This window comes from Sapajus apella, unplaced genomic scaffold, assembly GCF_009761245.1.
Source record: "Sapajus apella isolate SASKATOON/1434 unplaced genomic scaffold, GSC_monkey_1.0 scaffold39, whole genome shotgun sequence".
Taxonomy (NCBI): domain Eukaryota; kingdom Metazoa; phylum Chordata; class Mammalia; order Primates; family Cebidae; genus Sapajus; species Sapajus apella.
The window spans coordinates 7,204,609-7,276,697 of record NW_022436979.1 but is presented as its reverse complement, the minus strand read 5'-3'; the positions used below and the strand labels follow the sequence as shown (position 1 = coordinate 7,276,697).

The 72,089-nt window shown below is 38.3% G+C and overlaps 3 protein-coding genes across 5 annotated transcripts in view; 2 read left to right on the top strand and 1 right to left on the bottom strand.

Annotated features, from left to right (window-relative positions):
• Nucleotides 1–1,903, top strand: part of SCRG1 (stimulator of chondrogenesis 1) — a 10,928-nt gene extending 9,025 nt beyond the window's left edge. The window contains exon 3 of the mRNA XM_032298672.1: nucleotides 1,671–1,903. Within this exon, the coding sequence (XP_032154563.1) occupies nucleotides 1,671–1,725 (55 nt within the window). The 3' untranslated portion in view covers nucleotides 1,726–1,903. The remainder of the gene's footprint in view (nucleotides 1–1,670) is intronic.
• A 10,467-nt stretch (nucleotides 1,904–12,370) lies between these two features.
• On the bottom strand, nucleotides 12,371–19,205 carry SAP30 (Sin3A associated protein 30). The gene is made up of 4 exons (XM_032298670.1): nucleotides 18,449–19,205; nucleotides 16,424–16,549; nucleotides 15,919–16,017; nucleotides 12,371–12,704 (listed from the first exon to the last, which is right to left on the bottom strand). Exons 1-4 carry the CDS (start codon nucleotides 18,761–18,763, stop codon nucleotides 12,582–12,584), a joined length of 663 nt encoding a protein of 220 aa, XP_032154561.1. The 5' UTR covers nucleotides 18,764–19,205; the 3' UTR covers nucleotides 12,371–12,581.
• Nucleotides 19,206–60,050: 40,845 nt separating this feature from the next.
• HMGB2 (high mobility group box 2) lies at nucleotides 60,051–63,528 on the top strand. 3 transcript variants are annotated; one of them, XM_032298668.1, is made up of 5 exons: nucleotides 60,051–61,005; nucleotides 61,581–61,751; nucleotides 61,990–62,135; nucleotides 62,209–62,383; nucleotides 62,981–63,528. In XM_032298668.1, the coding sequence occupies exons 2-5, from the start codon at nucleotides 61,602–61,604 to the stop codon at nucleotides 63,137–63,139; spliced, it is 630 nt and encodes a 209-aa protein (XP_032154559.1). In that variant the 5' UTR covers nucleotides 60,051–61,005; nucleotides 61,581–61,601; the 3' UTR covers nucleotides 63,140–63,528. The 3 variants fall into 3 exon arrangements, with proteins under 3 accessions (XP_032154559.1, XP_032154557.1, XP_032154560.1); XM_032298666.1 differs by having other exon boundaries at nucleotides 60,840–61,031; nucleotides 62,981–63,522; XM_032298669.1 differs by lacking the exon at nucleotides 60,051–61,005 and adding an exon at nucleotides 61,328–61,430 and having other exon boundaries at nucleotides 62,981–63,522.
• Nucleotides 63,529–72,089: the final 8,561 nt, after the last annotated feature.

The following is a 72,089-nucleotide window of genomic DNA, read 5'->3' as shown; positions in this document are numbered from 1 at the left end:
TTCTATGTATAGGTAAACCAGAAATGAACTAGATAAAAGTTCAAGACAATGTATTTACCATTGGTTTATACATATATTTTAAGAACAAATATTTATTGATTTATATACCATCATTTTGCACTTAAAATACAAGTACACATGGTGAAAGCCCGTCTCTACAAAAATGCAAAAATAATTAGCTGGCCATGGTGGCACACGCTTGTAATCCCACTTACTCCAGAGGCTGAGACAAGAGAATTGCTTGAATACAGGAGGCGGAGGTTGCAGTGAGCAGAAATCACGCCGTTGCACACTCCAGCCTGGGCGACAGAGTGAGACTTCATCTCAAACAAACAAAAAAACAAATATAAAATGATGGTAGATAAATTAATAAACATTTTTAGTTCTTGATTTTAAAATCATTTCCCCCTGGTTATTGAGGAATCTTTCAAATCCTATGATCTTGGATATTTCATACTGAAATTAGCTTTTTCAAATTACTTTCAATCGATGTCATCATATTTTCATTCTTCTAAGAAATCTGTGAAATAGAAAAGGCAGCTATAACCATCTTATCAAGGAAAGGTGCAGAAAGTTGAAATGGCCAGTACTATCCCACATTACTAGCTAATAACAACACTGGGATTAGAACCCAGATGTTCTGATTCAGACCAGATATTTCATCTACGAAGCCAGCTGGTTCTCAAAGTGTGGTTCCCAGAGCAGCAGCTTCAGCATCAACTGAGTTTTTAATATTGCATATCCATCCTTGAATTGCACCCCCGATCTACTGAATCAGACACTCTGGAGGTAGGACCCAGCAATGTTTTAACAAACCTGCTAGGTGATTATAAATGCATAGGAAAGTTTAAGAATCACTCTACTAAAACAATGATGCCAAGAACTCTAGTTAATTAATCTCATCAAATGACCATTTTTCCCGTACTACATAAATGAAAGTCCAACTAATATTAAAATACCATGTTTGCTTTTTTTTTTGTATGGCTTGAAACCAGTTTACTGAAATGAACTTACATTTATATTATAATTTTGTGATTATCTCTGTTAATGGATGAGAACAGCAGTGTAGATACACTTGATTTGGGGAAAATTAAAGAAAAATTCCAACCAGTAACAACAGGGTTGTCTTGCTAAGTATATTTCTAATAAGCCATAATTATAATACTATCTTGCATATGTATATAATTTTGTATTCTTCCATGCATTTTTATGTATTACTTTATGTGATCTTTTCAACCAGGAAAAGTTGAGTAGCTTTGTAACGTTTCTCCTTTCCCCATAAAACCTAGAAATTTATTTAGTAAACAAAAATATTGAATCTTCTGTTTCCTAACTGCAGATTTAAACTTTATGGCCTATCCCCATATAAGTCACATGCAATTGTACGCATGACTATAAAGTTTTGAAATTCCCTAATATTTATTTTTCTTTTTAGATAAATGGTAGCATGATATCAATGGCAAATGAGGGAAAAGTAGACAAATCGATTACCTTCTTGGTCTTTGTTGCTTCTGTGGCAAGTCTTCCCACTCATCTCTTTACATTTTAGTCACCTAAAAAGAATAGTCATTACTGAAATCCTGGAAATCATTGGCTATTTTTAACCTAGAAGAGACTAACGAACATCTTAGCCTTCAGGTTAATTTAACTGATGCTCTACTTTCTTTCAGAGACGTCTTCTTTGGACCAAAGATCTCTTTCGTGATTCCTTGCAACAATCACTGAGACTCTTCATGTATTCCGGAGAACGCCATCCCTGATTTCCCACAAACTGTACTACATAAGTATAACTGCATTTCTAGTTTCTATACAGTGCAATAAAGCACAGATTCTATAAATTCTTACTTGTCTAAGACAAGTAAATCTGTCTAAACAAGTAGTAATAAAACTTAATTCAATCTAATTTTTCTCTGTGGACATTGTTGGCATTGGTTCAAAATTTTTCCTAGAAAATGTCATCTATGAGGTGTTCATTACACTCAGTTAAAGAGTTCTGTCCCCAAGATGAAGAGCCACAGCCATGGCTCAAGGATTGAAAACACTTTCAGTCCTTAAGTTGACAGTTATTAACCACGTATTGAAAGAACCAGGTATAAGGCGAGATTCTTAGGAGGGAGCTAGAAATTTTCTAGTAAGAAGGAAAAGGAGAAACATAGTGAGACCCACTCTCTACAAAAAAAATTATCAGGGTGTGGGTGCCCACACCTGTAGTTTTAGTTACTCAAGAGGGTCATTTGAACCTAGGAGTTGAAGTCTGCAGTGAGCTATGATTGTACTACTGCACTCTAGCCTGGGTGACAGAGCAAGACCCTGTCTCAAAAAAAAAAAAAAAAAAAAAAAAAAAAACAAGGAAAAGGGAAAGAAAAAGGGAACCAATATGTGCGTGTATATTATGTATGCTAATAACTTTAAGTACATTTCAGGCTGGGATTGGTGGCTCATGTCTGCAAACCTAGCATTTTGGGAGGCCAAGGCAGGAAGATCACTTCAGCCCAGGAGTTTGAGACCAGCCTGGGCAACATAGTGAGATCCTGTCTTTACAAAAAAATTTAAAAATTAGTTGAGCATGGTGTTGTGCACCTGTAGTCACAGCTATTCCGGAGGCTGAGGTGAGAGGATCACTTGAGCCCAGAAATTCGAGGGTGCAGTGAGCTAAGATGATGCCACTGAACTCTACCATGGAATCACAGAGTGAGACTCTTGTCTCAAACAAACAAAAACCAAGAACTTTAAGTACATTTCATTTTACCATCTTAAAATACAACAACAAAATCCTTCAAGATAAATATTCTCAGTCTCATTTTTCAGATACGAACTCAACTTTAAGATATTTGCTAAAAACCAAGGCAGATTTTCAAGAGTTCCAATTCGAAAGCCCATATGCCACACACAGATGTATCCTTAAAACCATGATACATTTCCCTGAAGTATCCATTTTTCTTGCGAATAACAAAACACATATTAAAAGAAACACAATGGATAAGAATTTAAAAGTCGTATAAATTTCAAAAGTAAAAAACAGACACCTTCAAAGATAATTTCTGATTGTTAGAAGAGACAGCTTTGGATTATGGCCCAATATCTTAAGAGGTAGGTGACTCATACTGGCCATCAGAGGTAAGTTTTTCATGTTGTAAAAATGTATTCAGTGCTTGCTAAGTGCCAGCCACTGTTAAGATCTGGGGATATAGTAATGAATAAAATGAACTTATCCTTCTGGGACTAGTGCTTTAACAAAGGTGTGATCATTATAAACAAATAATTATTTATAAATATGAGGCCTGCTATGGAAAAGTACGGGTGCTATACAAAGTATTGTGGGAAAAAGTTTGAGAAACACCACACCATACCAAAAAAAAAAAAAAGAAAAAAAAAAAAAAGGAGAAACAACATACCACACAGGTAATCTGGGAAATATCATTTTGTGAATAAAAGTGATATTATTTCATTAAAATGCATCCTTGGAGGTCCCTGATCTGTTTCTGAAGACCACACCCAGAAAAGTATCTGTTATCTAATCTGTGTTTAATAAGTGGTACTGGGCTGGACCAAACAATTTTGAGGTAGTCACAATTCAGTGTCTTAAAGTGTATATATAAACACAAGTCAAAACATGTTTTTGAATAGCGTGACCTCCTATAAAATACATGAAGTGAAACTGTAAAATAATATAGATAGATAGATAATATTAGTTTTTATCAAGATAGCATGTGATTTGATTGGCCTTTCTTTCTTCACTGAATTGACTGGTAATGAAATCAGACTAACTCAGTAATGGAAGTTTCATATCCATTCTAGAACAGTGCATACAACAGGTAAATAAAGAAAACTATCAGCAAACCTGTTTTATTTTCTACTTGGCATAAACTCTCCCTGAGCAAGAAAAAAGCATTAAAAATCCAGTGTCTCCATTTACAAATGACACATCAGCATAAGGACTTGTGTGAAACAATGTCTTTTTAATAAGTGTTCCCTGATTACTGCAATCAAAGCCTGGTAAGAAAAATTATATCTAAAAAAGTTAAATATTTAATAAGTGGAATTTTTTATTCATCATAATGTCTCCTTTCTGAAAATATATGAAATTCAGTTATATTCTTTTAGAAATGAATGCATTATACAAGCACACAGCCTTCTTTATATTATCAAATAAATGTAAAAACATACATTCACACAATTTACCTCATAAAACTGTGTTTCTGACTTGGTCAACACATTTTTAAAAACAATAGCTTTTGTTTTGTTTTGTTTTTTGAGACGGAGTCTCACTGCGTCACTCAGGCCAGAGTACAGCGGCACAATCTTGGCTCACTGCAACCTCCGCCCCCAGGGTTCAAGCGATTCTTGTGCTCCAGCCTCCTGAGTAGCTGGTACTACAGGCACCCACCACCACACTCAGATAATTTTTGTTACTTTTTAGTAGAAATGAGGTTTCGTCATGTTGGACAGCCTGGTCTCAAACTCCTGGCCTGCCTTGGCCTCCCAAAGTGCTAGGATTATAGGCATGAGTTTTCCAACAGATTTTAGTTATAAGACAACTAAGCTTTTATTAAAATTTTACTGTTTTTCTAAACACTGTCTTGCAGCAACTGAATGAGGTAGGTACTGTTATGATCCTTGTTCTATGGACAAAAATGTTAAGGTTTAAAGATATTTAGTAGTTTGTCTAAGTTTACATTATCAGTGAGCAATCGAGCCAGATTTTGAATATGGCCAGTTCTACGCTAGCATCTAGAGTCTTAAACACTATGTTGTTTAACAGAATCACCTAATCTATTATTTCCTTCACAGAAATGCAAACTTTTACTTGGATAGGACACACAATTGTACATTTCAGATAGCTCGTGTATTCTAAAAGCTTACTGAACAACAATTTCTGTATTTTTATCGTTGACTTTCTATATCCTTGTTCTTACTGTGAGTCCCACATTGCTGAGTACAGAGTTGACAGTGGTACATACTAATAGCTCATTTCTTTTTGATAAAATTCCTCTTTTCTTCATCATAATTCATACAGACTTGTTGAATATTTTTGTTTGCTGGGATTAGGTACTGATTCTAAAGAATTATTAGAGAATTGGAAGAAAGATGGAGAAGAAAAACAATGAGCAACAACTACTTGGGGGAAGGAAAGGCAAGGTAGAAGCATTCACAGATCATTTTGTGACTTTAACATCTTTATAATTACCAAAAGGTACATATAAGTTCTCTCCATAATAAATCATTTTTGTAAAATATTATAGCAGATGTTTTTAAAATATAAAGTTCTCTATAAGTAAAGCACTATAGGTTTTAAAATAATTTTCCCAAAAGGAAAAAATCAAATTCATGTATTTCTAAATCTTGCATTGACCGTCTAAGCCTAAACTTTTGTCTCAAAAATTTGAAGAGAAGCTGATATTAGAAAATTAAAGTAAGTTGATACTAAATTTACTTTTGTGCAACGGTATCACCATAACATGCTCATCATTGTATCATGGTATATCTAGAGAAAAATGTGTAGAATATACAAACCTGATATATTCTAAGAACTTTAAAAGCCACAGTAAATTTTCAAGAGTTTATGTGATCTACATTTTCAGAGGTTTTGAAGTCAAATGATAAGTCCATTGGGTATAATGTATAAAAAGCTGACTTCATATGTACATTTAGTATCATTAAAGTATATATACATAAATACATACATATATACTATACAAAAATATATATTCATGTATGTAATAATCTGGTAGCAATTAATATGACTATTATTTGAGAACTATAGTTGATTGTGTAACTATTAATGCAACTAGGACAAAATTTGCAAAATAAATTCAAGTGTATAGCGAGCATCAGCTCTTAGCTGATAAAGAAATGCATATAAAGAAATGCAAGGAATTCATAATCTCAAAGGAATGAATTCTACAGTAAGCAACATTCACCCTTAAAAATATACAAATAAGTATAAAAACAGCAAATTTTCCTCGAAAAATTGGTTTCCCTGCATCTATTGTTTTAGCTTATAAGTAAAACCTTGCTTGACATTTAAAAAATAACTCCACTAAATGAATAAACAATAACAAGATCAAAATTTATTCCTGAGCCACCATCACTTGCTTAGATATCATAATCTGAATTTTGCTATTAAAACTTTATGTAAATATGTGCAAATTATAACCAAAAAAGAGTTGGGATGGCTATACTAATAACAGACAAATTAGATGTTAAGTAAAAATATGTTACAAGAGCAAAGGACATTTTATATTGTTAAAAGTTTCAATTCATCAAAAAGATATGACAATTATAAACATATATACACCAGATGACAGCCAGAAAATACATACAACAAACCTTTAGAAAACTGAAGGGAGAAATAAACAGTTCTACAATAATAGGTGGAGACCTCAATGCTTCACTTCCCACAATTGACAGACAAGTAGAAAGAAAACCAGTAAGGAAGCAGGGGGCTTGAACAATACTATAAAACCAACTAGACCCAACAAACATATACAGAACATTCCACTTGACAATAGCAGAATACAGTCTTCTCAAGTACACATGGAACATTCTTTAAAACAGACTATATGTTGTTCCATAAAACAATTATTTATAAGCTTAAAAAGACTAAGGGACACAAACTATCTTTTTGAAGCACAATAAAAAGAGGCTAATAATCAATACAGAAGGAAAACTAGAAAATTCACAAATACCTGGAACAAATACCTGGAACTTGTTCGCAACAACTTGTTGTTCACTTACAAGATGCAAGAAAAGCAGTTTTCAGAGAAAAATGTATAGCTGTAAACACCGCATTAAAAAAGAAAATCTCAAATCAACCTAACTTTACACATTAAGAAAATAGACAAAGAAGGGCAAACTAAATCCAAAGCCAGCAGAAGAAAATGATGAAGATCCAAAAAGAGAAAATAGAGAAAAGGGAAAAAAAATAATCCATGAATTCAAAGAAAATGCCAACAAGATTACGAAATCCTTAAGCTAGACTACTCAGAAAAAAGCGAGAAGACATAAATAACTAGAATCAGAAATAAAGGCAGGGATATTACTGCTGACTTTACAGAAATTAAAAGTATTACAAGAGAATTTTTAGGAACAATTTGCATGACAACAAATTAGATAATCTAGGTGAAATAGACAAGTTCCATGACTTACCAAAAATAAAAAGAAACACAAAATCTCAGCAGACCTATATATAGCAAAAAATACCTATATACGTAAAAAGATTAAATCAGTCAAAACTCTTCTATCAAAGAAATATCCTAGGCCAGATAAGTTCACCTGTAAGTTCTGTCAAACATTTAAATATCAATTAATATCATTCTTACTTGAAAATCTCCAAAAAATAGAAGAGGAAAGAGTACTTCCTAACACATTCTATGAGGCCAGCATTATCCTGATACCAAAGTCGGATAAAGACAGCATAAGAAAACCATAGACCAATATCCCTTATGAATATAGATACAAAGACCCTCCAAGAAATACTAGCAAACCAAATCCCACAGCACATTAAAAGAATTATGCACTATAACCAAGTGGGATTTATCCCAGAAATTCGAGGGGGCTTCAACATAAGATCAATGTAGGCTGGGTGCGGTGACTCACACCTGTAAACCCAGCACTTTGGGAGGCTGAGGCAGGTGGACCATGAGGTCAGGAGATGGAGACCATCCAGGCCAACATGGTAAAACGCCATCTCTACTAAAAATACAAAAATTAGCTGGGTGTGGTAATGTGCCTGTAATCCCAGCTACTAAGGAGGCTGAGGCAGGAGAATCACTTGAACTAGGGAGTCAGAGGTTACAGTGAGCCAAGATCGTGCCACTGCACTCTAGCCTGGCAACAGTGGGAGTCCGTTTCATAAAAAAAAAGGCAATACACTTAGAAAAAAAAATCATAACAATACTACTAAGAAAAAAAAGATCAAAAGTATTTGACTAAATTTAACACCTTTTCATGATTAAAAAATATTTAGTAAATTAGCAATAGAATAGGACTTCCTTAAAATGATAAAGAACATTTATGAAAACCCACAACTAACATCATACTGAATGATCAAAGACTAAAAGTTTTCCTCCTAAGAAAAGGAACAAGACACCAATTTCTGCTTTCACCACTACTGTTTAACATTGTATTGGAAATTGTAGCCAGGGCAATTTGGCAAGGAAAAGAAATAAAGGGCATCCAATTTGGGAAGGAAGCAGTAAAACCATCTTTGTTTGCAGATAACATGATTCTATATATAGAAAAACCCCATGGAATCCACACACACACAAAAAAAAACTACTAGAGCTGATAATTTCAGCACAGTGGCAGCATCAGCACTCATCTCTAATGAATGATTCAAAAAAGAATTTAAGAAAACAATATATTTACAATAGTGTCAAAAAGAAGAAAACACCTAAACATAAGTTTAACCAAGAAGTGAAACACTATAGAGGTGGAAACTATATTTAACCAAAACTAATTTAATAAAGAGGTGAACGACCAAGAGGTGGAAATTATAAAACACTGCAGAAATTAAAGAAGACCTAAATGAATGGAAAGATCTTCCATATTCATGGATTGGAATGCTTAATATTGTTAAGCTGGCAATCTGAAATTGGTCCATAGATTGAGCGCAATCTCTATCAAAATTCTAACAGCCTTTGGGCAAAAATGGAAAAAACCAATCTTCAAATTCATATGGAACTGAAAGGGGCTCTGAATAGCCAAAATAATAATGAAAAAGAAAAACAAAGTAGAAAGACACCCACTTCCTGATTTCAAAATTTATTACAAGGCTACAGTAGTCAAAAGAGTATAGTATTGGCATAAGAATAAATACATAGAACACAGAATAGAATTGAGAGTGTAGAAATAACACCTATGGCCAATTGATTTTCAACAAGGGTGTCAAGACCATTCAGTTGGGAAAGAATAGTTTCTTCAAAAATCATGCTGGGACAAGTGACTAACCACATGCAAAAGAATGAAGTTTGACCCCTACCTCATTCATACATGAAAATTGATTCACAACGATTCAACAATCTAAATTTAGGAGCTAAAACTGTAGAACTCCTAGAATAAAACATATACATTAATGTTTATGGTGTTGGTTTTGGCAACGGGTTCTTCTGACACCAAAAATATGAGCCACAAAGGAAAAATAAATTGAACTATGTAAAAATTTAAAACTTTTGTGCATCAAAGAACATTATCAAAACTGTGAAAGGCAACTTACAGAATGAGAGAAAATATTTGCACATCATATATCTTATAAAGATTTAATACCCACAATAAATAAACAGCCCTACATTTCAAGAACAAAAAACAAACAACCCAACTAAAAATAATTAATAAAATAAAAAGGACCTGAATAAACATTTCTCCAAAGAAGATATATAAGTGGCCAAAAGCACATGAAAAGATATTTAATAAAATTGATGATTAAGGAAATATAAATAAAATCCACAATGAGATACTACTTCACACCCAATAGGAAGGCTTTAATTTTTTTTTAAAATGAAATACAAGTGTTAGTGAATTGAAGAAATAGATCCTTTGTACATTGCTGGTAGAAGTGTAAAAGAGTATAGCCACTTGGAAAAGATTGGAAGTTCCTCAAAAAGTTAAGTACAGAACTATTTATGTATCAGCAGTTCTGCTAGGTATACACGCAAGAGAAATGAAAACATGCCCACACAAATCTCATACATGAATGTTTACAGCAGCATTATTCGTAATAGCCAAAGGTAGAAAACCAATGTTTATCAACAAATGAATAGATAAACAAACTGTGTTCAATAGATACAATGAAATATTATCCACCCTGAAAAAGGAATGAAGTACTGCAAGTTGGATGAACCTTGAAAGCATGCCTTTTAACATTATGTGTTTTGGCATGCTTTCAAGGTTAACACAACTTGTAGCACTTCATAATATGATTCCCTTATAATATATCCAGAATAGGCAAATCCATAGAGAGAAAAAGCAGACTGGAGGTTACCAGGGAATAGGGAGAGGGAGGAAGAGGGAGTAACTATGTATGGCTGTTTTTGTAGAGTGACAAAAAAGTGTGAAATTAGAGCTGCTGGTTATGCAATATTTCAAAAACATTAAATACCTCCATATTGTACACTTTAAAATGATTAACTGTGTATTTTATAAATTTCTCAAATTAAAAAGTCTTTATATAGAAAAATGTAGAATTTATTTCCTGTAAAGACATGTATTTCAGGCATTAATTTTTCAGACGTTCCTAAAATTACTCTTTTGAAGTTAGTAATCAAATAACTAACTTATTTTTTGAGCCCCTGCTATACATTCAGTATGCTTTTTCCTCCTACTTCTAGTGGCATTTAAGTTTAGATCCTTCTCTTAATGCTGTAACATCAAAAGTAACCTATACCCTTCTAGAAATATGACTTTCCATTTATCTTTTGTTCAGATAAGTAAAAATAGTTTCTGGTGAATTCATCATTTAAAAAATCCAATGGTAAAGAACTGAAATTTTCATATAAAACTGACTTTTACATTACAACTTCTTAAGTTACTCAGCTTTAGTGAGTTCTGGAAGTTCTAAACTGGCAAGATATGATTTTTCATATTTTAAATTGTTTTAACAAAGATTGATTTCATTTAATAACTGCATCCAGAACTCTTCATTCATATTTTATAAAACATTTTATTATTCAAATAATTATATGAAATTAACATTGCCAGTCAAAGGTTATGTTCATATTTTTAAGTCAGCAAATAATTTAAAGGGTTTTTTCCACAAGAACAGAATATGGGTTTTGCTTTTTTTTGTTTGTTTGTTTGAGTCAGGTTCTCACTCTAATGCCCAGGCTGGAGTGCAGTGCTGGTGGTGATGAGGGCTCACTGCAGCCCTCATCTCCCAGGCTCAAGTTATTCTACCACCTCAGCTTGCCAAGTAGCTGGGACTACAGATTTGTGCCACCATGCCTAGATAATTTTTGCATTTTTTTGCAGAGATAGGGTTTCATTCACCACGTTGCCAAGGCTGGCCTTGAATGCCTGGGCTCAAGTTATCTGTCACACTCGGCCTCCTAAAGTGCTGGGATTACAGGTGTGAGCCACTGTATCCAGCCTCAAAATGTTTTTATAAGAAATCTTCTCACAGATTTCCAGAATGCCAGAAATGAGAAGTGTCTATAAGAGCAATTATCACGGCTTGTGCTTGTCAATAAAGTAGCAAGTAAATCTTTAAATGGTCATAGCCAAACAAGCGACCAGTTGCTTTATTGTTCATTATGTTTTCTAGCTGTCAATACATTAAGAACACTTGAAAATATGCACAGTCACCTACTAATGAACTAGTACTTTAGATGCAGTACTTTAGTTAAATCAGTGGTTCTCAACTAGCTGTGATTTTGACCCCGAAGTATGTTTGGCAGTGTCTAGAGGAATTTTTGGTTGTCACACCTTAGGGGAGCTACTGGTACCTACTGAGTGGACTTAGGGATGTTGCTAATCCTCCAAAAGGCTGAACAGTCTCACACAAAACAACTATTAAGTCCAAATGTCAACTTTAAGAAATCATGAACTACATTAATGGTCTCATCCATTTCCAGCTAAAATCTGCAGCTTTATCTCAGAACATTTTGCTGAAGCTGTTTTTTTTTTCTCATGTCACAAGCTATAAATTTGATTTATAATTATAAGAATTTAGCTAAGCAATATAATCTCAGGAAAAGCAGAAGTTTAGAATGTTTGATAGAAAACTGACAGAGAAGGAAACACAAATAGGAGATATAAATCAAGTCAGAGCTATATATAACCAAAATTTAAATGAAGATCTTGTTAGATATCTAGGCCTCTCCAACTTATTAGTTACAATTTGCAACGTAAACAGTACAGGACATCACTAAAAATTAAGGGGCATAGCAGAGGTACTTTCTAGATTCAGTCACATAAATATCTTTTCTCGAAGACAAAATTTTAAAAAACAACTATTTAATTTTATGTTCTTGTTTCAACTTTCAGCATTATGTTTATCTTTACTGGCAATTAAGTCTTCTCTGGAAGTAGGTGAGTATATAAACTATTTGTTCTTCTTAGTACTCCATCAAGTAATAATAACAACGACAAAAAAAGAAGCTACATTCCAGTAGTTTATTTTTCAAATTTGCTAGCATTATGAAGTACTTTAAAAAAATAATGTTATTTAGAATACCTTCAATTCCAAGTCAGACTGTCCCAGAGAATGCAAATTTTCTATATTTGTTACTTCTCCTTAACCTGTTAATTTTTCGGAAGTTTAAAAAAAAAGGGGGGGGCTACAAAATGAAAGACTTTACATTAAAATCTAAATACTGATCCCTCAGTCAGTTTAAAAGAAAAATCACGTTTCACAAAATAAATACACTGAAGCAACTATAATAGTAATAAACTTTATTTAAAATAGTTTTTAATTTAGGAAAGCTCATTTTAGATGAGTTTCCAACTAATTATTAGAGTCAGAAACAAAGAAAATAAAATCAGAGAAAATCCTCTGTAGAAAAAATACACAAGGAACATTTCTACATGTGAAAAAACCGTAATCAGTGTTAACATCCAAGTTATTACTCTCAATTCCACGTCTCCTAGTGAACACCACTATCAACCTTGAGATCTGATTTGTTCTTGTCATTCTTCACTGAGTAGATGAAATATGTTAAGGTGTCTTTTTCATTCACTGGAATAGACCTAAAGTGGCAACCAACTATCTATAAAGAAAAAACAAAATTAAGGAAATTAAATTTTAGAGATAACAGGTTTCATAAACTAGGTAAAAAATATTGTTTCATCAAAATAAAAAGTGCTATGTGATAAGGGCTATTTCCTTTAAAAATTATATTTAGCAAAATACCAACAGGACAAAAAGTATTTAAGAATAAAATGTTATGAACAAGAGATAGTGTGATTTCAAAGGATCCTTTGGCCTACTCAATATATACATTGATTAGAAAATATATTTTCCTTTTACAGTATTTATTTTAAATTTTATAATTGGGCTGGGTGCGGTAGCTTATGCCTATAAACCCAGTACTTTGGGAGGCTGAGGTGGATCACTTGAGCCCAGGAGTTCAAGACCAGCCTGAGCAACATGACGAAACCCCATCTCCACCAAAAAAAAATAATAATAATAAAAATACAAAAATTAGCTAGGCATGGTAGCGTACACCTGTAATCCCAGCTATTTGGAAGGCTGTGGCAGGAGGATTGCTTGAACTCGGAAGGTGGAGGTTGCAGTGAGTCAAGATCACACCACTGGACTCCAGCCTGGGTGACATAGCAAGACTCTGTCTCGAAAATAAATACATAAATAAAATAAAAATCATAAATTTTACAATTGGAATCTAGAGTAGGGAATAAATATTTTTACTTTTAAACTTTAAATGAGTAAAATAGAAGAGACCATTAAACCTGCAATGGTTTTGATCTTACTGACAGAAAAAGGAGAAGTATGAAGTTGAAAACTTTCAGTAGTAGAGAAACAAACAATAACATATAAATTGTTTGCTGCAAATTATATTCATTCATTCATACATTGGCAGCATTCTTTGGTTAAGGTTCCTTGAAAATTTTTCTGAATAAAAATTAGGAATGGAAAATGAGAAAGAGCTAAATAACATATGAATGAATATAATTTGCAGCAAACAATTTATATGTTAACATAACATATATAACATAAGGCAAAGAAGGATGTTTACCTCTTCCTTGCCTTTTCATTGCACTAACATAACATACATACTGCAATTACTAATAGAAGAATAACAGACTCACCTGGGGGACTGACATGCATATTTAGATTCCAGAAAATAAAATTTCTTAAGAAAAAAGTTCATCCACACAATAATTAAGACACTTAAGGCTTAGTCATACAACCCTGGAATCCCTTAAAACAGGGGTTCCCAACTTTTTTGGCACGAGAGATCGATTTCATGGAAGGCAATTTTTGTAGATTGGGGGTAGGGGGGTTGGTTTTGGTATGAAATTGTTCCACCTCAGATTATCAGGCATTAGTTTCTTGTAACAAGCATACAACCTAGTTCTCTCACATGTGCGCTTCACAAGAGGGTTTGGGCTCCTATGAGAATCTAACGCTGTGGCTATCTGGCAGGAGGTGGAGCTCAGGCAGTAATGCTTGTTAGCCAGTATTCACCTCCCACTCTACCCACCCTTTGCTAACAGGCCACGGCCCAGTACCAGTCCATGGCCCTGAAGGTGGGGACCCCTGTCTTAAAATACATATGCTACATCTGCACAGTCCTTAACCTGTCAATATCTGCATTTCTGATTAAGTAAAATATAACACTTATGGCTATCTCTTAATTATATAAAAAAAAAATGCTCTAGAAATAATATAACTGTTCTTAGAAGGTTACTTTATCAAAAATTTCAGGTTTAATTTATACTTAAATATAACATTTAAAATAATCAGTTCTTTGGTTCTTAATTGTCCCTAAACAAAGGTGCCTTCACTCCATTAGTAGCTATTGAAATATTTTATCATGGTGGGCAATACCTACATTTATGTTACATTAATGTATTATACAACCCGAAAAGACCTTAATCTTTCAAAAGTAAAGAAAAATTAGATCTGTGTTGCCTAACCAAGAAATAAAGAAGAAATTTTAGCTAAATAGTTAATATGTTGGATTTAACAATGTTAAAAAACATTCTCCCAAATAAATGTATCTTCTATTCATATTTCATTTTATTCAATATGCACATTTTAGAATATGTTGGGTAACTACTAAATCCATGCAAAGAACATGAGAAAACTGATTTATATATCTACACTTCTATTTTGTCTAGTAGGCTAAATTTTTTTTTTTTTTTAAGAGAGAGTGTTGCTATGTTGCCCATGGTGACTCAAATTCCTAGGCTCAATCAATCCTTCTAAGTAGCTTCAAGTAAAAATTTTTATTTTAAATATGGTTAAAGTATAAATCTATAAATATCTTAATAAGATGCATAAATTTCGTGGTTCTACTGTATCCGGAGAACATATACACACTCCATTAACTTTTCACAATTCATTGACTGACCAGATGTCCTCTATCAAAGCAAACTACAAGTAAAAGCTTTGGTAAAAGAAAAGCTTTTTCTTCTTCTAGATGTGAAGAAAACATGGATGTCTCTAATAAAACTAACATCAACAAGGACAAATTTTGAAATACTTAAGTCAGCAAATTATAAAAATACTGTTTAGGGGCTGATTTGTAGACCTATTCCACCACTTTAAAAAATAAATTCTAATAAGGACATTTAGGCTTGTTAATTAAATTTTATTATGTCTCAATTAGGTGTTTAAATGTTTACTGGTTAAATGGAATTTTAAACTAATAGATTTCTAAAGTGAGGATTTAAAAAACTCTCATTCAACATTTTGAGGGCCAGGCACAGTGGCTCACACCTATAATCCCAGCACTTTTGTAGGCTGAGGTGGGTGGATTACTTGAAGTCAGGAGTTTGAGACAAGTCAGGCCAACAGGGTGAAACCCCATCTCTACTAAAAATATTATACAAAAATTAGCCTGGTGTGGTGGTGTACACCTGAAGTCCCAGCTAGTTGGGAGGCTGAGGCAGGAGAACTGTTTGAACCTAGCAGGCAGAGGTTGTAGTAAGCCAAGATCATGCCACTGCACTCTAGCCTGGGAGACAGAGCAAGATTCCATTCTCTAAAAAAACAAACAACACATTTTGAAAGCAGGTATCAAAAGGTGCTGTACACAATCTACTGAGTAGTCATTAAAAAAGGAATTTCCTAAGTGGCAGACAAACATTTCTAAACCACTAGATTCTTCCACAATAGATTTTTTAACTTTGTTCTTTCTACCTAAAATGTACATATACTACGTTAATACTTTCATTAGCATTTAATAATCTCTTGGTTGAGCAGATAGTTTAAACAGTTTAAAAACTCATATATACCTCGACAAGTTGTGCTTTATTAAGTCCTGGTCTGGTTGGTAGCTTGAAGTGTCTTTTGTATCTCCTAAGTGTATTCACTTGTAATTGGTATAAATCAACCTACAAAAGATTAACACGCAAAAATTAGTTCATACAATTTGTTGAAAATTTATCATTGATATGTATAACAAACATTTTAACTTCAGCACAATAAAAATTTAATTCCATTATCAAAAAATCCTTTTACATAATCAAACCTATAAATTATTAAACACTTTAATCTTTTGGGGATAAATATAAACAGGTCAAAAAAAAGTTACATGAAGACAGAGCTGTAAAAATTGTCAGTTTCAAATGTAACAATTCCAACTGTGCAAATGCATGTCAACTGGCTATATTTAATTTTGCTTTCATTTTCAGATTTCTCAAATGTTCTAAACACTTAAAAGACTGTTCATATCTTTTTGTAAAGGTTTCAGAATGCACTACTTAGGATTTATATTAATAATAAAAAACTTCCACCTACCTCTGGGGTATCAATATCTTGAACAGGTGAATCACCTCCATCATCATCACTCCCTTTTCTCTTTCTTCTGTTTCGAACACTCTGAATTAAGTTTTTATGATAATCACATATATAAAGATGCCTTGCCTGAAACAGAAAAGTTTCACACACTGCTTATGATTACAGTAAAATATGTCTATGTATTAATAAAACACATATGCCACAGTGAGTTACTAAAAATAAAGACAGTCAAGATGGGTCATTGTTCAGACAATGGAATATTTCTACTTTTAAATCCTATGCCCTGTTAAAACATAAGATGTCTGGAATACTGTCAAAAGGAAGGCAGATGGGGAAGGAGGGGTCAGTGCCATTTCGGGAAGGGAGGGAGGGAGGGGAGAATGATAAATCCCAACCCTCTGGGTTTTGTCATCAAATTGCAGTGAGGGGCCGGTCGCGATGGCTCACCCCTGAAATCCCAGCACTTTGGGAGGGCTGAGGCGGGTGGCCCACTTGAACTCAGGAGTTCTACACAAGCCTGGCCAACATGGTGAAATCCTGTCTCTACCAAAAATACAAAAAAATTAGCCGGCTATGGTGGCACAAGCCTGTAATCCTAGCTACTCAGGAGACTATGGCAGGAGACTCGCTTGAACCTGGTGGGTGGAGATTGCAGTGAGCTGAGATCGCGCCACCGCACTCCAGCCTAAATAACAGAGTGAGACCTTGTCTCTAAATAAATAAATTGCAGTGAGGGTGACTTGAATTAGTTCATGTTGAATTTTTAACTGACAAGGGGAAAGATGATGTTGCCCACACTTTCGCTACTTGATAGTACTTTCTCTACTTAAAGAAGAGCATATTTTAGTAATATAATGTATGCTTTCCAGTCTTTCTAACTTAACACCGAAATTATATTCGACACAAAACCATCCGTTTTTACAAATGAGCCATCGATTTCATATCTTAACTATATTTAAATTTCAGTTATAAACTTTCCTGAATATTAAATCAATGTATTTATCTGTAACACATTTTTCCAAAGCAATCTGAAATTATGCAAGTTCACCTGAAAAGTTTTTCTTGGGTAACACTGAAGAACTGTTTAAACAGGCAAAAAGCGTCACAAATCAATTTTTCAAAAACTTTAATTACATATACTCCTACGAGCTGTTGACTAACATTTTAAACAAACAAGGACTGAGCGAACAGGCTTTTCAATTTACTTCTAAGCTAAGCGCAAGATAAAAATATGCAGGACTTGTGCTAGGTTCTTGAAACCATGTTATTCATTCACCGACAGCCAGAGCTCCCCAAAGTAGCAACGGTTGTTTCTAAAAAAAAAAAAAAACTCATAGATGGTCAAACGAACGGACGTGCAAAAGGAGGAAAGAAGAAATCCTGATGGCTGCCAAGGGGATGGCAAAACCGCAGAGGCTACGTGCTCCCCACGATCGGAGGATCTGCCCTCGGAGCTGACAGCGCAAACGCCGTTTACTAGCCCGGCGCCCCACCAGGCAGCGGGTGAGCTCTGCTTCCCTCTCACTCCGCTCGGAATAAGGAGGCGAACACCTAAAAGAACAAGATATTCCTTGCTCGCGAAGGTCCTCCACTTACCCCTAGACCAGGGGAGTTAGTGCTGCCTCGGGCCAAACACCAGCTCTGGCAGCAAAACAAAGGCCCCTCCATTCCACCAGAGGCTGCCGGGCTGCCAGAAAACTACTCTGGGCCCTTGGTGCGGCGGTCCCCTTTGTTCCGTGTCCCGATCGCAGAGGAGGAGGAAGAGGGAAGACAGCGCGCGGGAGAGACGCAGGCAGCGGGAGGCTGGGAGGCAGGGTGGGAAAGAGGGGAACGCCAGCTTGTGTGTTGTGCGTGTTGGGGAGGCGGTCGGAGTTGCAGCGACTTTGTTGTCTGCCTCCAACCACAGACTCCACGAGTCCGCACTGCAGCCAGGTCGGGGGACCCAGCCGACAACCCGAGCCTTTACCGGGCTCCTGACGCCCCGGGGGCGGGGGGAGGAGGCAGGGCGGTCCCGCCGTGACTTACGCTCTTATCCAGCTCGATCTTCACCTTCTTCTGGGAGATGCTCTTCTGGATCCTCTTGCTGAAGCTGGCGTTGCCCGCTGCCCTGCCGCACCGCTCGCCATCCTCCCGTAGGCAGCACAGTTGCCCGGGGCCGGGCCCTGCCGCCCCCGGGGGCCCCGCCGCTGACACCGCCCCCGCGCCAGGCACCTCTGCCCCGGCGCCAGCGCCGGTCCCATTCCCCGCAGAGGCGGCGGCGGCCGCGGCAGCGACCACCGCAGCCACTGCGGCGGCCGCATCCCCACCGCGGCTCATCTCGTCAGGCGTAAAGCCGTTCATGTCTCCGAGCTTGGAGCGCCGATGCTGACAGAAGTCCCAGCTCTCCTGGCCGCTCCGCCTCTCTCAGCTCCAGCAGCGGCAATTCACTCTGCACGCCAAGTTAGACAGCCGCACAGCCAAACACCAACTGTCCCGGGCCTGCTGGTCTCTGCTGGCACCGGAACAGTGGACACTGCTGAGGGCTGGGACGCGGATTCGAGCGTCTCCTGGAGCCGGGACCCCGCTCACTGTCACATGGGGACTTCAGCAGTTGGACCGCTTTGCCTCCGCCTCCCTCCGGCCCCGGGGCTTGCGCAAGCGCGACGCGCCCCCTCCCGTCCCGCCCCTTTCTTTCTGCCGCGCAGCACCACGGGAATTGTAGTTCTGTGCTATGGAATCAACCTGAGCTCCGCCCTAACCCCTCGCCCTGCGGGATGGAGGAACTACTAATCCTAGCATGCATAGCGCGGCCACGGACCGACTTTTTTTTCTCAGTACCGGGAAAACAGGAGCGTGTGATTGGGGTTTGCAGTGTTTTCTCTGTTTCTCTCTGGAGGTCGGGCTGTGTATAGCTCCTGAGATTTGGTAGAATTGGTATTCAGAGAAGTCACTCGACTCCTGAGGCGAAGCATAAAAGCATGGGGGTGGTGTGGGAAGTAAGTGAGCGTGTGGGGAAAAAAAGTTTCGAGACCGTTTCGCTTTCGTGGAGACACAGTTTTTGGTGTGACCGCGCTTTTGTGGGAAACCCAAACCAAGGAGAACGCAGGAGAATTGGCGCTCTTCGGGTCCTGGAGGTCCCGCCGCTAACACCCCAGCTTGACCAACTATTGAGGCAGCAAATTAATAGGGCACCTACTGGGAGGAAAACGCCCATCCAGACCTCTCAACTATGACAGGCCCTCCTTCCAAAGCCTCAGTGGGGGACCGTTTCTAAATCCTTGCAAGTTCCTGCAAGGGACATGTTTTATTCTTGGGTGCACAGAGTTGGCCTCTTCCTGAAGTGGAGTACGGAACAGTTGACAACAGGACTCCTTTTCGCTTCCACGCCCAACCTTTTCCACTTCTCCCCAAACGGTTGTAGGGAAGGGCGGAGTCATATCATTTAAAAGGAGACTGGAACTCCACCAATACAAAGAGGGCTCGACTGTTCCCAGAAACTTCCCTACATGAGGTCTACCGGGCGCAGGGGGTAGAAGGCGCATTTCCTGAGTCCCTGTGAGTGCTGCAGGCGTTTGTGCGCGCGCGTTTGCATGTATGTGTTCTCGGGCGCGCGCGTGTGTACGTGTGTGTGCGCGCGTACGCGTGTCTGTTAGTGCGGGCCGGCGGGGACGTGCTTGTGGAGGGCGGGGAGAGGAACGGGCGTGTGGCTAATATGAAAGCTGCACCTTTGCTGGTTACCACGCATCATTATTTATCAGTATATGCTGCTTAAACAAAAATACGTTTTTAAAAATATTTTTTAGGCAGTAGGGTTTTTTTTTTTTTTTTTGCAAGTTCTTTTAGTGAATAAATTTAGTGATAAATGATTTTTTTTTTCTTTTGAGACAAGAGTTTCGCCCTGTCGCCCAGGATGCAGTGCAGTGCAGTGGCGCAATCCTACAACCTCCAATCACTACAACCTCCCCCGTCTCGGGTTCAAGCGATTCTCCTGCCTCAGCCTTCCGAGTAGCTGGGATTACAGGCGTGCGCCAACCTGCCCAGATGATCCTTTTAAACGCAAAATGCCATCGACGCAGAAATTCAAAGGTATCCATTGCATCTGTGCACTTGAGTTCTAGGATATGGCAAAGAAAAACAATTTAAATACTACATAAATTCAGCAGGAACAAGATGCTGACTGATAAGTACTTTGTGTACAATCTCCTTAAGTTGCGCTTTCCGGTAGGCTTTTCTCTAGCCATATGCGGCTACTCAGGACTTGAAATGTGGTTGACACGGAAAAACGGAATCATTAATTGAATCTGAATTAAACTAAAAACAAAACAAAACGCTGATGCCCGATTCAGTTGTTGGAACACTTTTAAGTATGTTTGCAACAAGATATATGAATCTGTTTTCCCAACTTAAATTTTATGAACTCTAGCATGTGAATTGAGATGTGCTGTAAGTATATATCAGCTGGATTTTTATTTCTGGAATTAGTACAAGAAATTTTCAAAAAGAATATTGAATCGCACATTAAAAAATTTTATATATGTTTAAATATTTTGGATGTAATGAGTTAAAAAAGATTACAATAATTGTACCTGTTGCATTAGATAACACTGGCTTAAAGTATTATAACACGGTCGGGAGCTGTGGCTCACTCCTGTAATCCCAGCACTTTGGGAAACCAAGGTGAGTGGATCATCCGAGGTCGGGATTTTGAGACCAGCCTGACCAACATGGAGAAACTTCGTCTTTACTAAAAACGCAAAATTAGCTGGGTGTGTGACGCAGGCCTGTAATCCCAGCTACAGGGGAGGCTGAAGCAGGAGAATCACTTGAACCCGAGAGGCGGAGGTTACGGTGAGCTGAGATCGCCCCATTGCACTCCGGCCTGGGCAACAAGAGTGAAACTCCGTCTCAAAAAAAAAAAAAAAAAAAAAGACAACAAAAAATAAAAAACAAAAATTAGCCAGGAGTGGTCGCGCAAGCCTGAGGTACCAGCTACTCGGGAGGCGAATCGCTTGAATCCAGGAGGTGGAGGTTGCAGTGAGCTGAGATCACACCACTGCACTCCAGCCTGAGCGACAGAGCCAGACTCTGTCTCACAAAAAGACAAAACATAACAAAAACTAGAATACCTATTTATTTATGAATATATATGTGTATATATATATATGTGTGTGTGTATATATATATATTTTTTTTATTTTTTATTTTTTTCAAGATGGAGTCTTGCTCTGTCGCCAGGCTGGAGTGCAGTGGCGCAATCTCGGCTCACTGCAATCTCCACCTCCCGGTTCAAGCAATTCTCTTGCCTCAGCCTCCTGAGTAGCTGGGATTACAGACACGCACCACCACGCCCGACTAATTTTTGTATTTTTAGTAGAGACGGGGGTTTCACCATGTTGGCCAGGATGGTCTCAATCTCTTGACCTTGTGATCCGCCCGCCTCGGCCTCCCAAAGTGCTGGGATTACAGGCGTGAGCCACCGTTCCTGGCCTGGATATATTTTCTTAAGTGATAAAAATGAGAACATACGGATGGATGGATACATCCCAACTTCAGGGTGATGCTCATCTCCAACGAAGGAGGCCAAGGAATTTGTATATCATGTCAAAGTAAACATAAAATATAAAGAGTTGAATTTCTAAATTTAATGGTTTTTTGGGGAAGCAAGAATTGCAATTCAGGACATATTCAGAGACTGGGTGGTCTTTGGTATGTCAGAAGAACAAAGAGAAAATCAAGAGTTTTCTTAGAAAGAGAAATGTTACTCCTGTTTTGAAAGAATGCTCATTGGCGCCATTAAACGTTTGGAAAGCTGGGAAGCGCTGATTGGTGAGTGATAGGGGTAGGTGAAACCAATCTTAGTCATTGCAGATTGTTTTAGCAACTACTCGGTAAAATTGGTCTTAGAGGTACTGCAGGCCGTTTTAGCAGCTGGGCTGTAAAAAACTTAATTATTAATCTTTGAGCTGTATGCCCAGATTGCTTTTTCCTCTGGTCCCTCAATTCTGACTTAGTTGAATGTAACAAGAATGATCCAGATTGTATGATCAATTTTCACACCGGGAATGGCTTAAAGATGGTTCCTTCTGAATCTTAAAGTTTTTATTTACTAAAAATATCTGAAACATTACAGTGGGATGTTGAATTTTCATATTTTTCTTGTACATTTATGTATTTTTAAAATAATTCATGATATTGTTTGGTTCTTGTGCTTAAAAGCTTATAATCTATCTTCTGCAAAATGTGACCAAATCATGTAAATTCAGTAGGAAAAAGATGCTGACTGATAAGTACGTTGTGTATCTCCCTAAGCTGCATGGTATGTATAGTTGTCAGTTTCCTATGAAATTTACTCAAGTAAAGAACTGTAACTATGCCCCTTTACACACAATACAGTGGTTGTAAAAAGATCCTATTAAACAGTCACTTCTTACATACTAGAATCTTTTCTAGGCCCTGGAGACACAAAAATAATTGAGAGGGTCCTAGCTATTTTGGAGCTCCTTGTCTGGTAGGGCACACAGGTAGCTTAACAAGCATATAATACAAACCTCAATAAAATTAGAGAGAAAGTACAGACATAGCGCATAGGAGGAAATGATTCCTTTCTGGCAATTAGAAAAGATTCCTGGAGTAGGGGACATGTTAATTCTCACTGCCAGATTTAAAGTATGTCTTCAGTGAATTTATTTGTTTAGATAAATTTTTACAACAACTATGCTTTATTTCTACAAATCTTCATATTTAGGGCAGATATAAGAACTCCTTGATTTGAGTCTAATTCAAAGTCAAGGTTGGAATCAGGTTTTGGGGGCTTCAAGATTATACAATCTGAAAGGTCTTTTTAAAGAAGTATATAAAATTATGAATGCAAAATTAGTTACATATCTTTATAAGGGCCTGTCCAAATGAGGGACTCTGAAGCTTGAATTCGTTAGCTTCATGGTAAATCTATCTCAGAGTAGACTACGTGAAAAATATAGATTTATGAAACCTTAATTATAGGGGAGTTGTTCATATCAACAAAATAGTCTTTGCTTTCTAAAATGGTTCAAAAATGATTCTTAAAAAAGTATGTATCCCTGCTTCCCTTCCCTATAGGCTTTTAACATAACTGCATTTTTCTGACTTTAATTTAAAATAAGTGACTGAATAATTTTAATTTACAAAAACATACAAATTGACCAATAATCCCAACATGAACACATTAGAAAATTTAGATAATACAAAAGGTCATATGAAAAACAAAAGCCTGTTTACCTCATTTTCTCAAATCGTTGTCCCTTAAGGCAACCAATGTTTACAGATTCTTGTGTTTCCATCTAGAAAAAAATTATATGCATGTACTAGTATATACATTTCTATATGTGAATAATTCTCAATTTTTACACTGGAAGTTCATTGTTTTACACCACCTTTCCTTTACCTAGTTTTAAACTCAGCAGTCATACAGAAAATTGTATAAAGCATAAATGCCCAGTTAAGCAGTGCTGTGGCTTCAATGTTTGTGTATGTCCCCTCCCAAATTCATTTTGAAACTCAATCCCCAATGCAATGGTACTAAGAGGCGGGGCTTTTAGGAGGTAGTTAGGCCACAGGGGTTCCACCCTCATGAATGGGATTAGTGCTTTTCATAAAGGCACTAATAAAGAGATAGAGGGAGAGGATTTACCCCTTCCATCGTTTTCACCATGTGAGGATGCAGCAAAAGGCACCAGCTTGGAAGCACAGAGCAGCCTCCACCTGACACCAAGATCAAATCTTGATCTTGAAATTCTCAGCCTCCAGTACCTTGAGAAAATAAATTTCTGGTTTTTATGAATTACCCAGTCTCAACTATTTTGTTAGAGTGACACAAATGAACTGAGACAAGCAGTTACGGTAAAATACATGTCCATATAGCTGCTATCCACGTCAGGAAACAGAACATTGCCAAAAGGGCCAGCTTCACGGACTTGGAGTGACACAAGGCCCCAAGCCCAGAAGCCAACACTCTCTACTCTCCTACTCCTCCATCCTGCTTGAGGTTTAATGCCCTGCAGTCACCATCATGTAATTATCAATAATTTTGTCTTTGAATTTGTGTTTTATAAGTGAAGAATCAATGGGACAATACATTGGTTCAGGCAACGTAGGCCTCTTGCCACCTCCCTTCCTCCCCAGAATGAGTTCTGGCTGCTCACTCTCTCCACTCCACCCCACCCCACCCCACCCTCTACTCTGGCAGTGGTTTAGCAGGAGGTACTGGGCAGGAAGTGTCTGGTTGAGGTGTAGGATCCTCTCCATTTCCTCTGAACCAGGGGTCAGGCCCCTAGCTCCTATGAAGGTCAGTTTGGGAGTGCCACATTAAAAAGCAATTAAGAAAACACCGTGGGAGGAGGAGAGAGAGGGAGGGAGAGAAAAAAGATGTTTGTTCTGGACCCCACAAATTATGTAGCTGGCCCTGACTGACAACATGCCAGAAAGCCACCACCTGCCCCTTCATCATAAACCCCATCTCCCAGCTAGCAGGAGCAGCTATCTTGACTTCTATTGTATTTGTTATCTTGTTTTTCATTATAATTTTGCCACATAGTTCTTCAACTCTTTTTAAAGTTTTTCTTGTTTTTGAACTTTATATAAGTAGGCTCATATACTTTATATTGTTTTCTTTGGGTTCATTCACTCTGTTTTTCAAAGGTCTACTTGTATGTCGTTTAATTCTCTCTCTTCATTATGGTATGAATAAACTAAATTTGTCCATTCTATTGTTGATGGACATATGGGTTGTTTCCAGTTTAGGGCTATTAAAAGCAATTTTGCCCTGAACATTCTTATTCTTGTACATATATCCTGATACATATATGACTGCATGTCAGTAAGATATACACGTTGTTAAATGGAGTGAGAACTTCCACCTCCTTGCTTATATATATAAACAGAATTGCTGAGTTTTAAGGTAGGCATAGCTTCCACTTTGCTACTTCTAAACTTTTACACTTCCATAAGCAATATATGAGAGTTCTGTATCTTTCCCTACCATTTAATATTGTTATACTTTCTAAAAAGATCAAATAGGTATGTGTGGCATCTCACTGTGGTTTTAATTTGAACATTCTTAGTTACTAATGAGATTATTTATTAATTGGTCTTTTGGATATCCTGTTTGGAAGTTCCTATTTAGGTCTCTTACCTATTTTCTATTGGGATTGTGTATTTTCTGCTGATTTGTAGTAATTCTTTATGTTTTCTGAATAACAGCCTTTTCACAATTTTACATATTGCAGACATCTTTTCCTACTTAATAATTTGCCCTTTGACTCTGCAGTGGCAACTTTTGTTTAAAGTCTTTTAATGAGGAAAAAATGTATCTATCTTTTCTTTTCTAGCTGATGATTTTTGTGACTTAAGTAACAGTTCCTTATCCCCAAATCATGAAGATGTTTTTCTACATTATCTTCTAAAAGCTTCATTGTATTGCTTTCCCATTTAAGGTTATGATTGATTTTTGTGCACAGTGGTTGAGGTACAATTTTATTTTGTATATGCTACCCATTTGACCAAGTACCATTCACTGGGAAATCTATCCATATCCCATTCTTCTAAAGTGTCACCTTTATCATAAATCAAGTATGTGTATATATGTATAGGTCTGTTTCTGAAGCCTAGTCTTTCCATTGTTCTTTGCCAAGACCACACTCTTAATTATAAAAGTCTTTTAGAAAAGTTTTGATAATCCAGAAGTATAGATCTTCTACCTTATTTTTGTTTTCTCAAAAGACAGATGTGGTTATTCTGGACCCTTTCTATTTCCTTATACATTTTAGAATCAGCTTAAATTCCAGAAAAAAGAAAAACCAACCAAATGAACAATAAAACAACAACAAAAAAACTTTTTGTCTTTCGGATGATATTGCATCAAATCCATACATTAACCTGAGAGACAAGAGACCTCTTCAACATTGAGCCTTCCAATCATGACTGTCAATTCATTTAGGTCTTCTGTAATGTTTCTTAATAGAATTTTATTTGTTACTTTGCAGTAGTTTCACTGATCTTTCATTAGATCTCTTTATATGTCCTTGATATTTCTGACAATATTGTAAATATCATCTTTTAAATATTTCATGTTCCTTTTTTGTTGCTTATATATATGTAAAATAAACTAATTTTTCCAAACTAATTTTTATATCCAGTAACCCTACCAAAATTTCTTATCCATAAAAATATAAATGTGTATTTGTGTGGTTGTCAATGTACTCAGTCATACCCTTTTCAAATAGTGAGTTTTTGTTACTTCATTTCTTATTCCTTTTTTTCTTTTGCTACTACAGGGTCAGGACTCTAGAACAACATTAAAAATAAGTGGTATTAGCAGGCAAAAATGTCTCATTTCCAGTTTCAAAAGAAAGGCTTTTAGTGTTTCACTGTGTATCACATCTGATACAGAATTTTGGTTTTTCATCTAAGTTTTATGCCAATTTACATGCTCATAACATCCTCATGTTTTTAAGGTATGCAAGATCTGAACCAGTGTCCCTCTCTTCATTCTTAGTATCAATTATTAGTGCTCTCTCTTTTGTTAATCAGTCTCACCTGTGTTCTATCAATTTTGTTAGGCTTTTCAGAGGAACTACTTGAGTTTTGTACATAGTTTTTATTGTATTTTTTTCTATTTAAATTATTCTATTTTTTATTTCTACTTTCTATTTTGCTGTCTTCTGCTAACTTCTTTACAAATATGTACATAAAAAGCTATACATTTCTCCATCAATACTGTTTTAACTGCATCATACAACTCTTGATATGTAGTATTACAATTGAATTTAAAACATCATCTAATATCTCTATGATTTTTTGATGCATAGATTTAGAAGCAGGATTCTCCTTTCCTTCCTTCCTCCCTCCGTCCTTCCGTCCTTTTCTTCCTTCCTTTCTTTCTTTCTCTTTTCTCTTTTTATCTTCTTCTTTCTTTCCTTTCTCTGTCTCTCTCCTCCTCTCCCTCTGTCCCTCTCTTCCTCTCCCTCTGTCCTTCCTTTCGTCCCTACCTCCATCTTTCTTTTTTTCTTTTCTTTCTTTTGAGATAGGGTCTCACTCTGTTGCCCGGGCAGGAGTGCCGTGGCACTATCACTGCTCACTACAGCTTCAACCTCCCCAGGCTCAGGTGATTCTCTCACCTTAGCCTCCTGAATAGCTGGGACTACAGGTGCAGACTACCATGCTCAGCTAAATTTTTTTGTATTTTTTGTAGAGACGAGGTTTCTCCATGTTGCTCTGGCTGGTCTCCAGCTCCTGGACTCAAGCCAACTGCCAGCCTCCCAAAGTGTTGGGACTACAGGCATGAGCCACGGCACCTGGCCTAGAAGTTGGTTTCTGAATTTCCAAACATATGAAAGTAACATTATCCTTTCCTTATTGATTTCTAACACATATAAATTGTCACTTTAGATTCTGTATGATTTAAATCCTTTAAATTTTATTGAGGTGTTCTTTTTAACTTATCTTCCAGTTACTCATCTCTTTAGGTGTCCCTAACCTGCTCTAAAATTCACCCATAGTCTTTGTACTTTTAGTTATTATATTTTTTAATTTTAGAATTCCTATTTGGTTCTTTTAAAATCTTGAATGTCACTTTTTATGATTTCTAGTTCCTTGACAAAATTTATATGCTTGACTTTTTCTTTCATGAACATAGTAAGCATGGTGGTTTTTAGACTTATTAAGTCTGTTTCTTTTGTCTATTGCTTCTCCTGCTGGCTGACTCATGCTTACTCTTCCTTTATCCATTATCTTTGATTGTTTGCAGTTCATTTTATTGGAAAAATTGATTTAATGTAAACAATTTGAAGCATTGGATGATGTTATGTTCCTACAGAGAGGAGCTTCGTTTCTTTCCATTGGGTGCTAAAGGGTGCCAATAGTCCTGAATCAATGCTTGAGGATTCCTGAGCCAACTAGATCATTCTAGTTCATCTCCCCGCTTTTGGCCTAGGCTTCCTGGGGTCCTATCTCAGAGTAGGAGGTGTTTCCCTAGGGTTACCACCATCAAGGTATACTGGACTCCAACCCTACATCCAAGTGACTACCATATGCTTAGTTCTTCCTCTTACTTCCTATTTTAAGTCACTTGGTTATAAATAATACAGTATATAGTAAAACAAATCTGCATTCTGATACTATTTACAGTCTAACATTCTGCTCAGCATGTCTCTGTGTCTTCTACTTTGATTTTGTTCTCATCAGAGAGTGAGGCATACAAAAAGATGCAGACGTAGTTCCCAGGTAATGCTGGAACTTTCCCTGGGTACAAAATTATTTGTGTCTGACTACCAAAATAGACTGTTAGTAATCTTCAAAAAGAAATTAAACATAGATTAAAATCTCCAGGACCAAAACGAGAATTCTTATAACATTTCCTCACTCATAATCCACCTGGATTGGAACAGTATCTTCTCAAACACTTCTGTACGGTGTTCCAGCTGTTTGGGTTCAGGAGAAACATTTTAACTAACCATATTCTTTTTAGTATACCAGAATAAAATGTTGAAAGCACCTCACTGAGGTGTTTTCATTTTAATTAAAAAAAAAAAAAACTACACTGTATACTGCAAATGATTATCTATAAAAGCTGCTTTGGGATATTACCTTCTAGTTATAGCTTTGGTGTCGCTGCAGATGTGAACATCTACATAACTGACTCTAAGTGGGCTACTGACAACTATAACATTCTTCTTCATTATCTGAAGCCAATCATCAGAGAACTTTCAGAGAATTTCTTCATATTTTTTTGAAAATATGGAACAGGAATGAATTATATTAGCATTCTAAAAGAATATGAGGTATGCTTAGTTTTGAAACTTTTCTTCTCCTGAAATCTATCCAGAGCAACCAAGAAAATGAAAATAAATTCACAGAAACTGAACTTTCAGCAAATAGCTAAGAAAACTCCAAAACTCCAAAATTAAATGTGAGTGCTGTAATAGACAACTGAGGACAGCAAACCCACATAGGAAATCAAGACAACATTATAGGAAAGTACTGGAAGTGGGGAAGGAGTTTAGTAGTGGCTGTACCCTAAGAACAAATTGCTGTAAATAAGGCTGAGACTGAATAGGGTCCAAACATTGGGGAGGGAGAGAGAGAAGGACAGAAAGTGCCCAATCAGAAATAGCATATCTTAGAAAGCACCAGTAAAATAAGTTCTAAAAGCAATATCATCATCTTAGAAGGCAAGATTTGTGTCTCTGCAGCCTGTGAATAAATCAGGAAGCCCAGGATTGTGTGTAGAAGCTCTTTAGAACCAGGTTCAGTTCTGAGAGGCAGAGTAGGTATTCAGTTGCCATAGTTTAAGAGTTGTCTGGCCGGGCGCGGTGGCTCAAGCCTGTAATCCCAGCACTGTGGGAGGCCGAGGCGGGTGGATCACGAGGTCAAGAGATCGAGACCATCCTGGTCAACATGGTGAAACCTTGTCTCTACTAAAAATACAAAAAATTAGCTGGGCATGGTGGCGTGTGCCTGTAATCCCAGCTACTCAGGAGGCTGAGGCAGGAGAATTGCCTGAACCCAGGAGGCGGAGGTTGCGGTGAGCCGAGATCGCGCCATTGCACTCCAGCCTGGGTAACAAGAGCGAAACTCCGTCTCAAAAAAAAAAAAAAAAAGAGTTGTCTGCTATAGTAACAGAAGAGGGAGCCCTCGAGAGATGAATTTTATAAAGCTATCCTGAATTTTCTTTTCACCTCCTGTTAATAGTACAGGAGAATTTCACCAATTTAAATTCAAAGATTATGAAAGTCATATGCAGAACATCTATTCAAAATGGGAAAACTGTGAAACAGAGTAGCACAATTTTCCTGCAGAAGATGAAAATTTGCCAGAAAATGCTTGTCATAAAACAAATGAAATGTATAACTCAATCTTCCAACATGAATTTGAAAAACTTAATGAAGCAATCACAGTTTCACAAAAAGTAATATATTTGACTCAGCAGGGAGTCAGACAATAAGTCATTAATATCTATTTTTATAAGAATATATTCAGAGAATTGATTATTTTGGCGTTTTGGAAGTGTGTAGCAAAGAGTAAAGCTTATCCAAAATGAAGTCTGGCCTTTACCCTCATATCCTAGGAGGTGATCTCTAGGAAGAGGGGCTTTGTTTTCCTGGGTGCCTTTAGCTACACTGGGTGGCGTAAGAACGTGACTTAGGATGTGGGCCGTGGGCCATGAGATAGCCAGTCTACCTCCAGAGGGGTTGGAAACTAAAATTTCCTGGACTCTGATCTAAGCACCAATTCTCTTGGCTGATTTTAATCAGTATCCTTTTTTTTTTCCTTTTACAGACAGACAGACACACACACACACACACACATTTTAAAAAGATGGGGTCTGTGTTGCCCAGGTTGATCTTGAACTGCTGGCCTCTAGCAATCCTCCTACTTTGACCTCCCAAAGTGCTGGAATTACAGATGTGAGTCACCGTGTCCAGACAGTATCCTTTTGTTGTAATAAACCGTAACCAAGAATATAATAGTTATTAGTGAGTTCTCTTGGTCCTTCAAGTAAATTAGCAGACTTACGGGTGGTCCTGGGAACCCTGAACTCTTAAGTTGGGGCCAGAGTGAAGGAGATCTCTTGTGAATTGCTCCCCTAAATTTGCAGGAAATTTTTGAAGTTTTGCTACAAAATATGTGATCAGATTTTATAAATCTTGCCTGTTTCTAAGGTATATTTTGGGTTTGTAAACAACAGACCTCATTGAGTAGATATGTGCACTATTGTTTGTGTGTTTCTGATAATTTTTCTTGTAAAACCAATAATCCCTGCTACACTTATTTTAATGCTATGTTATTTTTAATATGGATAATATATTTGAGCCATAAAAAGACCTGTTTTCCCTGTGTGTGAATGAATGTGTATTAAAGACATTGTTCTGATAAGTAAAAAGACAAAATAATTATGTCTTTTTTTTGTCATTGGCACCTAAAATTTACAATTCAGTCTGACAACAAGAAATGTCACCCTTATGCCCTGCAACAGTAACTTTAGAATCTGGATGTAACAAGAAATTAATTTTCTTTAATTATTTTTCTCTTCGTAGCTTATGTTTAGTCACTTCAGCCACTCTCTATGTCTTCCATTCCATAAAATCCTATTGCCTTTCCTTCCTACCCGCCTGGTGAAACTTAGCCCTACTTCAACCTAATCTTAGTTGACTGCCCCTTCCTCCACAGTGCTTCATACAGGTCCTTCTGCCCATCCCTAGCTAGTTTTGAATCATCAATACTTTCTCTGACGTCCGATTCCACCATCTATCCCCTCATTTTCACCAAAGACCAACTTGCTATTTAACAAAGAAAATTGAAGCTAACAGTCAGCAATTCCTTGGGGGCCTCAGGACTAGCAACAAAACAATCTGCATTCTCACAAATCTTTGCCTCTTCAGTGGAAGAGGGAAGAATCCTTTTATTTGTATTCTGGATTTCATTACCTCTCATCTCTCTAGGTTTTTTGTTCCATTAATTATCCTCCCACTCTCCTATATCTTCAGTCTCTTCCTGCAACCTACATTTTGCTCAAATTTCTCCCATGTTAAAACAAACCCCCTATATAAGCCATTACCCTCCCTTAACTTTAAGAGGCAGTCTAGATATTTACGTAAGCCTTTGCGTTCCCTTCATAGTCAAGCTGCTTAGAAGGCTAGTCTATATCTATTTTCACTTCTTTACTTCTAATTACTTCCCATGCTTAACACTCTTCTTCCATCCTCTCCCTTCCTGCATTGCTTACCATTATCTACAGGATAAAGTCTGAGCCCTTTATAAATTGGCATTTGCCTATCTCTATAGCCTCCTCACCTTGTATTTTACTTATGCATTACTGAGCCATCCAGATCACACAACACTCTTTAAAGCATTTGTGCTTTTGCACATGCTCTTTCCTCCTTCCACAGTCATGTTTTTCACTTACACTAAACACTCTATTTGTCCTTCAAACCCTACTCTGGAATCACCGTTTTTCTCCCGAAAGCATCCTCTTAGAAATTTGAGAGACGCATGTAAATAGTACTAGCACCCCTCATCTGAGTTTCGAACCAATTTTTATGTAAGACTGGCAGGTGGAGAACCATGGCACCTCCTTTATTACTAATAAAGTTGAGGCTGGGGAATGCAGCTCCTCTCCTCTTTATGAAATAATAATGAACCCCCAAAACAGGCAGACCTACCCATTAAATCATAGGGAGAGCTGGAAAGCCAAAGGCGATCTCTCTTTTATGCCATGGCACAAAAGTAAGCAGAATATGTGCAGTATGGGAGGGCAGGCTAATTCCCCAAGGAGAGAAGAGGAGACTGGAAGAGTAATGCCAGTTTTCTTCCCAAATTTAAATTAATAATCGTACTTATTTAGGGCAGGAGTGAGTAGGGGAACTGAGTGAGATAAAGAAGAATTTCCCCACTCTACTTGCCATTCTTTAGATTTTCTTCTATAAACCCACTAAGCTTAAATACTAAGCCTAGAGTCCTCCCAGGATGTGGTTATCCTCTTTGGGAGCTCAGCAGTTGACCAGGAAAATTTTTCTCCCACATTCAGAAGTCAGCCTGCTCCTCAATCCTAATCTCCACTCTTTTGAACAACGTATACGGTATAACTAACTCTGTTCCCCGGAAGGCTCTGAAGTGGATCAAAACAAGACATTAATTGGAGCAACTTCAAAAATACTCGATGTTCAAGGCTGAATATTATTCTCCTTTCTGCTTCAAATAATATCTAGTCAGTTGTACACCATAGTAAGCAGAGAGTCTTTAATGACTTCAAATTAAAACATAAAGTTATTCTGATAATAAAATATATAAAATCATTTCAATAACAAAATACTAACAATACACAGATGTACCACATTTAAATACAAACCACCTCCCATTTTCAAATTCCAAATGAAAAATTAAAGTGCAACAGTTAAAACCCCTGCAATCAAGCCCTGATCTTTAAGAGGCAGCTCCCCTAACTGCCCTTACAAAATCAATCTATGCCCTCAGAAACCCTCAAGTAGTTTCCTAGATCCTGATTCCTTTTAAGGAGCTGTTCTAATCTGCCCATTGAAATCTTCTCTCTTCTATTAGATTTCTTTGGGACTCAATCATTTTTCCGACATAATAACCATAAAGACATTTTCCCATGTTCTAGTGCTTTAAGGACATTTAGACACAGATGCATCTGCACTTCTCTTTTATATGTGTCTATCTTGGACTTTAAGATCTTATTTCCGTTTCACATCTTTCTTTCTGTCCTTCCAAAAGCTCTCTTCCCAAAAGGTCAGATGTTCTCTTAAGAAAACCTCTTTCTTCTTCAAGTGCAATCAGCCTGCCAACCTTCATTTTGTTTTTATTCCGTTGCTCCTGTTCTAAAAAAAAGACCAAAGCACACTTTTCAAGCCACCCTATCTTCTCCATGATTTCTTTTTTATTTTATCTCATTTTTTTAAAGACAAGGCCTTGCTCTGTCACCTAGCCTGGAGTACAGTGATGATGATAGCTCACTGCAGCCTTGAACTCTTGGGCTCAAGTAATCCTCCCTCCTTAGGTAGCTGAGACTACAGGTATATGCCAACATGCTTGGCTAATTAAATTTTTTTTTTTTTGTAGGGGGAAAACAGGGTCTTGCTATGTTGCTCAGTCTGATATCCTTGATTTCTTAAACACACTTGATTCCTAAAGACAATTTTCGAAGCACAATCTTTTAAATTGCCTTTTAATCCTTTGTTTTGCAGTAATTCCATCAAGCTGTTTCTCTACTCCAACGCCAAAAGACGTATAGCCTTTATAGTGAGAACCCCCATTATTTGATAATAAAAATAGATTACGCTTCCATGAATAAAGTTACTATTTGAGTACAACATGACAGATAAAGCCATGGTCAGAACATAGGAGATTAACAAATTAAAATCAGCCTGATAGGGAGTGACCCTGAAGAGCTTGTGAGCAATCCACATGAATCCTAGAGGTTTGTACAATACTTACACAGTTTCTTCCTTTGGTCTTATAGGTAGACAAAAACAATATACAAATGGATAGGATTTTGCTTATCCACACTGTCTAACTAGGCCTAGCAGTAATAATTTAAAGCTAAAACATTCATGCTTTGTAACACACATGAAACTGAGGTACAGTTGAGTCTTGCCTTGTAGACCTAGCTGAAAAATGTAGTATAAGCAGCAAATAATTAATCTGCCTCTCATGGCTCTTTTCCCTATGATGATATCTTTTTTAAATTAGGGCCTGCACATGCTGTGGACATCTGCTGGTTTTGTAGGGGCTACACACTCACAAGAGATCTAAGGTGCTGCTGTGTGCTCTCCGAGATCTTGTGTCTGCCAAGGTCCTCCTTGCCTTCTATTTTCTAAGGTCTCTTAAGTCTTTGTAGGTTTGTGGAGCCTAGTCTGATCTACAAAGCAGGGGTTTTGCTTACTTAGGCCAGCCAGTAAGGCCCATCTGTGTTTTCTGGCACTTACCTGTTTTGTTTTGTTTTTTCTTTTTTTTTAAGATAAGGTCTTGTTCTGTTGCCCAGGTTGGAGTGCAGCAGCATTATCACAGCTCACTGCAGCCTGGACCTCCTAGACTCAAGTGATTCTCCCACCTCAGCCTCCCAAGTAGCTGGGACTACAGGAGCAAACGACCATGCCTGGATAATTTTTTAAAAAAATGTTTTATAGAGATGAGGTCTTACTGTGTTGTCCAGGCTAGTCTTCAACTCCAACTCCTGGGCTCAAGCTATCCTCCCACCTCAGCCCCCAAAGTGCTGGGACTACAGGTATGTGCCACCATGCCCAGCCTCAACTGCTTTTTAGAGGCTCCTTGTTGAGATTCATGCATGTTTACTTAGGGCTAGTGGAGCCCTTTAAAAACAGCTATTGGTCTATTATTATAAATTTCAGTCATCCACCAAAGTGAATGAATTCATGAGACCTAAGATTTAAAGACACCTACAGACAGCACAGCAGTTAAAAGCAAACTGTGTAGCTGTAAAAAAATCTGTCAGATTGCAGAATAGAAGCCTCAAAGACCAAGGTCAAGAATTCACATGGTTTGTGCTCACAAAAGCACTATAAAAATTTAAAGCTACTTACACAGCTGACTCCAAAAGTCTCAGTCCCTCTGTGTGCTTGATCTCCCATCCACCTCCTTTTTGTTGTCTTATTTCTTGATGATTTTGGCTAATGCACCAGATGTTATGACCATACAGAAGCTCATTAAATAATATGAAGCAATTGAGAAATAAGACCAAAGACATCACATATAAAGAGTAAACATCCCCTCTATTACTGATGAAATAAATATTAGAGAATTGACCTATTCAGCAGGCAAGTGAACTTTCTAATACTAAACCCCCGGATTAGAGAGATTAATCTTTCAACCAAAGGCCATATTCACAATGAACTTTGAAAAATAACACATGGATGAAGAGAACAGAATGTGTGATTCCTGAAGGCAGCTTGCTCCTCATGGCTGGCTGGACTATATATATCCAATTTCTTTTCTCAAACTCACTACTTAAAGCATTCACTCCAACTCCCCTGTGAGCTGTTACAAACATTGCTGCTATAAACATTCCAGCATATGTTTACTGAATTATATTTATATACATATGCATTTCTGTGAGTGTAGACTTAGGAGTAGAGTTTTAAAGACATAAATATGTCTACGACCAGCTTTAGTAGATGCAAATGATTTTCCAAAGTGGTTGTAACAATTTAGACTTTCACCAGCATTGCATGAGAGTTAAATGCTCAATATCCTTGCCAACTCTTTTATAGTAGTTTTTAAAGTTTTATCCCTCCTGGTGGTATGTAGAGGTATCTCATTACAGTTTTAATTTATATTGATTATTATTAAACATATTTTTATGTTTATTAGCCATTTACATGTCCTTTTTATAAAATGCCTACTCAAGCCTTTTTGACTATTTTATACAAATGATGTATTTTTCTTATTGATTTGTGGGAAGTCCTTATATTTTCTGGTTATGAGATCTTTATTGGATAGATGTATTGCAAATATCTTCTCCCACCCTAGGGTTGGCCTTTTCATACCCATAATCATGTCCTCTGATGAACAGAAGTTCTCTACGTTTTAATAAAGTCTAATTCATTAATATTTTTCTTTTAGGTTAGTGCTTTCTGTGTCCTGTTTAAGAAAATTTTTATCTCCTGGAATGATCCTGAAGATATTCTCCTCTGTTATCCTCTAGAAGCTTCAGTGTTTGTCTTTTACATTTAGGACTATCATCTACCTAGAACTGTTATTTGTATATGATGTGAAGAAGTCATTCAATTTAAATTTTTCTGTGTGGGTTTCCAATTAGTCTAGCACCATCTATTAAAAAATATCATCCTTTCCCAACTGTACTCTACTATGAGTCATAAATTGACTTTCTTAATTGTGTGAGTCTTTTCTGCTCCCTTGGTCTGTATGCCTATAGTCTCACCAATATCACAAAGCTTAACTATTGCCACTTTATGATAATCTTGATATCCAGTATCTTGATATCTAGTCTTGCAACTTAGTTGCTCTTCAAGATTATCAGCTTTTCTTGGCCCAATGCATTTATACACAAATTTTAGAATCAGCCACATTCCTAAAAACTTTCTGAAAATTATATTAGGATTGCATCCAATCTACCCATCAATTTGTAGTTTTTAAACAATGTTTTTTTATTTTACTTTATATTTTACATATACTATTACTTTATATATTTTGGTTTTTTTCTTTCCTGGCTTTATACTTTTGGGGGCGAGGCAGGCTTTATTACACTGGATAGAACCATCAATACATCAATACAAGTTTGAATAGAAATGTGATAGTGAATCTCCTGTCCCAATCCAGTCTCAGGAGAAAGCTTACTTTCACATTTCCCTTTAAATGTAATGTTTGCTGTAGGGCTTTTGCATATATCTTTCATCCAATTATTGATGGTCCCTTTTATTTTTTGCTAAAAGTTTAAAAATTATAAATAGGTATTTAATTTTATGTTTCTGCATCTTGGGATGATTGAATGATTTTTTTCTTTTCATTCCATTCATACAGCAAATAACATTAGTATTTTTAAAATTATTATTATTTTGAGATGGAGTCTCCCTCTGTCACCCAGGCTGGAATGCAGTGGTGTGATCTAAGCTCACTGCAACCTCTGCCTCCCTGCTTCAAGCAATTTTCCTGCCACAGTTTCCTGAGTAGCTGGGACTACAGGCATGTGTCACGATGCCAGGCTGACTTTTATGTTTTTATTAGAGACGAGGTTTCACCATGTTGCCCAGGCTGGTTTCAGACTCCTGATCTCAAATGAGCCATCTGTTTCAGCCTCTGAAAGTCTTGGGATTACAGGTGTGTGCCACCAGCCCTGGCCTTTTTATTAATTTTTAAATGTTAATATTACATTTCTGTAAAAATGCTGAATGGGCCCTAATATCATCCTTTTTGAAACTTGCAAAATTTAGCAATAATTTGTTCAGGATTGTTTTACATATATTCATAACAGAGACCTGCCTGTAATTTAGTTTTCTTGTAAAGTACTTGTCAGTTATTCCTGCCAACAAAGTTAGATTTAGCAAGTAAAAATATGAGAAACCCAGTTAAATTTGAATTTAAAGATAAACAATGAATAATTTTTACTATATCTTGTGAAATATTTTATATTAAAATTATTCATTATGTATCTGAAGTTCAAATTTAACTGGGCAACCCTAGTTACTAAGGTTTTGCTTACTTCATAAAACAACTTATTTCCTCTTTTGTATTTCCAATTTTATATTCAAGAGTTTGTGAACTTTCCAAATTTATGATAGAATTTTTTTTTCATTTCAGACAAAGTCTTGCTCTGTCTCCCAGGCTGGAGAGCAGTGGTGCAATCTCAGCTCACTGCAATCTCTGCCTCCTGGGTTCAAGCAATCCTTCTACCCCAGCCTACAGAGTAGCTGGAATTATAGGCATATGCCAGTACGCCTGGCTAATTTTTGTAGTTTTGCTAACAGTAGAGATGGGATTTTGCCATGTTGTCCAGGCTGGTTTCAAACTCCTGACCTCGAGTGATCCGCCCGCCTTGGCCTCCCAAAGTACTGGGATTTATAGGTGAGCCACCATGCTTAGCCGGTTTGATAGAATTTACAAGTGAAGCAAAACATGCTGAGAATTTTCTTTGTGGGAAGGTTACATACAGACTCTATTTGTTAATAGATAGAGGGCCATGCAGGTTTACTATTTCTTCATCTGTCAGTTTCATTAAGATGTTGATGTGGTTTGGATCTGTGTCCCCGCCCAAATCTGATGTTGAATTGTAATCCCCAACGTTGGAGGTGGGGCCTGATGGAAGGTGATTGGATCATGAGGGCAGTTTCTCATGAATGGTTTAGCACCATCCCCTTGCTGTTCTTGTGATAGTGATTTCTCACAAGATCTGGTTGTTTAAAAATGTTTAGCACTTCCCCTTTCCTCTCGTTGCTCCTGTTCCTGCCACATAAGTCATCCCCTCCGGCTTTGCCTTTCACTATGATTGGAAGCTTCCTGAGGCCTCCTCAGAAGTAGAAGCCACTATCCTTCCTGCACAGCCTGAAGAACATGAGCCAATTAAATTTCTTTTCTTTATAAATATCCTAGTCTTAGGTATTTCTTTATAGCAATGTGAGAATGAACTCATACAGAATGTGTTTTCAAGAAATTTGTCTATTTCATCTAAATTTTCAATTTGATCATATTTCTGTTTTTTGTTATTGTTGCTGTTTGTTCATTTTTGAGGAGGTGATCTTACTATGTTGCACAGGCTGGCTACAAACTCCTAAGCTGAAGCAATCCTCCCATTTCAGCTTCCCAGTAGGTGGTAGGATTTCCAGTTATCTTGATATGTTGACTCTTTTATGAAATAGTCTTTGTTTCTAGTAGTATTACTGAAACGAATTTGACTTTGTCTGCCATTAGAGAAGCGATAACAGCTCTCTCTGGTTGGTGTTTTTATGATAAAACTTTTTCCATTCTTTTTCTTTAACCTCTGTGTTGTTTTTATGGCATATCTCTTTAAGCAGCATATTATTGGGTTTTTGCTTTTGTAACCAGTCTGACAATCTTTGTCTTGGCATACTAACTCAATATGTTTGAATTTAAAAATACTACATTATATTTATTTTGTATTTGTTTGATTTGTCCTATTTCATTTTCTTCTTCTCCCCCTTTTGTTTTTACAAACTAAATATTTTTATCTTTCAATGTCCCCCTCCAGTAGTTTCTTGTAGTTTTTAAAATTAAACTTTTACTCTTGAGATAATTGCACATTGTTATACAGTTGTAAGAAACATTAGGGAGATACTGCGTGTCTTTACACAGTTTTCTCCAATGGTAATATTTTGCAAAACTGTAGTACAGTATCATAACCAGGAATTGACATGGATACAGTCAAAATACAGAACATTTTCATTACCACAAGGATTCCTCAAATTGCCCTTTTATAGTCTCACTCACTGGCCTCCTGAACACCTGGCAACCACTAAACTGCTCTTTATTTCTGTAATTTTGTCACTTCAATACAAAATATACAAAAATGCATGGGCTTATATAGTATGTAACCTTTGGAATTGGTGTTTTCTTTTTTTTTTAAATTTCACTCAATGTAACTCTCTGGAGATTCATCCAGGCTGCTGCATGTATGGATAATTTGTTCCTTTTTATTGCTGAGTAGAGTGATATGGATTTAGAACATTTTGTCTAGCCATATGGCCAGCGAAGGACATCTGGATTGTTTCCAGTTTGGGGAAATTATGAATAAAGCTGCTATAAACATTAATGTACAGTTTTTTGTGTAAACATAAGTCTGTATTTTTCTTTTTTCCCCTCTATTTACTTTTGGAGAAAGTTCTTCATTTTTCTGAGGTAAATATCCAGGACTGCAATTGCTGGGCTGTGGGGCAGTTTCATGCTTAGGTCTTTTGTTTATTTTCTAATTGGATTTTTATTGTTGAGTTTGGAGAGTTCTTTATATATTACAGATATTAGTTCCTTGTCAGATATGTGGTTTGCAATTTTCTTCCAGTCTGTAACTTGCCTTTAAATACTTATAATGCTTTTCACAGAGGAAAACTTATTAGTTTAGATAAAGTTCAGTTTTTCCTTTTATAGATCAAGCTGTTGCAGTATGTTAAGTCTAAGAACTCTTTCCTTATGCTTGAATCCCAAATATTTTCTTTTGCGTTTTGTCTAAAAGTTTCATAGTTTTACATTTAAGCCTATTATCTATTTTAATTTTTTTGTAAGGTGTGAGACTTAGGTTTAGTTTATACATTTCTTTATTACTATAACTGTCGTTTATCGGTTGTGGATAAATCTTGGCTGTTATATCCTCAAATCCATCTTTCCCCTATTTTCTCTCTTTAATTTCTATGACTGGCGTTACATGAATGTTAGAAGTCACACTGTTGCATTTATTTCTGATGGTCTTTTTTGTAGTTTGCACTTTCCCATTTCTCTGTGCTTCTGTTTTCTACTTATCTACCTTCCTTTTCTTATACTAACAGCTCTGTTTACCATTTAAAAAAAATAATGCTCACTCTCCCTTTTATTCATACTGTCTTTTTAGGATTATTTTTCTTCTTCCTGAAGTACATAATTTAGTAGTCCCTTTAGGGCTAGTCTCTTAATTTTCCTTAATCTTAAAATTTTTATTTGCCCATCTATGTTTTCTGAGACAAGGCCTTGCTGTGTTGCTCAGGCTGGAGTGCAGTGGGATGAGATTGTAGATCACTGCAGCGTCAATCTCCTGGGCTCAAATGACCTTTCTGCCTCAGTATCATGAGTAACTGAGACCACAGGTGCCTGCCATCATGCCCAGCTGGCATCTGTATTTCTTGTAGAAATGAGTATCTGTCCCACTATTCCCAGGCTGGTCTTGAACCCCTGGCCTCAAGTGATCCTCCCGTCCGAGCCTCCCAGATTGCTGGGATTACAGACCTGAGCCACCACACCTGGCCTGCTCATATTCTTGCAGTTCTAGGATGGCAGTTATTTTCTCTCAGCACTTTATATTATGGTATTTTTCCACAGTCTTCCAGTTTCCATTGTTGTGGTTGAGAACTCTGCTATCAGTATAACTGTTTTCCTTTGTAAGTAAGTTTTCTTTTCTCTCTTGCTTCTTTTAAAATTATTTTTTGGGCCGGATGTGGTGGCTCATGCCTGTAATCCCAGCACTTTGGGAGGCCGAGGCAGGCAGATCACTTGAGGTCAGGAGTTTGAACCAGGCTGGCCAACAAGGTGAAACCCTGTTTCTACTAAAAATACAAAAACTGTCCAGGAATGGTAATCCCAGCTACTTGGGAGTCTGAGGCACAAGAATCACTTGAACCCAGGAGACAGAGGTTGCAGTGAGCTGGGACATTGCCACTCCACTCCAGTCTGGGCAAGAGAGTGAGACTTCATCTGAAAAAAATAACACACACACACACACCCCTGCAAGTTCACCTTGAAGTTTCTATCATGGATTTCTTTTTATTAAGCTACTTGGGTTACCTTCTGCTTCCTAAACTTGAATTCATATCATTCACTATGAAAAACTGCATCAAGAATATTAAAATAGTGCCACTTTCGCTTTCCTCTATTCTCTTTTCTAGGATTAAACATATTGCAATACTGACAAACATTATTCTATTTCCAATGTTTCTCAGTTTTGTTTAAAATATTTTTCATCTCATTCTTCTGTGATCTATTCTGAGTAATTTCCTCAGTAATATATGTTAATTTTATGTTTAGCTTTATCTAATCTGTGCAGCTTATTCATTAACACTTCAACAACTGTTTTTTTCTTTCTCAAAGATCCATTTGGTTCTTTTCAGATCTTTTTGTCATTCCCGATAGATACCTGTTGCTTTGTCTTTGTAATTTCATCCTTTTCCTTTCCTTTTTTTTTTTGTTTTTTTTTTTTGTTTTGTTTTTTGAGACAGAGTCTTGCTCTGTCCACCAGGCTAGAGTGCAGTAGTGCGATCTCGGCTCACTGCAATCTCTGCCTCCCAGGGTCAAGCGATTCTCCTGCCTCAGCCTCCTGAGTAGCTGGGATTACAGGTGCACGCCACCATGCCCGGCTAATTTTTGTATTTTTAGTAGAGATGGGGTTTCACCATGTTGGTCAGGCTGGTCCTGAACTCCTGACCTTGTGATCCGCCTGCTTCAGCCTCCCAAAGTACTACAAGAGTGAGCCACCGCACATGGCCAATTTCATTCTTTTTCTTATTAAAAATGTTTATATTCTGAATCTAATTGTAAACATCTGAATTCCTTGGGTGTTCAAAGGTAGTTTGCTTCTTCACGTGCTTGGTCATCTCTAATTTTGTACTTATATTTATTTCATCAATCTGTGATATTTCTAAATTAAGATGCTTTCCCTCAGCAAGGAATTCCATCTGTTTCTGCCAAGAGACAAAGTATAACATGCTAAATTTTAGTTATTTAAAGTGTCCCAGCTTAATGTAGTACTGAGTTTGGTTTCCTCTCCCTTTTGTGGGCCTATAGGTGAGGATTACAATTCAGACTTCTGCTTTGGGCATTTCTTTTCATAGCTTATTTGCTTCCCAGGTTTACTTACCCTCAAATTACCATGCCCGAGTCTAGCTCATGATTGGTATCCCTACCAATCCCCACCTTCTGCCCCCGCACCCCACCGACTTATCTTGGTCAGGGAAAATTCCTTAGTTTTTCATCCTAGGAATGCAGTAAAAATCTATTAGGAACTATTTTTGAGGGGATCATAAAAATATCTGAGGCCGAGTGGGGTGGCTCATGCCTATAATCCCAGCACTTTGGGAGGCCAAGGCAGGTGGATCATGAGGTCAGGAGTTTGAGACCAGCCTGACCAATATGGTGAAACCCCATCTCTACCAAAAAATACAAAAATTAGCTGAGCATGGCGGCATGCCTGTAATCCCAGCTACTCGGGAGGCAGAGGTTGCAGTCAGCCAAAATCATACCACTGCACTCGTCTGGGCAACAGAGTGAGACTCCATCTCAAAAACAAAACAAAATAAAACAAAAAACAAAGTCTTGAGGCAAAAAATATTTTGGTGTTTGAGGAACTAAATGATAGTTCTATATAGCTATAGCACAGGGAGTGAGAGCGAAAGTGGTAGGGGATGCAGTTGAAGAGATTGGAAGAGGGCAGATCGTATAGGGCATTGTATGCAATAATAAGGTGTTATATTTTATGTGGAATTGGAGGCCACTGAAAGGTTTTATGCTGGAAAGTGGATTAGCCTGTTTCATGTTTTGAGATCACTCTGGCTATTCTGGGGAGGATGCAATGTGAAAGCCAAAAGTCCTTGGAATCAGGTAGGCCAATGCAGAGTCTATTGCTGTAGTCTGGAGAAGAAATGACTGTGGCTTGAGCTTCTGTGATGATAGTAGAGATGGAGATAAGTGGATGGTTTCAAAATATATTTTGTAAAGAGAACAGAAGATGTGTTTTTTTAATATGGCCGTGCCAAACAAAGTGGCTCTGCAGAAGATCACATGCATGACTGGACAAATGACTTTAACTTGTATCTGAAAGGCTATCATCTCACTACAGCTTTCTTGGTGATAGCGCCCTCTTGAATTTCTTTAGATATAAGGGTCAAAATGTCAAACTGAATACTGATGGAGCCAGCACAGGCAGATCTATGGGGAAAATCGTGTCTTCCTTTAGTTGGGGGGAATCCAGAATAATTAAAACTAGAGTGGCCAAATACTTACTGCTCATCTCAGTTTTCTGATGAGTTACTGTAATGAAATAATCTATTCCAGAAATAAATGACTTTTCTTGGGTTGCTATACAAAAGAGGAAAAAAATGCTATTAAAAAAGTTATTAGCCAATGGCTGCAAATAATAGAATACCTATCTAACAGTATTATTACGAGTTTATTTTTCAGACATATAAGAAGACTGAGGGAAGATGGGTACTGGTATTGGTTCAGTAGTTCAATAATGTCCGAGTTGACGTCTTCAATTTTCTTGCCTTTCTCTCATGCTACTGAGGGTAGCTTTCTCATGATTGGTTTGAACCCATAATAATTTATCAACACCTTGTTTGTAATCAAGGTATTTTTATTATATTTTATTTGTGAGACAGAGTTTCACTCTTGTTGCCCAGGGTGGAATGCATTGGCGCGATCTTGGCTCACCATGACCTCTGCCTCCTGGGTTCAAGCGATTCTCCTGCCTCAGCCTCCCGAGTAGCTGGGATCACAGGCATGCGCCACCATGCCTGGCTAATTTTGTATTTTTAGTAGAGACTTATTTTTTAAAGAAAGAAGAGAAAGTGGATTTTGGGTAGTTAACAGAGTTCTGAACAACCACCTAGATTTAAGAATTTTAGACAAAGGAATAGAACAAGACCATGATATTTTCTAGTTTTAAAACAGATGAAAACTTTTTCAGAAGTTAACAGTAATGAGTTATTGATATAAATTATAAGTTTAAAAATACACATTAACCTAGAACATATTTAATGAATATTTAATAATCATTACATTGAAAAATTCATCCAGTAAATATCTGAGGCTATGCATATGCATAGCACTGTACTATGCCTTATGAGAGATGTAAAAACATCATACACATTTTCTGTCTTCAAGAAACTCTTAAACAATAATTTTTGCTATTATGTTTTATATTTTATAACACTCTTACATAGGTATTATAACTCCGTGCCTTACGCAGATAAAATTTTTACCTGATGAAGGTGAGACAGACCCTGCTCTCGTCTCTCTGGCCATTGCCACTTCAATGATCATTTCTTGGCCTGAGGGCTTTCTCTAGAGCTGTGGAAAGTAGTTGTGTCTCTATGTGATCAGGAAATTTGGAAATGCCTGGGAATTAGCAAACTCCCATTATAGTAGCCTTCACCCAGTGACTGGAAAGATTTGTTACACAGATACCCCAGCTTGCTTGGCCTTCAGATGGGATAACTTTGAGGCCTGTGTTTTCCCAGACTTTTCTCATGGGATTATGCTCCAGTCATTACCAGTGGTAGCTGGCTTGACACCGCACCCTTCATTGACTGTTTTCCCTTCTTTGTCTCACTTCCCCACCTTCTACTGGTGTTTCCTGCATCTCTTAGATAAACTATTTGCACTAAAATCCTTGTCTCAGGTTTCAAGTGAGCATTTCCACTAGGTTATTTCCCCTAATACCTGCCCCAAAAGTGCCTGGCTTAATGGGGAGGAGCATGATTCAAGTCAAGCCAGTTGGAATCCTTCACAGGGAATTTTGTCCAGTCTGAAGCAGTCAGAAAGGAACTCTCTTCCTTCATCTTTGTGTCATTTGGTTTTGCATCATTCTATTTTGAATAGTGTCAGGAACAAAGTGAAACCTTAATATTTCTGGAATATTTAATGAATCCAATTCCTACAATTTCTTTTCTGCCAACCTGCATTCGTCATCAGCTGTTTAATACATTTTAAATGTTTCATACATTTAAAAATGTATGAAATAATGTTGCTATAGCATATCATGTGTCACAGCATACTATAGTAGTTAAGCGCATGGCCTCAGGAGCTAGACTGCTTGAGATTGAAACTCTGCCACTTGCCAGTGGTTTGACTGTGCTGATTATTTGTTGTCTGTCAGCTCCATTCTCATTCTTTTATTCTCTCTATATTACAGAGTACTGGAATCCTAAAAATAATTTCCTAGATTCACTTGCCAGTTTGTTTCCAGTTCAGTTCTGTTAATGGGAGATTCAAAGCTGAGGGGACAGAAGACATTTTTTCTTTTCTTCGGGTTCCAGACTCTGCAGTGCTGGGCTCTGCTATCCTGACTCCAGGAGTAGCTCGAACAGGATGAAGGATGTTGGCTTCCTGCAAAACAGTTCTAATAATGCAAGAGTTATGTTCCAAAGCCTTAGAAGCACCACATTTGTGGGTTTTGGATAATACCGCTTCTCTTTGTTCTAGCCGTGCTAGGAATGATAGATCTTCTTGCTCAATATTAATATAAATAATTAAAAAGTAATATCTAGATAACAGTACCTTCCACCTTTTGCCTCTCCAGCCCTTCTAGTAGTTTTGTACCTGTTCCCTCAATAATCAAAGTAATAACATTCTCTCTGAAATACCCAAAGTGATTTTTATTTTCCTGATTGAACAATGACTGACACTGTGACCCTGAGCAAGTAACTTTCTCTTTCTTTGCCTCAGCTACTTCTATAAAGATTATAATAGTATACCTCATTGGCATTACTATTATTATTATTTTGAGACAGAGTTTTGCTTTTATTGCCCAGGCTGGAGTGCAGTGGTACAATCTCAGCTCACCGCAACCTCCATCTCCTGGGTTCAAGCGATCCTCTGGCCTCAGCCTCCAGGGTAGCTGGGATTACAGGCGTGCACCACCACACCTGACTATTTATGTATTTTTAGTAGAGACAGGAGTTCTCCATGTTGATTAGGCTGGTCTCAAACTCCTAACCTCAGGTGATCCACTGACCTCAGCCTCCCAAAGTGCTAGGATTACAGGCGTGAGCCACTGGATCCAGCCTCTCATTGGTATTATTATCAGGATTAAAGGAGTTAATATTTTGGGAGCACAGAGAACATTTCCTGGTACAAAGCAAATGCTGTTTGTTAAATAAATAATATGGTGTATTATATGCTATTGTTATATAAATATGGCAGGAGCCATAAAGTTCATAAAGTCTAATGTCTCTCTCCATATTTATCCCATGTGCAATCTGCCCCCAACCCTCCCTTTCATTACTGCCTCTCATGATCACTTCTCTACCTGAGTTATGTCTGTCTTCTATGTTGCTCATCTCTTCTGTCACTAATCAGCACGCATGCTTTTCACAGTGTCTTTCTCTCACTTATTTTAGACATAATACAGACATTTTGCAGGTCTGTAGGTTTAAATATTTTTCTAAAGTGATTGTATTTGGGGAGGCTATGAGGCATGTGGAGCAGGGCACGGCACTGGCAGTGGAAGACAACAGTTAATATGAATCCAGAATCTTGAGAGTGGGATGTCAGGGACCTCATGTAGGAGAAAGGCTTGACAAACACAGATTCTTTTGGCTAAATATAGTCCACATTAAGATTATTTACATTTGTATGGTGTTACTCCACTAACTTCGGTTTCTCGATTTTGAGAATAGACATGTTTTGTATCTCACATTCAGCAAACTCAGATTCTAGGGTTACATTTATTCCATTCCCAAGATCCTAAAGACCAAAAACCCCAAAACAAACAAACAAAAATATGGGAATGAGAGAGGCTTAAAAGTTACTGGATATACAGAATTCTGCTGTGTCTGTACAAGGGTTAGATCATTGTCCAAAGAACTGGTTAAAGAAAGTCCTAGGACCGCTATTGACATTTCCAACAAAGTGTGATCACTTCTTCAATTTTCACTGTCCTTACAATTTTGGCTAATCCTCCTAGTCACAGAGTACTTTTTCTTTATACATTAGTCTAATCCTCAATTATGAATAAGTGCATTTTTTCAGTCTAATTAGAATTCCAGGCTTTAAAATTAGATGTATATTTTGAAAAGTATATCTGAAAATTTCATATTGTTTGTGAATATATTTTTAAATACAGTAAAAATACCAAGTGTAGTAACACCACCAGAGGACAAAGTTGTAAATATGCCACCTTTATATTTATATGAGTATTTACATGAGAATTTGCAATTTTGTCATTATTAATCATTGAGTTAATATAAGGTCAATATAGTATTAATATATCACATATTTACTTTAGCAAAAGACATCTATATAAAAGCAGATAAAAAGTTATTTTTGGCCGGGTACAGTGGCTCATTCCTGTAATCCTAGTGTATTGGGAGGCTGAGGCAGGAGGATCACTTGAGGTTAAGAGTTCAAGACTAGCCTGGCCAACATGGTAAAACCTAATCTCAACTGAAAATATGAAAAATTACATGGGCGTTGTGGCGCATGCCTATAATCCCAGCTATTTGGGAGGCTGAGGCAGGAGAATTGCTTCAGCCTGAGAGGCAGAGGCTGCAGTGAGCTGAGATCACGCCACCGCACTCCAGCCCAGGCAACAAAGTGAGAACCCATCTCAAAAATGTAGAAATGGATGATTTCCTAGTATATGAAAGCCACAGATATTCATCTGAATATGGGCCAAAAGAACAATTCTATTACAATTCAAGAACTGCAGGCCAAGCATGGCGGCTCCCACCTATAATCCTGGCACTTTGGGAGGCCAAGATGGGCAAATTGCCTGAGCTCAGGAGTTCGAGACCATCCCGGGCAACATCATAAAACCCTGTCTCTACTAAAATACAAAAGAAATTAGCCATGGCGGTGTGCACCTGTAGTCCCAGCTACTTGGGAGGCTGAGGCAGGAGAATTGCTTGAACCCAGGAGACGGAGGTTGAAGCGAGTTGTGATCATATGACTGCACTCCAGCCTGGGCGACAGAGTGAGACTCCATCTCATAAAAACAAAGAACTGCAGAGACTCTTATGGTGTCAGAACCTTATAAGAATTTAAATTGATTTTGGAGAAAATCCCAGATGGCCAAATAGGAACAGCTCTGGAGTCCAGTTCCCAGTGAGAATGCAGAGGGTGAGTGATCACCACATTTCCAAACGAGTTTTTACTCAGGAGATGAGGAGATTGTCAGTCAGAAAAGTGCCACAAGTCTCCAGCATGGCTGTTTCAGCTGTTGCAGGGGTCTCCTCACAAAAACTCACACAACTCTGGGCAGCCGTTTCAACTGGCGCCTGGAACGCCTGGGAGACAGAGTTGCCCATTCAACTGAAAAAAAGGGGCTGACACAGGGAGCCAGGTGATCTAGCTCAGCAGGTCCCACCCCCACAAAGACCAGCAATCTGAAATACTTGGGATTGAGAGTTTCACAGCAACCACAGCTAGACCGGGACAGTCCAGCTCTGTGGGGAGAAGGGTGTCGCCATTACTGAGGCAGTCCACCACTACGGAGGCAGTCTGCCATTATTGAGGCAGACCGCTATTACCAACGCAATTGTAACTATACCTCTATAATCAAAACCACAAGGAAGTTCACACAGCAGCTGGGCAGAGCCTACAGTAGCTCAGCAACACCTCTGCTGGCAGACTGTGACTAGGCTACCTCCTCACTGGGCAGGGCATCTCTGAAAAATGGTAGCAGCACGTCAGAAACTTAGAAATAAAGCCCCACCTTCCCAGGACAGAGCACCTGGGGAAAAAAGGCGATTATGAATGCTGCTGCAGCAGACTTAAATGTACCTGCCCAGCAGCTCTGAATGGAACAAGGGAGCTCACAGCTCAGCATTTGGGCATTTGAGGAGACTGTCTCCTCAAGCAGCTCCCTGACCCCCATATATCCAAAGAGACACATCATAAAGGAGAGCTCAGGTTGACATCTGGCAGGTATCCTTCAGGGTCAAAGACCGCAGAAGAAGAAACTGCCAGAAATCTTACTGTTCTGCAGCCACCACAGGTGATCCCCAGGCAAGCAGGGTCTGGAGTGGACCTCCAGCAGTCCTACAGCAGAGGAGCCTGACTATTAGAAGGAAAACTAAAAAACAGAAGGAAATAACTTCATCATCAACAAAAAGGATGTCCACTCAGAGACCTCCATCTTAAAGTCATCAACTACAAAGACCACAGGTAGATAAATTCAGAAAGATGGAAGAAGCCAGTGCAAAAAGGATGAAAACACCCAAAACCAGAACACCTCTCCTCCTGCAAAAGATTACAACTCCTCACCAGCAAGGGAACAAGGCTTGATGGAGAATGAGTCTGATGAATTGATGGAAACAGCCTTCAAAAGTAGGTAATAACAAACTTCTCTAAGCTAAAAGAACATGTTCTAAACCAATTCAAAGAAACTAAGAACCCTGAAAAAAGGTTTGATGAAATGCTAATGAGAAAAAACAGCTCAGAGAAGAATATAAATGAATTGATGGAGCTGAAAAACAACATGAGAATTTTGTGAAGCATACACAAGTTTCAATAGCTAAATCGATCAAGCAAAACAAAGGATATCAGAGATTGAAGATCAACTCAATGAAATCAAATAAGAAGGCAAGATTAGAGAAAAAAAGAGTAAAAAGAAATGAACAAAGCCTCCAAGAAATATGGGATTATGTGAAAAGACCTAATCTATGTTTGATTGGTGTACCTGAGTGTGACGGAGAGAATGAATCCAAGCTAAAAAACACTCTTCAGGATATTTTCCAGGAGAACTTCCCCAACCTAGCAAGGCAGGCCAATATTCAAATCCAGGAAATACAGAGAACACCACAAAGATATTCCTCAAGAACAGCAACCCCAAGGCACATAATTGTCAGATTCACCAGGATTGAAATGAAGGAGAAAATGCTAAGGGCAGCCAGAGAGAAAGAAAAAATGCTAAAAGTACCCACAAAGGGAAGCCCATCAGACTCACAGCAGATCTCTTGGCAGAAACCCTATAAGCCGGAGGAGAGTAGGGGCCAATATTCAACATCCTTAAAGAAAAGAACTTTCAACCTAGAATTTCATATCCACCCAAACTAAGCTTCATAAGTGAAGGAGAAATAAAATCCTTTACAAACAAGCAATAGCTCAGAGATTTCATCAACACCAGGCCTGCCTTACAAGAGCTCCTGAAAGAAGTACTAAACATAGAAAGGAACAACCAGTACCAGCCACTCCAAAAATGTACCAAATGGTAAAGAGCATCGACACAATGAAGAAACTGTGTCAACTAATTGGCAAAACAACCAGCTAGCATGAAAATGGCAGGATCAAATTCACACATAACAACATTAACCTTAAATGTAAATGGGCTGAATGCCCCAATCAAAGACACAGACTGGCAAACTGGATAAAAAGTAAAAATCCATCGGTGTGCTGTGTCCAGGAAACACATCTCACATGCAAGGATACACATAGGCTCAAAATAAAGGGATGGAGGAAGATTTACCAAGCAAATGGAGAGCAAAAAAAGCAGAAGTTGCATTCCTGGTCTGTGATAAAATAGACTTTAAACCAACAAAGATCAAAAGAGACAAAGAAGGACATTACATAATGGTAAAAGGATTAATGCAACAAGAAGAGCTAAGGATCCTAAATATATATGCACCCAATACAGGAGGACCCAGATACATAAAGCAAGTTCTTAATGACCTACAAAGAGACTTAGACTCCCATACAATAATAGTGAGAGACTTTAACACTCCACTGTCAATATTAGACAGATCACAGAGACAGAAAATTAACAAGCATATCCAGGACTTGAAAACAGATCTGGACCAAGCAAACCTAGGAGACATTTACAGACCTCTCCACCCCAAATCCACAGAATATAAATTATTCTCAGCACCACACCACACCTACTCTAAAATTGACTGCATAATTGGAAGTAAATCACTCCTCAGCAAATGCAAAAGAAAGGAAATCATAACAAACAGTCTGTCAGACCAAAGTGCAATCAAGTTAGAACTCAGTATTAAGGAACTAACTCAGAACCGCACAACTTCATGGAAACTGAACAACTGGCTCTTGAATGTTGACTGGATAAACAATGAAATGAAGGCAGAAATAAAGATGTTCTTTGAAATCAACAAAAATGAAGACACAACATACCAGAATATCTGGGACACATTTAAAGCAGTGTCTAGAGGAAAATTTATGGCAATAAATGCCCACATAAGAAGCAAGGAAAGATCTAAAATCGACACCCTATCATCAAATTGAAAGAGCTAGAGGACCTAGATAAAAAAACTCAAAAGCTAGCAGAAGATAAGAAATAACTAAGATCAGAGCAGAACTGAAGGAGACAGACACACAAAAAACCCTTCAAAAAAATTAATAAACACAGGAGCTGTTTTTTTAAAAAGATCAGCAAAATAGACCACTAACCAGATTAATAAAAAAGGAAGAGAGAATAATCAAATAGATGCAATAAAAAATGATAAAGGGGATATCACCACAGATTCCACAGAAACACAAACTACCATCAGAGATTACTACAAACAACTATAAGCAAATAAACCAGTAAACCTGGAAGAAATGGATAAATTCCTGGACACTTGCACCCTTCCAAGCTTAAACCAGGAAGAAGTAGAAACCCTGAATAGACCAATAACAAGGGCTGAAGTTGAGGCAGCAATTAATACCCTATCAATCAAAAAAAGCCCAGGTCCAGATGAGTTCGCAGCCAAATTCTACCAGACATACAAAGAGGAGCTGGTACCACTCCTTCTGAAACTATTCCAAACAATCTAAAAAGAGGGAATCCTTCTCAAATCATTTTATGAGACCAATATCAACCTGATACCAAAACCCGGCAGAGACTCAACAAGAAAAGAAAACTTCAGGCCAATACGCATGATGAACATAGACGCAAAGATCTTCAATAAAATCCTGGCAAACCGATTGCAACAGCACATCAAAAACCTTATCCATCACGATCAAGTAGGCTTCATCCCCGGGATGCAAGGCTGGTTCAACATACGCAAGTTTATAAACGTAATTCACCACATAAACAGAACAAAAGACAAAAACCACATGATTATCTCAATAGATGCAGAGAAGGCCTTCGGCAAAATTCAACAGCCCTTTTTGCTAAAAACTCTCAATAAACTAGGTATCGACAGAACGTATCTCAAAATAATAAAAGCTATTTATGACAAACTCACAGCAAATACCATACTGAATGGGCAAAAACTGGAAGCATTCCCCTTGAAATCTGGCACTAGACAAGGGTGCCCTCTTTCACCACTCCTATTCAATATAGTATTGGAAGTTTTAGCCAGAGCAATCAGGCAAGAAAAAGAAATAAAGTGTATTCAAATAGGAAAGGAGGAAGTCAAATTGTCTCTATTTGCAGACGACATGATTGTATATCTAGAAGACCCCATTGTCTCAGCCCAAAATCTCCTGAAACTGATAAGTGACTTCAGCAAAGTCGCAGGATACAAAATCAATGTGCAAAAATCGCATGCATTCCTATACACCAATAACAGACTAACAGAGAGCCAAAGCATGAGCAAACTCCCATTCACAATTGCTACGAGAGAATAAAATACCTAGAAATACAACTAACAAAAGATGTAAAGGACCTTTTCAAGGAGAACTACAAACCATTGCTCAAAGAAATAAGAGATGTCACAAACAGATGGAAAAACATTCCATGCTCATGGTTAGGAAGAATCAATATTGTGAAAATCGCCATACTGCCCAAAGTACTTTATAGATTCAATGCTATCCCCATCAAGCTACCTATGACCCTCTTCACAGAACTGGAAAAAAAATCTTAAACTTCATATGGAACCAAAAGAGAGCCCACATAGCCAAGTCAATTCTAAGCAAAAAGAGAAAATCTGGAGGCTTCACACTACCTGACTTCACGCTATACTACAAGGCTAGAGTAATCAAAACAGCATGGTACTGGTACCAAAACGGAGATATAGACCAATGGAACAGAACAGAGGCATCAGAGGCAATGCCACACATATACAACCATCTGATCTTTGAGAAACCTGACAAAAAAAAAGCAATGGGGAATGGATTCTGTGTTTAATAAATGGTGTTGGGAAAACTGGCTAGCCATGTGCAGAAAGCAGAAACTGGATCGCTTCCTGACATCTTACACTAAAATTAACTCCAGATGGATTAAAGACTTAAACATAAGATCTGACACCATAAAAACCCTAGAAGAAAACCTAGGCAAAACCTCCTTCAGGACATAGGCTTAGGCGAGGACTTCATGACTATAACAGCAAAAGCATTGGCAACAAAAGCCAAAATAGACAAATGGGATCTAATTAAACTCCAGAGCTTCTGCACAGCAAAAAGAAACAATCATTAGAGTAAACCGGCAACGAACAGAATAGGAAAAAATTTTTGCAATCTACATATGTGACAGACAGCTAATATCTAGAATCTACAAAGAACTAAAACAGATTTACAAGAAAAAAAAACAAAGAAACCCATTCAAAAGTGAGTGAAGGACATGAACAGATACTTTCCAAAAGACCATGTATATGAGGCCAATAAACATATGAAAAAATGCTCATCATCACTGGTCATCAGAGAAATGGAAATCAAAACCACACTGAGGTACCATCTCAAGCCAGTTAGAATGGCGATCATTAAAAAATCTGGAGACAACAGATGGAGAGGATGTGGAGAAATAAGAACACTTTTTCATTGTCGGTGGGAGTGTAAATTAGTTCAACCATTGTGGAAGACAGTGTGGCGATTCCTCAAGGACCTAGAAATAGAAATTCCATTTGACCCAGCAATCCCATTATTGGGTATATATCCAAAGGATTATAAATCGTTTTATTGTAAAGACACATGCACACATGTATGTTCATTGTGGCACTGTTTACAATAGCAAAGACCTGGAACCAACCCAAATGCCCATTTAGGATAAGCTGGACAAGGAAAATGAGGCACATATATACCATGGAATACTTTGCAGCCATAAAAAAAGATGAGTTTGTGTCCTTTTTAGGGACATCGATGAATCTGGAAACCGTCATTCTCAGCAAAGTGACACAAGAACAGAAAATCAAACACCGCATGTTCTCACTCATAGGCGGGTGTTGAACAGTGAGAACACACGGACGCAGGGAGGGGAGTATCAGACACTGGGATCTGTTGGGGGAGAGTAGGGGAGGTACAGCAGTGGGTAGGGAGTTTGGGAGGGATACCATGGGGAGAAATGCCAGATATAGGTGATGGGGATGGAGGCAGCAAACAACAATGCCATGTATATACCTATGCAACAATCCTGCATGTTCTGCACATGTACCCCAGAACCTAAAGTGCAATAAAATATATTTTTTAAAAAAAGAAAAAAACAACCACAATTTAAATCTACTTATTCTTCTTACCCTTTTTGCCATTGTTGTCATAGATTCTATTTGTACAGTTTATAAAAATCCACATTATTATTACTGTTTTAAGCAGATAATAGTCTTTTAAAATTTACATTAATTACCCTTGTTTATGCCTTTTTCCTCCTCTTGAGGATTTGAGATGATTTTCCTTAAGTAGGGCTCCTGGCAGGGAATTCTCTCAACTTCTGTTAGTCCAGAAACATCTTTAGTTTGCTGTAATTCTTGAAAGCTGTTTCCCTGGATATGGAACTTGAGGTTAGCTTTTTATTTTTTTTTTCTTTCTTTCAGCAATCTAAAGATGTCATTCTATGGGATTCTGGTTTCCCTTGTTCTGTTGAAGACTCATCTTTCAGACTTACTGTGCTGTTTTGAATTTATATTTCCTTTTTCTTCTGGTCCTTTTAAGATTTTCTGTCTTTAGTTTTCAATACTTCTTGTTATGATGTGGTCCAGATGATATCTTCTGCTAGAGATGGTTTGACCTTTGCAATATTCTACCTATTGCTAACAGGGAGAAAGTTAAAGGATTGATTATCTGAATTCAATTAGGGATTGAGCTGTGTCCAGGCTAGGCTGCAAAGTTTTAGTAAGACCCTTCCACCTGTGGCTTATTTCTGTTGCTCATACATTAAGACATTATCACACAGTCTTTTGATTAAGGAATTGACAGTCTCTGTCTCCTTATCCCTGAAAGACTATGAAAAATTAATTTCTGCTCTTTGGAAGCTTTGAACTTGTATCTATACATTCCTGCCTACATAGATTCAAAATATGTCAAATGTCTTTAGGAAAAGACCAGGATGAGTTTGTGGCAGACCCCTCCCTCCAGCCTGACTTTTGTCCACTAAACACTGTGAAACCCTGGGACATTTAGCTTTCTCTTTTAAAAGCTTCCGGCACAACTCTTTAGTCTCCCATACCACCTCAGCATTCAGCTAATCTGCAGAAAATAGATCATTATGTATATTTCAGAGTCCTTTAGTTTTCAACTGACTGTGCTAACCCCTCACCAATACAACTGACAAATGCTTGCTGGAGTCTCTTTCATTTAGTCAAAGTCCTTCTACCTAGGCCAAGTCAGACTGACTTCTGTTCCTGCCTAAAATGTACAAATGTTTTCAGAACTCATCAGCACATCTACGAAGGGCTCTTTCCTGCCTGGAATTTTAATTTGAGTTATTTTTTGATTGCTTCAACATATTTTCCTCTATATCTTTTAGAAATATGTATCATTTTAATAAAAATTTGTTAAATTTTTAGAATATGTACAATTGATATGCTCTTTAAAAAATGGCGTTAAAGCTGTTTTGGAAATACAATTTTATTTCCCATTTAGGACTACAACAGAATTAAAACAATAAGAAAGACCTTTAGTATTACCTCTTTAAGGACATTTTAGTTTTCTGATAAAGTCATAATAGTGTGGCAAATAATTCATAGTATAGGGAGCTGGCCTTATATTTTGAATGTGTGCATTTAATCCATCATTTGAGAATTACATTTAGGACTAGATTTTTTGGGCTGCCAGATTATATATTTTACACAAAAAAGGGGGTTGTTCTGTAACCAACAACTGCATAGATCTCAGCTAAGCCTTATTTCATTTCTCACTTTAGTGTGCCTCTTAATTGTACTTTTAAGTCAGGAAGTGTGTTATAAGAGTTAAGTCTTGGCAGTGATGGTAAAAGTAGGTTAAATATAGAAATGTTTTCCTTTTCTCTGCCATTATGGAGAAGAGAATGGTAAATGATATTAGCAGGGTTGGTTCCTTCCCTGCTTCCTTGAGGCTGTAAGGAAAGGATCAGTTCCATGCCTCTCTCCTTAGCTTGTTGATAGCCATCTTCTTCCTATGTTTTTTTTTCACATCATCTTACTTCTACGGCTGTCTCTGTCCAAATTTCTCCTTTTGAAAAGGACATCAGTCATACTGGATTAGGGGCTCACCCATTCCAGTGTGAGCTCATCTTGACAAATTATTTCTGCAATGACTATATTTTCAAATAAGATTATCTTCTTTGATACAGGGTGTTAGTTAGGACTTCAACATAGAAAAGTTGGTGGGGGAACACAATTCAACCTATAATCCTTAGGTGAGCCGAGCATCTACTTTTAGCTTACTCTTATGGTCCTTTGCCTCTCCTAGGCATCAACTACTGGCAGGTGATTAAAAAGCCTTTCTGGCCTATCACGGTGGCTCACATCTGTAATCACAGCACTTTGGGAGGCCAAGGTGGGCAGATCACGAGGTCAAGAGTTGGAGACCAGCCTGATCAACATGATGAATCCCCGCCTCTACTAAAAATACAAAAAGTAGTCCAGTGTGGTGGCTCATGCCTGTAATCCCAGCTACTCAGCAGGCTGAGGCAGGAGAATTGCTTGAACCTGGGAGGCGGAGGTTTCAGTGCGCTGAGATTGCGCCTCTGCACTCCAGCCTGGAAGACAGAGCGAGACTCTGTCTAAAAAAAAATTTTTCCGAAAAATAATTCCTTTCAATTCCATCACTTGAGCTATTTTTTTCCAGAAACTATTGCTTTCTGGAAAAAAAAATAGTTTAAGTGACGGAATCGAAAGGAAAGAGATCTAAGAATCATGATTCTTAGAAAACAGAAGTGCTAGAATAGAATGTATAATTCAATTAGTGGCTCTGATTTTGGATGTGTATAAATTCACTATTTGCATTACAGTGACATTTAAAAAAAAGCAGGTTGTGAAACCATCTTATTAAATTATATAAATAATGCAAAATTCCTCAAATAAAGTAAAACTTTAGTGAACACTAAAAAGTTGATTAACTTGTAGTGAGAGATTATTCATGTAAATAAGTGAGTCACATCTATTACCATTGCCTCTCTGATTACAGTTTGGGACTCATAGAAAAGAATGAACACAGTGAACTGATTTCTAACCTTACATGGAAAAGAATGAAAACAGTCAATTGATTTCTAATCTTACCTCATTTATTTATACCACGCTATTGACACTGCTATCTAACATGGAAACCTAATTATTTCATTCTCCCCAGTTTTTCACTGGAGAGATAAATTCCTTTATAAGCTGCAGGTTGTGAGCATCATGATCATTAAGCTCCTATAATACTGAACTACTAGTTGATCCCCGAATAAGCCAGGCTCTCTCAAGAGACTGTTTTTTTTGTTTTCCTTTACTTGACATTCTCCAGTACAACTCTACTGAAATGCTACTTTCATAGAAAGGTTTTCCTACTGCCCTATACAATCTTAGGTGACTCTCTTATGCTCTCATTATTGAACAATTTTAACTAATATACTGTTTCCTATTTTGTCTCTACACTAAACTTTTGAGAGCACAAGCTATGACTGTTTATCTTTGTATCTCTACAGCCAAGCTCAATGCTTGGCATATTCAATACACTGTTCTTGAATAAAGGCCCAGTTTTTATACAAGCACAGCTTACTTTATGCCATAATTAAAAAAAATAATATTCTAAACATAAAATTTAAAAACATTTTAAAACTGTAATGCAGATCTCACTGCTAACTGCTATTTGAATAAAGTAGTATGAATTATTTGGTTAATTTGGATTTTTGGGTGCTTTTATAACACACTTGCAACTGTGATTTTGTAGGTATTGCAACTTAAGGCAGAAAAGAGAATGTTATAAACTAAGAAATATGATAATAAATACAAGAAAATGCATTTTTTTTTCTGTTTGAAAAACTGCCACAATTTTTTTGTGTGTGTGTGGTAAAACATGTATAACATAAGTTACCATTTTAACCATTCCTCAGTGTACAATTCACTGGCATTAAGTACATTCACAATGTTGGGCAACCACTATCCATTTCCTAGGAAAATACGTTTTTTAAGCTCTCATTTTTATTAGTAAAACTAGATATATAACTAATGGTTTTCAAGCACTATTGAGTATGATAACCATATATAAACCAAAGAGCATAGTCTAACAAGTGCCAACAATTAACTGAAAAATTAACACAAAATATTTAAAATTTCTTGAAAGTCATAAAATCTATATGCCAATAATGGGAGGAACCCCTCAAAACTAAATACCACAGAAATAGCACACCAGGATGTCCATGAAAGTCCTCCTACCTTGGGAAAAGCAGCTTGTGACGCTGGTAAGCAGTAAGGTAAGTTAGCTTTGGCGCGCTCTCCCTAAATACTAAAACGGAGGTTCTTACCCCGGGCTTGGAGGAGCCTGTAAAAAGTGGCTGTATGCTGTACGGAGAATATATGCAATTGGGAGTGGGATGGGGAGCATGCATTGCTTTTATGGGATTCTCAATTTTTTTTTTGAAACGGTCGCTCTGTCGTCAGGCCTGGAGTGCAGTGATTTCCGCTTACTGCAACCTCCGCCTCCCGAGTTCAAGCGATTCTCCTGTCTCAGCCTCCCAGTGTAGCTGGGATTACAGGCACGCGCCACCACGCCCGGCTAATTTTTTTTTTTTTTTGTATTTTAGTAGAGACAGGGTTTCACCATGTTGGCTAGGACGGTCTCGAACTCCTGACCTTGATCCGCCCGCCTGGGCCTCGTAAAGTGCTGGGATTACAGGCGTGAGCCACCGCGCCCGGCCAGGATTCTCAATTTTTAAAAACTACCACACTAGTAAGACGAGACAGTGAATGCTCAGGCGAAGGCCAGGACAGCCAAAGGCTGGACAGCCGCCGGCATCCGCGCTTCGGGCGCAGCTCTGCAGGGTGCGGCGTGGGCGCCGAGGCTCTCCGAGTTTGGAATTCCGCACCCCGCAAGAGGGGGCGGGGCGGGGGGGGCGGAAGAAGCCGGGGCCTCCGCCCCTTCGGGACCATAGGGCGCCCTTGTTTACCTCCCAGTATTTGTCACCCGAGACAAAGAGGGAAGGAAGGAGGGGCCTCCTGCGGGAAACTCCCTCGGCGGGAAGCGCCTTACTTTCAGAACCTTCTGTAGGACCCCACGGGACGCAGGAACGGCTCCCTCCCGGGCTCCCGCGCCCTTTTCGAGGTTCCCCGCCTTGACTTCCCCTAGTTCTGCGCCAGCCTCAGCGACAGCGGGAGGAGCTGGGCAATCCATTCGCAGGGCAAACTCCAAACTCTCCCATTTATTACTGTCAGGGCGGCGCAGGCGAGACCCTCGAGGGCCACAGAACAGAGCGACTACAGCTCCCAGGAGCCAACGCAGCAGGGCTGAGCCGAGGCGGGGAACAGACAGGACCCAAATGGTGGTCGGAGGAAGGCCAAGGCGGGCCTCTTCTGTCACCTTAGCGCCAGCAAACAGCCGCCGCAGTCGGCAAGCCAGACCAACCCCCCAGTCTCGACTTAGTATTTTTAAAACTGGCGGGATTCCCGAGCCAACCACTCCCACCGTTTACAGCTCCAGCCAGTCAGCGTGAGGCCCGCCATTTTTCAAACCCTCTTCCCGCCGCCAATCAGGATCGAGCAGTACATTCCTCTCCTGACCGGTTCTAACGGGTCTGGGAGTTAACGACCTGGACGACCCACCGAACCTGCTAGGCTGGGGCGTGGGGGGCGGGCCTGGTAAGACACTGACCAATCGTAAGCTGCTGTGGCCGGGGGGGCGGGGACTATCTGGGTTTGAATAATAGTCCGAACCAATCACAGAAGTGGGGGTGTGGCCTGTGGCCTAGCTCGTCAAGTTGCCGTGGCGCGGAGAACTCTGCAAAACAAGAGGTTGAGGATTGCGTTAGAGATAAACCAGTTTACGCCGGAGCCTCGCGAGGGAAGCGTCTTAGTCGCGTCCGGCCCCTTTGCGGGACTCTGAGGAAAAGCTCGTACGAGGCAAGAATCTCTTCCAGTCTCTTCGGGTTCGTGGGCCTGCCTTTCCCCATTCTTTCAGAGCCTCTACTCGGTCTCGGCGCTGTGGCTCTCGGGGTTGGACCTGGCGAGCGGCATCTGGGGTGCGGGTCGGCGAGGGCTGGGGCTGTGGAGGGCCGGCGGGCGGTCGGGGAAGGCGGAAACTTCCCCCAGCTGGGCCGGTTCCGGGAGTTTTGAATGTCAGTCGCGAGGTGATTAACGGTTGAGGGAGACTCGTGACGTGGAGGCCGGGGGACATTTCTCTCAGGAAAGGCGTTTTGAGGACGCTTGCGGAGTCACCGGACTCGGTGAAGGGCGGGCGGCGGCATCTCGGGCCCCGTGAGCCACTTGCTGGGCGAGCGTGAAGAGTCGGCCGCGGTCGCTCGGGCGGGGAGGAGGAAGAGGAGGGTGTTCGCGGGGGCGCGGGCGGCTGCTCTCGGGAGGAGGGGGGCGCGGGCAGGGCGGGAGCGGATTTGGGCGGGAAGCGGAGCCCCGCCAGCGTCCGCCCTGGCAGCTGCGGGCTCCGCGCCGACCCTCTGGCTTTTCCCCCACCCCGCCAGGTGGACGCCGTTCTGTTCGCCATGGGTAAAGGAGACCCCAACAAGCCGAGGGGCAAAATGTCCTCGTACGCCTTCTTCGTGCAGACCTGCCGGGAAGAGCACAAGAAGAAACACCCGGACTCTTCGGTCAATTTCGCAGAGTTCTCCAAGAAGTGTTCGGAGAGATGGAAGGTGAGGCCGGAGAGGGACGGAGCGCGGGTGCAGGTGTGGCTTTCGGCTAGGAGGGCCTTAGGCAGGTAGTAGGCAACTCGTGAGCTGCTCACCCAATGACTCACCCGAATATCTTAAGAGTTTCAGGCAGACGATTTTAGGCTTTCATTTGTAAGACAAGGAAAGCAAAAATTGCCGTCTTTGGATGTTTATAATTAACAATTTTGCTGTATTTTTGGTGCTTATTTTATGTCCACAGACCATGTCTGCAAAGGAGAAGTCGAAGTTTGAAGATATGGCAAAAAGTGACAAAGCTCGCTATGATAGGGAGATGAAAAATTACGTCCCTCCCAAAGGTGATAAGAAAGGAAAGAAAAAGGATCCCAATGCTCCTAAAAGGCCACCGTAAGTTTAAAATAAATCAAATTGCCCCTTGGATTTTTCCTTCAGGTTATTAAACTCTGTTGCTTCCTTTCAGATCTGCCTTCTTCCTGTTTTGCTCTGAACATCGCCCAAAGATCAAAAGTGAACACCCAGGCCTATCCATTGGGGATACTGCAAAGAAATTGGGTGAAATGTGGTCTGAGCAGTCAGCCAAAGATAAACAACCATATGAACAGAAAGCAGCTAAACTAAAGGAGAAATATGAAAAGGTACATTGTCATCTTAATTTTTTAAAGCTGTGGTTAAGACTAGGTATAGGTAATAACTATAGACAACTTGGGAAATTTAGTTAATCTTGTATTAATGGTTGTCAGGTTTGTTTTGAAAAGGTCTAATGAAAATTTCACACTTCCACACAAGGTAATTGAAATTATCCTTTTGACTGAAACTAGTGTTTGTAGCACTAGTATATTCTCATATACTACTTACAGACAGACTTAATTGTAGGTATTGTATAATCTTTTTTTTTGATGTTTTTTTTTAAAGCAGAGGGTCAAATTGTTTTATGTAGATATTTATATAATCTGAAGGTACAGTGGGGACTATGGGACCGTGTGAGGTAAAAGGATTTTGGTAGTGAAAGTACTGATACTGCTCTATTGCAATCCTTGTCATTTTACACATTAGCTTGTTAAAGCCTAGGGGGATAAGTGCTCTTAAAACTTAGACTGGGACTACCTTTTTAGACAGTTATCAGGGTTATTGGTCAATCATCTTAGATTGTTTACAACTCAGTGGTTTTCACAGTTGAGTAATGACACCGGATGCTTACTTTTTTTTTTTTTTTTTTTTTGACAATATTTCAGGATATTGCTGCATATCGTGCCAAGGGCAAAAGTGAAGCAGGAAAGAAAGGCCCTGGCAGGCCAACAGGCTCAAAGAAGAAGAATGAACCAGAAGATGAGGAGGAGGAGGAGGAGGAAGAAGATGAAGATGATGAGGAAGAGGATGAAGATGAAGAATAAATGGCTATCCTTTAATGATGAGTGTGGAGTGTGCGTGTGTGCTCAGGCAATTGTTTTGCTAAGAATGTGAATTCAAGTGCAGCTCAATATTAGCTTCAGTATAAAAATGTACAGATTTTTGTATAGCTGAATAAGATTCTCTGTAGAGAAAATACTTTTTAAAAAATGCAGGTTGTAGCTTTTCGATGGGCTACTACATACAGTTAGATTTTACAGCTTCTGATGTTGAATGTTCCTAAATATTTAATGGTTTTTTTAATTTCTTGTGTATGGTAGCACAGCAAACTTGTAGGAATTAGTATCGATAGTAAATTTTTGGTTTTTTAGGATGTTGCCTTTTGTTTTTTTAAGAAAAAAATTTTGTAATAAAATTATGTATATTATTTCTATTGTCTGTCTTGATATGCTAAGTTAATTTTCACTTTGAAAAAGCCATTTGAAGACCAGAGCCATGTTGGCTTTTTTGGTATTTCCGCCTAATAGTTCTTAGACACAGTTGACCTAGTAAAATGTTTGAGGCCTAAAAGAAAACCAAACATGCTCATATTTCCAAAATGTTCTTTAAAAGTTGACATTTCTGTTTATTAGCTAACTGGTTGACGGGTTTATCAGATATATTTGCTAATTTTTATTTATTTATTTATTTATTTTTTGTGATAAAGTCTCTCTCTGTTACCCAGGCTGGAGTGCAGTGGCGTGATCTCAGCTCACTGCAACTTCTGCCTCCTGGTTCAAGCAATTCTGCCTCAGCCCTCCAAGTAGCTGGAACTACAGGCATGTGCCACCACTGCTGGCTAATTTTGCATTTTTAGTAGAGACAGGGTTTCACCATTTTGGCCAAGCTGGTCTTGAACTGACCTCAAATGATCCACCCACCTCAGCCTCCCAAAAGTGCTGGGATTATAGATGTGAGCCACTACACCTGACCTAGCATATTAGCAATTTATTTTGGGTGAAAAATTATCTTTAATACGAAGAAGAGGAGCTAGAATGTGAATGCTTATCTAAAAGGGCAAACTGAAGAAAAGGAGCAAGGTTGAGTTTTCTGTTACTAAACTGAGCTATTTCAAGATAGAATACCAGAGTAGATTTTGAGTTACAGTAGTCCCTCTTTACCTGTGGGGTGTAAGACCCATAGTGGATGCCAGAAAGAGCCGAGTAAGTTTTTTCCTGTGCATACACAACTGTGACAAAGTATAATTTATAGATAAGGCACAGTAAGAGATTAACAGCAATAATATACTGTAATAAGTTCTGTGAATGAAAATACTGTGGGAAAGTGAAACCACAGTAAGGCAGGACTGTGTATCTTCAGTTTGGTCTTAAGCTTTAGAATTATGGGCAACTATAAGAAACTTGAGATGGTTATATTCCATGACTTATTTAAATTTTTCTAGGAATTATTTACAAGGGAAGGCAGTTATTTTAAGAATGTTTAAGGAAGCAGTTGCTGTATTTTAATTAAGATAACTTTTATTAGAAAAGATAACTATTAGTGAAGGTTGAGCATCTGGGTTGGCTATGTGCTTAGAGAAGTAAGCTATTTGTTGATGATTTTAGAGTTAAATTTGACAATCTTGGTTACCTACCTAATTTTAAAATAGAAGTCAGGATTCCTGTTACCCAACCATGGGAGCTTTGGTTGTCTCTTGTCATAATTAGTAAGGATAATCTGTTAAATAGTGGGATGTTAGAGCAAATGGACTTAAGTAAAATCTCCAAACATCTTTATGATTGCCCTCTTATTATATTCTGAGTGGGAGAGGCCTCCCCAGGCCATGCAAGAATTGATAAATTGGCCTACATAAAAATGAAAAAATCTACATTCAAACTTGGGGCTTTCACTGCTCATAAGATGAAAACCGATTTTCAGTGTTTTCTGGTGTTGGGTGACTCAATATGCTAAAACATTTGGAGTAATCTATTTTAGGTACATACCTATGTCATTTGGGTCCCAGTTCCCTAGCTCTACCAAATGCTAGCAGCATGAACTTTACTTCACAGTGTTTTAATGGTCGAAGTGTTAAAGTAGTACCTACTGCATAAAGCATATGAAATAAGAGTTTCTAAAACTGAAATAGAGTAATAGTTGTTTCCTTAAGAACTTCTAAATATATTAGATCTGAGAGGCAGACCTATTGTGTTCCTTGTCACTTTTCTTTTTGGAAGTCTGTGATATCTTTTATTTTCTTCTCTATAAAATATATTTTTAAGTTTCTAAGCTAAGAACAACTATTCTTTTAATCAAGAGTTCCTCCAGAATGAACTCAGGATTTGAGATGGGTCCTTCCTGGCTCATGTTTGTTTGTTTTTTTTTTTTTTTTTTGAGACAGTTTCACTCTTGTTGCCCAGGCTGGAGTGCAGTGGTACGAATTCAGCTCACCACATCTTCTGCCTCCCGGATTCATGTGATTCTCCTGCCCTTAGCCTCCTGAGTAGCTGGGATTACAGGCATGCACTACCGTGCCCGGCTAATTTTGTATTTTTAGTAGAGATGAGGTTCCTCCCTGTTGGTCAACCTGGTTTCAAACTCCCAACCTCAGGTGATCCACTCACCTCTTTGATATTCTTTTAAGTGTGGATCAAAATTCCGAATCTCAGAATTCTCAATAATCAAGACCAGGTGACTTCAAGGAGTGAACATAGTGGAAAACACTGAAATGAGGGCAAGAATTAGATCTCAAACCAGCTTCTACTTGGAGTTGTGTTTGTGAAACAGTTTTAAAAATAGATCATATCTTAATAATACAGAATGTAAAAGGATATATAGTATATACCCTTCATTGATTCTCCTACCTTGTCCTACAGGAGCCAACACCAACAATGTAATATTCTATCCTTTAAGAAAGAAGTGTAAATAATATATATATATATGTGTATGTGTTACATGGAAGCTTCTTGTATACAAGCATTTTGTTAATCTTATTTTGGAGGCTGTTTTCAGTAAAACAGAGCTGCCATTTTCCTTTAAATAGGCTATCTGTAGTATCCCATTGAATAGATCATAATTTAATCAGTTCTCTAAGGATAATAGGAGAATTGTTTTCTTCCTTTTTTTTTTTTTTTTTTTAAACACTTGCTCGATATGGTTGCTCACGCTTGTAATCCCAGCACTTTGAGAGTCGGAGGTGTGAAGATCACTTGAGTCCAGGAGTTTGAGACTAGCCTAGGCAACACAGACCTTGTCTCTACCAAAAATGAGCTTGACATGGTAGCCCACACCTGTGGTCCCAGCTATTGGGGAAGCTGAGGTGGATTGCTTGAGCCTGGGATGTCTAGGTTGTAATGAGCTGTTATTGTGCCACTGCACTCCAGCCTGGGCAACAGACCAAGACTTTTGTCTGAAAAAGTAAAAACATATTGATGTCACACATGAAGACCTAGAAGTGAAGTAGCTTGGCTGAAAGACATGCATATTTAAAAATGTGCTAATTACACTAGCTAAAACCTGTACTTAATACTTGCCAGAAACTGCTCTTACGCTTTGTTAACTTACGAAGCCTGCTAAATAAAATTGCCGCTCAATAGAAGTTGTACTAATATCTACTCCATAGCAATGAAATGTTTTAGAGTGCCTGTTTCTTCATCTCAGCAACATAATAATTCTCAAACTTCTTAGTCTTTGTTATTCTGATACATATATAAAACGTTTTCTATTATGAGGTTTTTTTTTAAATATTTTTTATTTTGAGACTGAGTTTTACTCTGTTGCCCAGGCTGGAGTGCGATGGTGCAACTTGGCTCACCACAACCTCTGCCTTCCGGGTTCAAGCGATTCTCCTGCCTCAGCCTCCTGGAGTAGCTGGGATTACAGGCATGCACCATCACACCAGGCTTATTTTGCATTTTCAGTAGAGACAGAGTTTCTCCATGTTGGTCAGGCTGGTCTTGAACTCCCGATCTCAGGTGATCCACCCATTAAAGTGCTGGGATTACAGGTGGGAGCCACCACGCTTCCCCACGCCCCCACTACCACCCTTGTTTTTTAATATTTAAGAACCATCTGTGTGGCTGGGTGTGGTGGCTCATGCCTGTAATCCCAGCACTTTGGGAGGCCGAGGTGGGCGGATCATTTGAGATCAGTAGTTCAAAACCAGCCTGGGCAACATGGTGAAACCGTGTCTCTACTGAAAATACAAAAAAAATTAGCCAGGTGTGGTAGCAGGCGCCTGTAATCTCAGCTACTTGGGAGGCTGAGGCAGGAGAATCGCTTGAACCTGGGAGGTGGAGGTTACAGTGAGCTGAGATTGCGCTATTGCACTCCAGCTTGGGTGACTAGAGCAACAGTCCATCTCAAAAAAAAAAGCCATTTGTATTTCCTATGTTCTTTTCTCATTGGTCTTTTTATTAATAGTTTTTGGGAATACTATATGTTAAGGAAAATGACCCTTTTGACTGTGATGCTTTTTTCATGCAGAGATTTCTTTATATAGGCAAATTTAGCAATTCTTTAACTGATAACTTTTCTAGTGAGGCCCTTCCCACTCAAAGATCATAAAACTCCAAGACTATAAGAACAATTATCCTGTTTTCTTTTTAAAAATTTTTGATTAAATCTTTGATCCTTCTGGAATTAATTTTAGTGCAAGGTCTCTGAGGCTCAAATTTCCTTCCTGATGTCAGCAACTACTTTTGCTCTTTTAATCTATGAAAGCAGGACACTGGGTTAGAATTTGTTAAATTATCTTATATATCAAACAAAGCACTCACTGCAAACCTGATCAACGAGGAAAGTATCTTTGCATTTTATCTTTAACCAGTTTCACTTTCCGTAAATCAGAAGGTTGTCTTACAATAGTACAAATATAGCATTATCTTAAATCTGACTTTTTATTACTAAATATATCACTAAAAATCCTTTACAAAGCAGTAATTTATTTCTTGGGGAATACGATCAAGAAAGCTAAAGGAGCTGCTATGCCACTGTGTAAGATCTAGTCCTTTAAAAATGAAATTTCATACCTCTCTAGAAATAAGCCATATTTGGATTAGTTATTCATGAGATTCCTACTGGAGACTGACAATTTTAGAGAAAGGCAGAGTATTTATTGACATTAGGAAATGCCAAGACCTATAGGGACGAGTAAAAGGGAAAAAGACTTGGATGTGGTCAAGCGAAGAGAAATTTTCACTTTTGTGTACTGCTTTGTCCCTAATGCCAGAAACTGTCCTATGCATGTTTGTAAACATACAAATACCCCTGTTAAAGGGGACAGCCACTGTTTAGCTCAGTCCAGTTGCTGAATGGAAATGTGGATACAGGATTCCCAGATTTCCCAAATTTTCAAGTGAGACTAGAACTCTTGTGAATTCTGAATTTTAAATATAGTATTGGCAATGAATTCCAATCCTGGGGTCAAAACATGTCTATAGGTAAGATGCTGCCCAAAGGTCTCCCGTTTGCCACTTCTATAAATTAAATAGTATAGGTAAATGTAAGTTTAATAATTTTTACTTGAGTCGGGTCCAAGGTTAATAAGTTTATATATGCCTTACAGCTAACCATTGTTTTTATAGTTCAGAACCCCTTCTTGCTCTGAGTGGAAACTCAACTTATCCTGCAGTAAAGGTAAATAAAAATGTTTCTCAATGGAACTTCATTGTGCTCCTGGGCCTTTATTCTTCAGAGTTAACAGTGCTAACTTCTAGTAATCCTCATCCTAGGTGTTACCACATCTAAAGAATAGTGACTCAGGAGTGCAGTAGACTGTCACATTAAAAGGAAAGAAAAGCCGAGTGCGGTGGCTCATGCCTGTAATTCCAGCACTTTGGGAGGCCAAGGTGGGTGGATTATGAGATTATGAGATTTAGAGATCAAGACCATTCTGGCCAACATGGTGAAAACCCATCACTACTAAAAAATAGAAAAATCAGCTGGGCATGTTGGCACGCATCTGTAGTCCCAGCTACTCAGGAGGCCAAGGCAGGAGAATCACTTGATCTCTTGAACCTGCGAGCCAGAGGTTGCAGTAAGCCAACATTGCACCATTGCACTCCAGCCTGGCAACAGGGAAAGATTCCTCAAAAAAAAAAAAAAGAAAGAAAGAAAAATAACTTTTCAGTATTATGTAGCACTAAATTTTGGAACTGGAAATAGCCTTTATATCTAGTCTAGACATCTTTCTTTGGAAAGGCTAAACAGTCAACTTGGACATTGACCTTGGGCAGGTAAGAGTAAATACCATAATCTATTCACATTTATGTAATTCTTTAATTCTCCACATTTTTAGCAAAGAAAGATTAATGGCATATACAATGAAAAACAAGAAAATGTACAAAGAGAAAAAACAAGGTTATGAAAGAAATTAAAAGCCAGGTAGTGAATCACGAGTTTGAATAGGGTTGTTTTTCCCACTGGTTTTGTAACAGACAACTCAGGTAACCTCTTGGTTTCTGCATCTGTAAAATTTGAATGTTTTTGAGGATTAAATGAGGTAATAAGACACCTACTCCAGTGGCAAGAAATAGTAAGTGCTCAATAAATACTAGCTCAAAGTATATGTGCCAATATACATGGGTTAATACAGACACTATGATGGAGTATTAGATTCAGTTCTAGCTCACTGCAGCCTCCACCTCCTGGACTCAAGCGATCCTTCTGCCTCAGCCTCTCAAGCAGCTGGGACCACAGATGTGTGCCACCATACCTTGCTATGTTGCCCACGTTGGTCTTGAACTCCTGGGCTCAAGCAATCCTCTCCTCTTGGCCTCCCAAAATGCTGCAATTACAGGTGTGAACCACTGTTCCCAGCCCTGAAGTTCTTGAGAGTCTAGGTAGAGAGGAAAATTAAAGAAGTTATGTGGAAAATGTATGTTTTTAGGAGAGTTTTTCCTGGCACCAAATAGAAATTCATCCCACAGGATTAGAGGGATAGTGAGTACTGGAGTTGATTATGTCCTTGACCCCAGCACTAAAATTGTGAACTTGGGCAAGTTATTTAACCTATCATGTATAAATGTCTAACATACTGTATGTTTTAGTCACTTTTGATATTTATAAAAAGTACTGAATAAAGTGTTTTTGCATTTGCCTTTTTCAGCCTGTACACCTAAAGCTTGTTTATAACAACTAGTTTATTCATATTCATCTCTGTAATATTCCATTGTGTGATTATATCACAATTCATCCTTTTTCTTGTTGGTAGGCATTTAGGTTGTTTACAGGGTTTTTGCTTTTGCAAATGGCAGTGCTATAAAAATTCCTGTATAGATCTCCTGACACTCAAGCGTACTTCCCCTCTAGTAACCTGGATTGTAGATTCTAGCTGTTTCAGCAGCCACGAGCCTCCACTGTGCCTCCTCAGTTCAACAGTATCACCATTCTGAGCTGTATTCCTTGCAGCATGGTTGGGAATGTCCTCCCAAGGAGACAGACATGGTGAACCTGGGGTTTGCCTTGTGTATTTCCTTTCTTTTAGATATCAGTCTGCTTTGATTGGTATCAATTCCTGAAAACAGTTGCCTCATATATTTTGTCCAGTATTAACAGTTGTTTGGGGTAGCAACGTAAGTCCAATTCCAATTACTATGTTATAGCCAGAAGTGGAAATCTATTCAGCACTATTTTCTACTCAAAGTTTTAGTTTTGTTTTGGGTCGTTCTTAAATACAGCTGCTGTTTATTTTCTCATAGCAAAAGCCCAAGATAAATTTCATTTAAAGGTAATTTAAAGGATACGGTATCTTAGGTATTCTTCAAGATGCACTTAGTTCTTCTATCCAAGGATTGAATTAGATCACTAAAAACTACATTCACATGCTATGTGAATGACATGAGGTAGAGTTAATTTTTTCCCTTATGGTAACTATTTCGTCTCCAGTTTCTTTAACTTCTGAGCCTCATTTTTTCACTTGTAATGTGGGGATAATGATATCTGACATGAAACACATGCATATATACACAAAACCTTTACAGAGGTCTGCAGCTTGGCTGTCTTACTATTCTAATTAAAGGAGGATTTTAAGACTTTCAAATCAGATAATTATAGTTAACATTTTTATTTCCTTAACTATGTGCTAGTAACTATTCTGAGCATTTTATGTATGCTAACATAGTTAATCCTTAAAACAACCCTATAAAATAGGCACTATTACCTTCCCCACTTTTTTTTTTTAGATGTCGTCTCCCTCTGTCTGCCAGGCTGGAGTGCAATGGCGCAGTCTCTGCTCACGGTAACCTCCACCTCCGGGTTCAAGCAATTCTCCTGCCTCAGCCTCCTGAGTAGCTAGGACTACAGGTCATGCCACCACTCCCAGCTAATTTTTTTTTTTTTTTTGTATTTTCAGTAGCGACAGGGTTTCACTGTGTTAGCCAGGATGGTCTTGATTTCCTGACCTCGGGATCCATCCGTCTCAGCCTCCCAAAGTACTGGGATTACAGGCATGATTCACTGTGCCTGGCCACTTTCCCCGGTTTATAGATGAGAAAATTGAGGTATAAAGGTAAAAACTCATCAAAGGTCATATGGGTAAATTGTAGTAGAACATGGATTTGAATACAGAGACTTCAGACTTTACTATACATTCAGATGAACACACTGTAACATCCTTCTACTATGAAAATTATGGAGCCCTCCATCTCGTCTGCTCAGGTGTAGGGCCTAGACACAATTCACTTAAAAAGTTGAAATTCACTAACCTCAATATGGACATTTCAAAATGTTAAAAATCAGAATTGTAAAGCAATTATTGAATCTAATTAAGAGACAATTCTTCCTTTAATCTCTAATTCCAAGGATAGTAGTCCCCCAAAACCTCGGATTTTTGTCTATTTCCTTGCAACAGATTACTGCTAGTAAAAAGTTTCCTAATGCTCAACACTTTTTAAAAAGTGCTCTCATATGGAATAATTTTCACATGGTATCTGGCTCTTTGGTGAGGTACTTGTCATGTTTTCCATTGATTTATATATGAATTTTTTTCCCCAATTACTTTATGTCCAGAAATGAAAT

Bases quoted from the DNA above. Each gene is read 5' to 3' on its own strand.
- SAP30 (XM_032298670.1), bottom strand. From the start codon at position 18,763: ATGAACGGCTTTACGCCTGACGAGATGAGCCGCGGTGGGGATGCGGCC. The intron at 16,550-18,448 runs GTAAGTCACGGC...TTTCTGTTTCAG, and splicing joins AGATCGAGCTGGATAAGAGC to GCAAGGCATCTTTATATATG. The intron at 12,705-15,918 runs GTATATATGAGT...TTTTCTTTATAG, and splicing joins ATAAAGCACAACTTGTCGAG to ATAGTTGGTTGCCACTTTAG.
- HMGB2 (XM_032298668.1), top strand. From the start codon at position 61,602: ATGGGTAAAGGAGACCCCAACAAGCCGAGGGGCAAAATGTCCTCGTAC. The intron at 61,752-61,989 runs GTGAGGCCGGAG...TTATGTCCACAG, and splicing joins AGTGTTCGGAGAGATGGAAG to ACCATGTCTGCAAAGGAGAA. The intron at 62,136-62,208 runs GTAAGTTTAAAA...GCTTCCTTTCAG, and splicing joins AATGCTCCTAAAAGGCCACC to ATCTGCCTTCTTCCTGTTTT.